This window comes from Microcebus murinus, chromosome X, assembly GCF_040939455.1.
Source record: "Microcebus murinus isolate Inina chromosome X, M.murinus_Inina_mat1.0, whole genome shotgun sequence".
In the NCBI taxonomy this organism is placed as follows: Eukaryota; Metazoa; Chordata; class Mammalia; order Primates; family Cheirogaleidae; genus Microcebus; species Microcebus murinus.
In genome coordinates this window covers 108,888,989-108,961,077 of record NC_134136.1, presented here as the reverse complement: position 1 = coordinate 108,961,077, position 72,089 = coordinate 108,888,989, and the positions used below count along the sequence as shown (strand labels likewise).

At 36.1% G+C, this 72,089-nt stretch overlaps 1 protein-coding gene across 1 annotated transcript; it reads left to right on the top strand.

Moving 5' to 3' along the window:
- Window positions 1-36,958: 36,958 nt before the first annotated feature.
- Window positions 36,959-66,065, top strand: TMEM47 (transmembrane protein 47). Its single transcript, XM_012756921.2, has 3 exons — window positions 36,959-37,442; window positions 52,913-53,053; window positions 62,697-66,065. Exons 1-3 carry the CDS (start codon window positions 37,217-37,219, stop codon window positions 62,873-62,875), a joined length of 546 nt encoding a protein of 181 aa, XP_012612375.2. The 5' UTR covers window positions 36,959-37,216; the 3' UTR covers window positions 62,876-66,065.
- The last annotated feature ends 6,024 nt before the right edge of the window (window positions 66,066-72,089 follow it).

The window sequence follows — 72,089 nt, the reverse complement described above, 5'->3', positions numbered from 1 at the left end:
ATGTGTTGCTTGTTTTTCCATTCTTGGGATACTTCTTAATATTAGCATTTCTCACCCAAGATCCTCAGAATACATGTGCTTCTGGACATGCTACATGGTGTTCAAAGAAAAAAATGAATCTGTTATCACATATACTTGAAAAACATAGGTTTAAACAAAGTCTGTTTCTCTACTTTTCATAGCCTTTGGTATTCCCAAAACTCATGAATTTCTAAGATAGAGCTAAGATATAAAGTACTTCTCAAATTTATTTATCCATCAGAATTTTTTGCAGTACATTTTCTAACATATTGAAAAACACTTAATGACACTTTTGATATATTGATCTACAGTATAATAACTCAATTTCAAATTTGATATTCCATGAACTTCACAATAGGGCCCTGTATTATTAATAGTTTCCTAGGCCTGCCACAACAAAGTATCACAAAACGAGTGACTTACAACAGAAATTTATTTTTCACAGCTCTGGATGCTCAAAGTCCAAAGTCAAGGTGTCAGCATGTCTATGCTCTCTGTGAAGGATTTATGGGATACTTTCTTCCATGCCTCTTCCTGGCTCCTGGTGTTTACCAGCAATCCTTGGTATTCCTTGGCTTACAGCTACATAATTTCAATCACTGCCTTCATCGTCACATGGCCATTTTCCCTCTTTGTCTGTCTTCACATTGACTTCCCTCTGTGTGTTTGTCCCTGTGTCCAAATTTCCCTCATCTTACAAGGGTGCCATTCATTGGATTAGGGCCCACTGTAATTCAGCATGACCCTCATCTTAGTTTGGTTACAACTGCAAAGACCCCATTTCCAAATAAGGTCACATTCTGAGGTTCTGGGTAGACATGAATTTGGGGGACACTATTCAACCCAGTACAGGCCCCAATCATCTGTGTAGTCTTTTCTCTCACTGTTCTTTTAGTGTTTCCTATATTTCAACTAATAAAATTGAGTTACTATCCTCTACAATATGCCCTGTGCTTCCTTCCTCTGTAGTTCAGACTTACAGATTATGTGCCAAGATGAGTGATCTGCACCTCTAGGAAAGATCCTACATGTTGGCTCACTCAACAACTATGCGAACTTCCTCTCCCTCACTTTTCTCTACTATTCAAGCTAGGAAGAGAAATACTTGAATTCCCAGGCATCCTTGCAGCCAAGGATGGTCATGTGACAAATTCTACACAAAAGGAAAAGGCCCTTGAAAAAAGCCCAAACTAAAAATGAAAATCATCATAAAGAGAACCTTTTCCTCTTTATTTTATACCTTTCCTGTCTTTTTACCTGGAAAATGGGGAAACATGGTGGCTGGATAAGGGGAAATCCACACACAGACAGCATGTAGTGAGGCAGGAAGATCAAAGGAGCTTGGGCGCTTGATGAGAATATCAAGCCCTCCAAGTACCATGAATGGCCTAGGAGTACCTAGACATTTTGCATATGTAAGCTACTGTTTGGAGGGTTTTCTTTAATCAACCACCAAATATAAGCCTGGTTCAATTTGCTAAATTCAAGTTCTATCTGTTCTCAATACTCAGATAGCTTTGTACAGCCAAAAACAAAGGCCTTTCCTTCTCTGAATTGGCATAATGACTGAATGCTGAGATTCATTTATCAATTAATTCTGCCCTCCCAGGTAGCATTTCTTCTACTCTTATATTGTTATTCAAATATTTTGTGTACTTTTTAAACTATTTTCATATTTATCTATATAAGTAAAGGTAATATAGTTATATGCTTAAGAAGAAGTATGGACTCTTGTATTTCTTTCTACTTTATGGCAAATAATAGCTGAAAATATTTTATCAAAATATGTCCACTGTGTTGTTAAATGTGAGGTTTGCAATATTTTTAAAGGCATTGTCTGATACTGTCCTCTATAATAATTCTTACTGCTGAATCTTCTGCTATAGCTGTCAGTCTGTGTGGCTGACATCCTATTACATAATGAACCTGGGCACAATCATCGAACATCTTTTCTATACAGATAGTTTAATGCATACGTTGGTTTCGTTGAGATAAGAAATTAAAACCTTGGTGTCTAGCACTCAAATGGCCAGCTCAGAGTTTTGTTTTTGTTCAAATCATAACTTCTCTTCTTTTGGAACTTGCCTCTTGGCAGAGAGATATGCAGGTCTAAAATGTTCTTTTGGGAGTCTACAGAGAAAAATCCAGAAAGGACTGATGCTGATGTTTGAAATAAACTTTGAAGAATTTGGTAAATGTTCCATTTATCCCAAGATAATCTTTTGACAATTGTAGAAGAAAGTCCCTTTATGACAATGGATTCTGAAGGCATCTATATATGTCTGCTTGGGCCTGGCCCCATAGCATGGACAAAACCAAGCCTCTGTTTAGTGCCTTTGCTATATAAATACATTCATAAATATATATGTATTTATATATATATAAATATATATATTTATATATATACACCCAACACAGTAATAAATATGCACACACAAACACACATTCAAAAATACACATGCAAACATACACATTCATAGACACATTCATAAACATACCCACACATCTATGAATACACACCTACATATACACACATTCATGCATTCACACATAGAAACCCTGCACTAATTCTTACATACCTTGACTATGCCATATTTTCAAGGAAAAATGAAGAAGGAAATGATCGTGGTGTTTTCAGCGTAAAATTTATAATGAAAAGATTATTTTGTCTCACCATTGAGAGAAGGAATGCCATGAGCTAATGGCAGCTAATTTGCTTTTAAATAAAATGAGAGAAATCCCAAACCTCAGATCTTTTGCAACATGTATTGTTTTTTTAATATTTTAATTGACAAATAAAGATTTAATCCAGCAATCCCACTTCTGGGGACAAAATTAAGAAAGGAAATGAAATCAGTTTGTCCAAACTGATTTCACCTCCATGTTCATTATTTACAATAACCAAGATGTGGAAACAACCTAAATGTCCATTGACAGATGAATGGATAAAAAAATTGTGGTACATATATACAATGAAATATTATTCAGAAAAGAAGGAACTCCTACCCTTTGGAACAACATGGATAAACCTGAAAGACAGAACATATTATTTTAAAAGGTGGCCATGCCCATTCTCTCTTCCACTTAATCTATGTGAGCCACTCACACTGGTATTTATTTCATTTAGTTCCTTAAATCTTGTATCATCTTCCTTCCTAATTCATGGACTTTTTAATGCTATTCTTTTCTGTCAACTAGCTAGCTGGTACCCTTTCATGTTTCAGAGTAAATGTCCCTTCCTTAGGCAAACCTTGGCTGGAACATGTAAGAGGTAAGCTTCTTCCTTTTTTTATTGTGCTCATCATGTTAATATGCACTTGCACATTTATTTGTGTGATTATTTAATGAAAAGTTGTCTCCTACACTAGATTTTAAGTTAAGAAAACAAAGATTGCCTAATTTGTATAATATTAATAATATCTCCTCTGAACCTAGTAGAGTGATTGGCATATACAAAGTAGATGAACAATAAATATTAGTTAATTTGATTAAAGGTTATCTCTGTAAGATCAAAAAGTATAAAGCATCACTGCCTTGTATTATAATGCATTCAGGAAACCAATGTGAATATGGCTCAAACAATAAAGGAGACTTACCGGTTTACATAGTTAAAGAATTCTAGATGTGGATGAACTTCATGGATGGTTTGATTCAATAGATCAATGGGATCTACAAGAGTACTGATGCTTTCAGTCTCTATCCTTCTGCAACATCATCTTAAACTTGGGTCCCCTCCATAGTCAAAAGATGGCTGCTCCAAATTCCAAAATCTGTATGTTTTTCAGGTGAAAAAAATCTGCCTCTGTAAAAGAAAAAAACCTAAAGGTTCACAATGACAGAGCCAACATAGATCATACATCCAGCACTCCACCAGTGACTGTGGCCAAAGAGAATGGATTAAACTGCTGAATTATCTAAGCCAATCCAGGCTTAACTCTTTGTGCTATACTACCACAATCAGGTGGATACCTGAGGGAATATCTTGGAAATCTGAAGACAGGGAACAGATAAATAGATTGAACAGATAGTCAGCTAAAAACTGACATACTAATGCTATGCAATAGTGTGGTATGTGTTGCAGTACAGTATATCGGAAAAGTTACACATCAGTGATAGAAGATCTCATGGAGTGCTATAGGCTGAATTGTGCCCCCTCCCCAATTCATTTATTTTATTTTATTTTATTTATTTATTTATTTTTTTTGAGACAGAGTCTCACTTTGTTGCCCAGGCTAGAGTGAGTGCTGTGGCTTCAGCCTAGCTCACAGCAACCTCAAACTCCTGGGCTCAAGCAATTCTCCTGCCTCAGCCTCCTGAGTAGCTGGGACTACAGGCATGCACCACCATGCCCAGCTAATTTTTTCTATATATATATATTAGTTGGCCAATTAATTTCTTTCTATTTATAGTAGAGTTGGGGTTCTTGCTCTTGCTGAGGCTGATTTCGAACTCCTGACCTCAAGCGATCCGCCCACCTTGGCCTCCAAGAATGCTAGGATTATAGGCGTGAGCCACCATGCCCAGCCTCCCCTCCCCAATTTATATGTTGACGCTTTAACCTCCAGTAACACAGTATGTGACTGTACTTGGAGACTGGTCCTTTAAAGAGATAATTACATTAAATAGGGTCATTATGGTGAGCATAATAATATGCTCCAATATAACTCATGTTCATACAAGTAAAGGAAAGGGAAGACCATATGAAGACACAGGGATAAGATAGCAATCTACAAGCCAGGGAGAGAGGCCTTAGGAGAAACCAAAACAAGTGATATCTTGATCTTGGACTTCTAGCCTGCAGAACTATGAAAAATAAATTTCCATTGTTTGAGCCACTCAGTCTGTGGTATTTTGTTATGACAGGCCTAGAAAATTCATACATGGAGATAACATCATTTCTAAATTAACTAGCCAACAATATAGAACCTAATGGAAGTACAATGACAACACAGAGTTTGTGCAAGGGTACCACATATTTGCCTGGACTTTTACTGGCTTCTGGGTTCCTTTATCATATGAAGCTTCTTGTGACACTTGTATGCAAGTAAATTCCCATCAGAGTTAAAAAAATCAGATTCTTGCACTTTTATTCTCAGGCTTTTATACTACTACTCTTTTATAATCAGGCTTACATCATCCTCCCAAAAGACTTAACAGTATGTTTTCTTCAAAAGATGTTTACTAGTACTAAATATTTTTGGCTCTTGAACAACACTGAACAAGAGCAAGCTCACATCATATACCCAGAAGGAGAGAGTAAGGTCTTCCTAAATAGGTCTCTCCAAAAAAATACTGATGTGTCAGTATTCCAGGGTTCTAGAAAGCTAATCACCTTACAGTCTAATTCTGAGAACTATTATTATATATCCATCTCTTCAACAGACGATCCCATTCCAACAATGTGAGTATCAGTGAATGTGAGGTAAGAGTTGATATAGAGTTGAGGAGTGATAGACAAATTGAGGGCCCTGAACCTACACAGACTCCAGAAGGATTATTACAGAGACCTCTAGATCTAAAGAGGAAGTAACAGCAGCATAGCCTAATAGCCCTTGAAAAACTTCAAACCTAAAGCTTCCACTTTCCCTCTCTTAATTTAGAGTTCCTATAGCAGACCTGAACACCAGGCCATAAACTCAGCTGTGCAAGAATTTCAGATTTATTTATTGCTATACAAGTCATTTTAATTTCTGCAATGATTTTCTATTACATTGATGTGCTGGTTATACTTCATTTGCCCCACCAGATCCATTCTCACCTCTTCCCTGCCTGGTTCTGTGTCCCAAGAGGCTGACCTTTATAGACTATACAGCTTAGGTTCCTTTACTCTCTGGTTTTCAAATGAGTTTGGCCAATTGAGTGAGAAGGCCAGGAGGTAGTAAGTTCTCCACCTCTCTCTTCTATCCTGCTGGGCAAAGCCCTGAGCAGGGTACAGGAACCTTGTGCTATGCCAGCTATGCTTCCTGCTATGCTGGATTGTGGAGAAATCTAACAGTTCCCAGGTAAGGAGGTATCAGTGAGAACAGTGCAATGCAGGTGGGGGAGTCCACCTGGAAGTTCATGGCAGCAGCAAATTACCAGGTGGTTACAGAAGTATTTCCAAATGTTGACAATCATTGTAGCTGAACATATGCCCCAGCTCTGCTCTAATCCAAAGCTCCACATGTAGGAGTGAGTGTGAGTCTCCTGCTGGACACTAATCTCACAGAATTCTAACTAAAATTTTTTAAAGTAAACTAGAATACAACTATTTATCTGTCATTTCAATAAATGACAGATAAATGACTACTTTGAGCCTCAAATTCTTCAACTGGAAATGTGTGGATGATACACACCTCATAGCATAAATGAGTTCCACATGTGTAACATGCCTAGTACTTTGATAATACCGGACCAACTAATCTATCATAAATGAGGCAAAGTGACATATGCGAATATATATACATATGTGTATATGTATGTACTTATATCAGTACGTCGAACTTGTAATCAATATAGCAGATATATACTTGCTACAGCAATACAGAAATGATCTCTTTTTAAAACAATACAGAATACTTTCTTTCATTTTATTCTGTTTGAATTTAATTTCTTCACAGAAAAATCAGGCCCTCTTTATTATAATATGAGATCTTTTCCAGTAGTAATTTCTACCCTATACCAATCTAGCCCTTCCTACTCTCAACAGTTGCACTTTTGCTGTGCTGGTTTTTCCCCTCCTAAGTCAGAGAGGAAAATGCTTTCATTTAGGTTTTGAAAAGTCTTGAAATAAGCAAGAAAAATATTTTTACATTGAAATGAACCATCTGGCCACTTTATCCTGCTCTATATCTAACATCTGGCAGTTACTATAATATTTATTTATTGGATTCTTTATTCATGAAAGTTATATTACAACTATAAATTGCCATGGGTAGTCAGCAACTGCTTATTTTCCTTTTTTAACTAAGAAAAATTATCTTTAACAGCTAGAATTAAGAAATGCTCGTGAAAATTGGAGCATCGGTTAAGAAATCTTGATCTAAACCTCAATTCTGTCACTAACTAATGTTGTAATTACCATCACTTCACTCAATTTCCTCATCAGTTAAATTAAGGATTGGGACAGGTGATTCTTAAGGAACTTTTCATATTCAAATTCAATTATTCTATCTTGAGATCTTTAAAGTATTTGTGGCATAAAATAACACCTAATATGTATTCAGCAATTGTATACCAGGCCATGTACATTTAATCATAGACATGCTATTTTTAAGATTAAAAAACAAAACTAGTGTGGTTAAGTCCCTTGCTCAAGATTTTATAGGTAGGTAGTTGAAGACTCAGAGTTTGAAATGGACATTTTGAATTGAAATCTCATAATTCAGTGAACATCACATTATTTTTATTTTTCAAAATAAACCAGTAATTTAAATGACTAAAGAAACAGTAATGTTTCACAAGCAGTCAGTAAATAAGCAACAACTTTAGCAAATTTGAAAGATAGGTATTCAAAATGTGTCAGTTAAGAAACATGGAGATATTTTTGATCCATTTATAAATATACTATAAATATCACTCTACATTTCTAAAAATCAGAGCAAAAACAGCTATAAGAAAGAATACCCTATTTCTGTCTCAATGGAACCAGAGATTGTTTTACTCTAAGAAAACTCTAAGAGCCTGGCACTTGCTGCCTGTTTTCCTACTGTGCTTCTCTGGCAGGTGTTCTTTTTTTGGGTGGTTGTGGAATTCAATGAATGGTTGGCACATAATCTGCAAATCTTTAACTACATTGTTATTTTTATAGTCAGTAGATTGTTTTCTGGATGCATTATAATGACTTCCTAAGACTTACATGAAACCAGTGCCTCTGAAATTCCTACTGGTGTAAGTTTCACAAAGATTTGCAAACTAGGAGTGTTTTTAATTGTTTTATATACAGAAAAATCTAGGAAATATGAAATAATCTTAAATAAGTACAAAATTAAGTGTATACTTTAACTTAGTGAAAGCCATCTCTGTGGCATTATTGTGAGAAAGACTACAAAAGTTTTTTTTTAGATAAGACGATATTGTTCCTGGTTAATTATTACTCTAATTTATAAAGTCTTTAACAGAAATACCTTTCTGAGCTAATGATGATATATCTTTTCATACTAAGTAATGCTAACCTATGTAGAGTGCTGTATAAAATAATCATTCGGAGATACAGACCTTCAACTTTCACTTCTATTTATTAATACAAAGATTCAGTAAATAGAAATATCAGTAATTAGAATCAGTAAATAGAAATGATATATCATTTCTATTTGGATACACTCTGATATCAGATCTTTTGATCCATTCAAATCAAAGCTCAACACACTTCTTTCCCTGGGTATAGCAACCAAAAAATTCACTATCAATTAATCAAGGTAAACCTGTACAGCCATCACGTGGTTTCAGGCTCCCTGACAATTAGGCATTTCAAAACCATTATACCTACTGTTTGCAGATGACACGATCTTATATATAGAAAGCCCTAACAATTCCACAAAACACTGATAAAACTAATAAATGATTTCAGCAAAATCTCAGGATACAAAATCAATACACAAAATTTAGTTGTATTTCTATACACTAACATTAAACAATCTAAAAAGGAAATTAGGAAAACAATTTCATGTACAATAGTATCATAAAGAACAATGTACTTTGGAATAAACTTATCCAAGGAGGTGAAAGATTGGTACACTGAAAATTATAAAACATTTCTGAAAGAAATTAAACAAGACAAAAATAAATGGGTACACATCCCATATTCATAGATCAGAAGATTTAATATTGTTACAATGTCAATACTACCTAAAGCAATCTACAGATTCAGTGCATTCCTTTTTAAAACCCCAAATGTTTTTTTAAATTTTTTTTTATTTCAGCATATTATGGGGGTACAAATGTTTAGGTTTCGTGCGTTCCCTCCCCCCCAGTCAGAGCTTCAAGCGTGTCCATCCCTCAGATGGTGCACATCGCACTCATTATGTATGTATATACCCATCCTCTCCTCCCCCCTCCCACCTGCCTGATGCCCGATAAATGTTATTCCTATATATGCACTTAGATGTTGATCAGTGAAACCAATTGGCTGGTGAGTACATGTGGTGCTTATTTTTCCATTCTTGGGATACTTCACTTAGTAGAATGGGTTCCAGCTCTATCCAGGGAAATACCAGAGGTGCTATATCACCGTTTTTTCTTATAGCTGAATAGTACTCCATGGTATACATATACATATTTTATTAATCCACTCATGTATTGATGGGCACTCAGGTTGTTTCCACGTCTTTGCAATTGTGAATTGTGCTGCTATTAAACATTCAAATGCAGGTGTCTTTTTTTATATAGAGTGTCTTTTATTCTTTTGGGTAGATGCCCAGTAATGAGATTGCTAGATCAAATACTAGATCTACTTGTATCACTTTAAGGTATCTCCATATTGCTTTCCACAGAGGTTGAACTAGTTTGCAGTCCCACCAGCAATGTAGGAGTGTTCCTATCTCTCTGCATCCACACCAACATTTATTGTTTTGAGACTTTTTAATAAAGTTCATTCTCAATGGAGATAAGTGATATCTCATTGTGGTTTTGATTTGCATTTCCCTGATAATTAGAGATGTTGAGCATTTTTTCATATGTTTATTCGCCATTATTCTGTCTTCTTTTGGAAAGTTTCTGTTCACGTCATACTAAACTTCATATGAAATTTCAAGGGACCCCAGAGAATCTTGAAAATGAAGAACAAAGCTAGAAGACTTACAATTACTGATTTCACAACTTACTACAAAACTATAATAATCAGAACAGAATGGAACAAATAGATATACAGACCAATGGAACTGAATAGAGAACCCAGAGATAAACTCTTGTACATATGGTTAAATGATTTTTGACAACATGGGTGGCTTTGAAAAATATCTTTTGGATATATCACCAAAAGCACAGACAACAAAAGTGAAAATCAACAGAAGTGGGACTACATCAAACCACACACAAAAAATGATAGCTATGTGAAGAAATGTATGTGATAATTAGCTTGGCTGTAGTAACCAGTTCACTATGTGTATACGTATGAAAATAGGATGTTGTACACCATAAATATATATAATTTTTATAAAAGAAATTGAATACAAAGAGTTGGAATTAAAAGAAAAGTAAGATATTGTCTCTGTATTCAAGGAACTCATTGGGTGGTAGTTTAGCCCAACCAGAAAAAAACATAAATTATATTGGTATAGCGAATAAAGAATTTTAAAAAGCACCATGGGATCACATAGGCATGAACCCTGATCCAGTATGAAGGGACTGAAGTGTTGAGCCTTAATGGACTTTGTCAGAAAATGTCAGGTTAGGTATATGAGAAAAAGTGATGCCCAAAATTTATCCCATATGCATTGTATAAGCTACTTTGCACTTAAGTTTGGCCATGTGAGTAGTTCTAGCCAATGGACAATGAATATATATAGCATAAGTCACTTCTTTTTTATTTTTCCAAGGAACTCATATATTCAGTGTTTTTTAAATTATTATTTCAATAGATTTAGGGATACAAGTGTTTTTTGTTACATGGATGAATTATATAGTACTGCAGTTAAGACTTTCAGTGTATCCATCACCAGAATAATATACATTGTATCCAATAGATTTTTTTCTCTCATGTCACTCCCACCCACCCCTTTTCTTAGTTTCAAATGTTGATTAAACCTCTTTATGATCATATATATCCTCATTTAGCTCCCACTTATAAATGAGAACATACGGTATTTGGTTTTCCATTCCTGAGATAGGATAATGGCACCAGTTCCATGCAAGTTGCTCCAAAAGACATTATTTCATTCCTTTGTATTGCTAAGTAGTACTCCATGGAGTGTGTGTGTGTGTGTGTGTGTGTGTGTGTGTGTGTGTGTGTGTAGCACATTTTCGTTATCCACTCATCAGTTGATGGGCACTTGAGTTGGCTTCATATCTTTGCAATTGTGAATAGTGCTATGATACTCATTCAAGTACAGGTGTCTTTTTGTAATAATGACATCTTTTCCTTTGAGTAGATACCCAGAACTGGGATTACTGGATCTAATGGTAGATCTACTTTTAGTTCTTTGAGGAATCCCCACTCTGCCTTCCATAGCAGTTGTACAAGTTACATTACCACCAATACTGTTTAAGCATTCCTTTTTCACCTCATCCAAGCCAACATCTAAATTGTTTTGATTTTTTAATAAAGACAATTCTAACAGGACTGAGATAGTATCTCATTGTGGTTTTAATTTGCATTTCCTTGATAATTAGTGAGGTTGAGCATTTATTCACATATTTTTTGGCCATTTGTCTATCTTCTTTTGAGAAGACTCTGTTAATGTCTTTTGCCTACTTTTTGATGGGGTTGTTTTTTTCTTGCTGATTTGTTTGAGTTCTTTGTATATTAGCCCTTTTGTGGATGTATAGTTTCCAAATATTTTCTCCTATTCTATAGGCTGTATATGTACTTTGTGGATTATTTGCTTTGCTATGCAGAAACTTTTTAGTTTAATTTAATTCCATTTATTTATTTTTGTTGTTTCTGTATTTGCTTTTGGGATCTTACTCATCAATTCTATGCCTAGGCAAGTGTCTAGAAGAGTTTTCCCTATGTTTTCTTTTAGAATTTTTATGGCTTCAGGTTCTACATTTAAGTCTTTAATCCATCTTGAGTTAATTTTTGTATGTGTTGAGAGATAGGGATCCAGTTTCATTCTTCCGCATGTGGCCATCTAGTTTTCCCAGCACCGATTATTGAATAGGGCATACTTTCTCTAGTGTATGTTTTGTCTGATTTGTCAAAAATCAGCTGATGGCAGCTAGATGGTTTTGTTTCTGGGTTCTCTATTCTCTTCCATTGGTCTACCTTTATTCCACTATCCTGTTGCTTTGGTGACCATAGTCTTGTAGTATAATTTGAAGTCTGGCAATGTCATGCCTCTAGATTTGTTCTTCTTTTCTTATGATTGCTTTGGCTATATGGGCTCTTTTTTGGTTTCATATGAAGTTTAGGATTACTTTTTCTAGATCTGTGAAAAAAGATGTTGGCATTTTGTTGGGAATTGTGTTGAATCTGTAAATCACTTTGGGAAGTATGGACATTTTAATGGTGGTGATCATTATTATACAATCCATGAGCATGGAATGTTTTTCCATTTGTGTCATCTGTAATTTCGTTCATCACTGTTCATCACTGGCTAGGAGTTTCAGTACTATGTTGAAAGAAGTGGTGACAGTGGGCATCCTTGTTTTGTTCTTGTTCTTAGGGAGCATGCCTTCACCTTTTCCTCATTCAATAAGATGTTGACTGTGGGTTTGTCATGTATGGCTTTTTAAAATTTGGGGTATGTTCCTTCCATGCCTATGTTTTAGGGATTTTATCATAAAAGGGTGCTAGATGTTATGGAATGCTTTTTCTCTTGAGATGATTCATATGGTCTTTGTTTTTGCTTCTGTTTGTGTGGTGCATCACATTTATTGATTTGTGTATATTAAATCATCCTTGCATCCCTAGGATGAAACCTACTAGATCATGGTGAATTATCTTATTGATTTGCCATTGGATTCAGTTTGCTAATATTTTGTTGAAGATTTTAATATCTATATTCATCAGAGATGTTGGCCTTTAGTTTTCCTTTTCTGTTGTGTCCTTTCCTTGCTGTGGTATCAGGGTGATATTGGTGTTGTAGAATGAGTTAGGGATGATTCCTTCTTTCTTGATGTTATGAAAGAGTTTCAGTAGAATAGGTGCCCATTCTTTTGGTACAATATGTGTCCATTCTTTGTAGGTCTGGTAGCATTTGGCTACCAGAAATTTTCTTGTCTGGAACTTTTTTTTATTGTTGGAAGATTTTTTTTTTTTTTTTACTATTGTTTCAATCTCATTACTCAGTATTGGTTTGTTCAGGATTTCTATTTCTTCATGATTCAAACTTGGTAGGTCATGTGTTTTCAAAAAAATTATCCATTTCTTCTAGAATTTCTAGTTTGTGTACATAGAGGTTATCATAGTAGTCACAGATAATATTTTGCATTTCTGTGGTATCAGTTGTAATGTCCCCTTTTACATTTATGATTGAGTTTATTTGTGTCCTTTCTCTTCTATTTCTGGTTAATCTAGCTAGTGGTTTATTGATTTTATTAATCTTTTCAAAGAACCAACTTTTTGTTTTAGTGATGCTTTATATTTTTTTTTGTTTCCATTTCATTTAGCTCTGCTTTAAGGTTTGCTATTTCTTTTCTTATGCTAGACTTTTTACTAGTTCTTTGATGTGTGACATTAAGTTGTTCATTTGTGATCTCTCTGCCTTTTTTATGTAAGCATTTAAGGTTATGAACTTCCCCTTTAGCACTGCTTTTTCTGTATCCCATAGATTTTTGGATGCTTGTGTCACCTTTTTATTCATTTCAAAGAATTCTTTGATTTTCATCTTAATTTCCTCTTTGACTCAAGGATCATTCAGTGGTGGGTTGTTTAATGTTCATGACTTTGTATAGACTTTAGAGTTCTTCTTGAATTGACTTCTAGTTTTATTCCACTGTGTTCTAAGAAGATTCATGGTATCATTTCCATTTTTCTGAATTTGCTAAGACTTGTTTTGTGACCTATCATATGATCTGTCTCAGAAAATGTTCCAAGTGCTGATGAGAAGAATGTATATTCTGCAGTTTTGCAATTGAATGTTCATTAAATGTCTGTTAGGTTCATTTGTTCGAGAGTCCTATTTAATTTCAGTGTTTATTTGTTGATTTTATGCCTTGATGATCTGTCCAGTTCTGTTAGTGGAGTGTAGAAGTCCCCAGGAATTATGACATGGCCATTTATTTCTTTGCTTAGATCTAATAGAATTTGTTTCATGAATCTGGTAGCTCCTGTTTTAGATACATATATATTAATGCTTAGGATTGTTATATCTTCTTGGTAAATTCCTCCCTTTATCACTATATAATGATTGTCTGTCTTTTTATTTTTTTTTTTACCATTGTTGATTTAAAGTCTGTTTTATCTGATATATAAATAACTACAACTGCTTACTTTTTGTTTCCATTTGCTTGTAATGTTTTTTCCACCCCTTTACTTTGAGTTGATGAGAATATTTGTGAGTTAAGTACATTTCCTGCAGACAGTATATATATATTATTTGGTTTGTGTGGTTTTGTTTTTTTTTTTTTTATCCATTCAGCCAATCCATATCTTTTAAGTGGAGCATTGGCACCATTTACATTCAGTGTTAATATTGATATGTGGGATACTGTTTTGTTCATGATGTTGATTGTTACCTAGTTGTTTTGTTTTTTCCCTTGTGTATTGTTTTATAACCGCTCTGGGTTTTATCTTTTGAGTGTTTTTAAACTGGTAGGTATTGATTATTTTATTTCACATATACAGAACTTTTAAGCATTTGTTATAGGCCAGGTCTAGTGGTGACGAATTGCCTTAGTGTTTGCTTGTCTTGGAAAGAGTTTATTTCTCCTTCATTTATGAAACTTAGTTTTGCAGGATACAAAATTCTTGGCTGGCAGTTACTCTGTTTAAGAAGATTAAAAATGGGGCCCCAATCCCTTTTTGCTTGCAAGGTTTCTACTGACAAGTCTGCCATTAGTCTAATGGGTTTTCAATTGCAAGATACTTGATACTTTTGTCTCACAGATTGTAGGATTTTCTCCTTTGCTTTAACTTTGGCCAGATTGATGCCTTATTTGCCATGAATCTTCCAGTTGTTCAATGGCCTTCCTGTATTTGGATATCTAGATCTCTAGGGATACCAGGAAGCATTCCTGAATGATTCTCTCAAATAGGTTTCCTTTCGTTTTTACTTTTTATTCTTCTCCCTCAGGGATACCTATGATTCTTATATTAGTTTGCTTTGCATAGTCCCATATTACTCTGAGTGACCGTTCATTCTTATTTATTCTGTTTTTCATATTGTTGGCTAATTGGGTTAATTCAAAAGTCTTGTCTTCAAGCTCTGAAATTCTTTCTTCTCCTTAGTCTAATCTGTTGTTAAAATTTTCTACTATATTTTGAAGTTTCCTAAATGACTCTTTCATTTATAGAAGTTCTCCTATATTTTTCTTACATTACGTATCTCTTTAGTGAAATTTTCATTCATGTCCTGTGATTTTATTTTTGTTTTTTGGTTTTTTTTGGGGGGGGGTTGTTTTTTGTTGTTGTTGTTGTTTCTTTGTGTTTGTTTTCAATGTTCTTATCAATCCCATTAATCTTGCTTGTCATCCATATTCTGAATTCAATATCTAACATTTCAATAATTTCCTTTTGGTTGGAGTCCATTTCTGGAAAACTATTATGATCCTTTCAGGGTGTCAAAAAGCCTCATTTTCATGTTGCCAGAGTTCTTATGTTGCTTTTTTCTCATCTGAAACCTCTTCTCTCACCTCTGGACAGATAGCTTTGTGGTATACCTGCTCTCCTCTGCTGGCATCTCTTTTGCTCAGTGAAGTGAGAGAGAAGTTCCTAGATGGCACGCTTGAGACCTACTCTGGAAAGTTGACCAGGTAAGAGTGGGGTGGATGTCCTGCAAGCCTTTAACACTGCTGCTCTACTGCTTCTCCCCATTCCTCTGTGGTTGTCATGGACCGTGGGCATGTACACCATGAGTATTCACCCTGCCCAGGTCTGGCAGCAGAAGTGAGGGTCAGTGCACTATGGTGTGAGTGTTTTCCCCACTCAGGTCTGTTGGTGGGGGCATTACCCAGGTGATAGTGGCAGCAGCTGTGCCACTCAGATGGCAGCAGTAGGCACCTAGAGTCACAGAAGCTCTCTCTGTCTGGGTACTGCCACATATGTGGCTGGGTGGGGCTTCTCAGCCTATGGCAGTGGGCACCAGGTCCATGGATGCCAGCTCTGCCTGGGTCTCACAGTGGTGGGCATATGACATCCATCTGTGGGGCACAGGCAAGAGCACCCAGCCTCCCCACTCACTCCCCAGCCTGGCAAGGCTGATGGGGATGCAGCAACAATGGCTTTAACTCCTGGGTAGATGCAGCACTCTGGAGCTGGGACCTCAAAATGGTGCAAGCAACACATCCAGGATTCATAACCCAGCAGGACCCGGCTGTGCTGTCTCTCCAGAGCAGTGTTGCTTCAGAGTCTCAGGTCAGCTCCTGTGTCAGTTCAGTGGCCTACTTCAGTGAAGGCCTACTATAGCTGTGATTGCAATGTTCATGGGGGAAGTGTGGAGTTCTGGGATTTTTTCCTTTGTATGTTCCCCTCATGCATGCACCTTCCCTGTGTACCTCTGATCCTGCCATGTGGTTCACCCACTTTCCTCTCCTTCACTTTGGGAGCTTCCCCTCACTTCTCTGTTGATTCTCAGTGTTCTCTCTGGGGTGATTGATCCAAAGTTGAATATCTGCTCACCACTTTTGATCCTCTTCATGATAGAATTATGTGTAGGCTGCTTCTAGTCTGCCGTCTTGGCCATGTCTCTCCCACTTCTTAACTAAGGCATTTAAGAGTGAGAGTGCCTCTTCCATCCTATTCTGCCTGCTTACATGACCTAGGAAACTGTGTGTTCCAGATAGTGTGTCTATAATATGGAGAAGAATTGGCCAGTCTTCATTAGACTTCACAAAAGTGAGAAACAAACTTTGATTGTGCTTAGTGATAAGATTTTTGGACTCTGGCTTTATTGGTCAATAAAATTAATTACCTGGATTAATGCAGTTAGGTTTTAGTTTGAGATCCCCCAGAAACAGACCTCAATGCTATAATTCAAGGATAAGTAATTTATTTGGGAGGTGATACCAGGACATACCAGGGAGGACGTAAAATGATGAACAGATGGAAGCCAATAAAAAGTTACTTTTCAAGCAGTTATCATGGGTAACTGTGCTTGAAACCTACTGGGGAGCTCTGGGGGACAGTGTAGAATATGCACTCTTGAGTTATTCCCAAGTGATTCCTAAGGGACGAAGGAGCTGGAGTTGGGGCAAAAGAGCTAGAGTTTTAGACACCAGCTCTTGTTAGTCAAAGATTGAGAGTTTCTCCTGGGAGATGCTAATTTCTCAGTAGCTTTTACTTACCATGTAGGTGAGAAAATGGGCCTTAGTGGCCAGAGAAACCACTCAAAGAAATGCAGGTGGGAATAGCATTGTTTCACTCATATGAAGGCATGATATGACATGACCTACTCTGGGAACCATCAATAATTAAGTGATATTGGGATGTAATGAGAGAGGCTGGATGGTGTGAGATAGGGTTGAAGAGATAATATAGTATCCTGTCTTGGAGGCTCTTATTTGCCCTATTAGGAACTTTTGTCTTTTGTCTTACCAGTGGTGTAGGAAGCTGTGGATGAATTATAAGTGTAGGAGTGATGCTATCAGATTTGAAGTCTAGATTGGTCATTATAGAGGATATTTGGGGATGGAATTGAAGTGGACCAATTCAGAGATTGTTGTAGATCTTCAGTAATTAGACCACAGGACATGGAACTACATAATGCTAACAGAGACATTGAGCTATTAATAATAGCTAATATTATTTAGCATTAGGTATGTGCCAACTCCATTTTTAGCTTTTTGCATAGTAAGTTACTTACTACAACAACCATATCAATAGAAGTTACTATTATATCCATTTTTAGGAAACTGGCACAGAAAATTTAAGCACTTTGCTAAAGATCACAGTTAGGAGGTAGATGAGCTTGGAACAACTCCAGGGTATGTTGTTCCACAGTCCATACTCTTAGCATGCACAGCACCAGCTATTGATCAAAATGAATGGATGTGATAAGGTTATCTGATAAAATGAACAGATCATGGTGACTTTTTCTAAGGGAAACTGTGAAGGATGACTTCATTTTCATCATTTGTAAAATGTAAGATGCACATTTATTTATAAACAACATTTTTAGAAGAAGAGAAAATTCTTGATTTCATAAAATGCCTCTAAGAGGCATGTATTTTAACAGCAAAGAAACTTCTGAAGTTTATTTTATCCCTACAGTTATAATAAAAGAAATGAACCCTGAACTGCACTAATTTCTCCCAAGAAACTGGTACACTAACTTTTGGCCCAGGAGCTAAAATATGAAACAGCTCATTTGCAGGGAGTATAGTATTTTGTTTACTGGTAATTTAGCAGATTGAGTTTTCTGACCTAGGAATAAACAGCTCCCTAGGCAGGAGGGGCTTATTTTTGTCATGATGTGAAAAGCAGACCTAGTCCATGGGTAAGGCTAGTATCCTTATTTATAGTGGTTATTTCGCACAGATTTATTTTTTTAAAAAAAATTTAGAGACAAATATGTGCCATACTTCATAAACTGCTTCCCTAATGTCTGAAAATATATGGAAAATTAACTTCAATGTTACTTTTGGTAGTACAGACAACAAAATAATTACTGTAAGTGTTGTTGTGGATGTATTCTACACACCAAGGGAAATGGTCATTCACTTTTCATTTGAAAGTATGTTTCCTGAGATCAATGGTCTGAAAATATATTTCACGGGCTAGGTGAATACTGTAGGTGAAACTTATTAAATGTTGTTAGCAACTATATTCTCTGATAGGAAGATGCAAAATCGACAATATTCTTGTTGAGCTACTCTAGCTAAAATGTATTTTTAAAATTATGGTAAAAAGCACAAAACATAAAATTTACCATCTTAACCATTTTAAGTGTACAGTTCAGTAATCTTAAGTATATTCACATTGTTATAAAACAGATCTCCAGAACTTATCAGCTTGCAAATCTAAGACTCTATACCTATTAAACAACAACCCCTATTTTCCCCTCTACCCAGTTCCTGACAGCCAGCATTCTACTTTCTGTTTCCATGAATTTGACTACTTTAGATACTTCATATAAGTAGAATCACACAGTATTTGTCTTTTGGTGACTGGCTTATCTCACTTAGCATAATGTCCTCAAGGATCATCCATGTTGTAGCATGTGATAGTGTTTCCTTCCATTTTTAAAAAAGTTATATCAAACTGTTTAATAAGTGAAAAATTTAATCAGCAGAAACCCATTCCTTTAGCATTCTGTTGTTATTTTTCTATGCTATTTAAACTAGATTAGTTTACCAGAAATAGAAGAGAAAGGACACAAATAAACTCAATCATAAATGTAAAAGGGGACATTACAACTGATACCACAGAAATGCAAAATATTATCTGTGACTACTATGATAACCTCTATGTACACAAACTAGAAATTCTAGAAGAAATGGATAATTTTTTTGAAAACACATGACCTACCAAGTTTGAATCATGAAGAAATAGAAATCCTGAACAAACCAATACTGAGTAATGAGATTGAAACAATAGTAAAAAAAAAAAAAAAATCTTCCAACAATAAAAAAAAGTTCCAGACAAGAAAATTTCTGGTAGCCAAATGCTACCAGACCTACAAAGAATGGACACATATTGTACCAAAAGAATGGGCACCTATTCTACTGAAACTCTTTCATAACATCAAGAAAGAAGGAATCATCCCTAACTCATTCTACAACACCAATATCACCCTGATACCACAGCAAGGAAAGGACACAACAGAAAAGGAAAACTAAAGGCCAACATCTCTGATGAATATAGATATTAAAATCTTCAACAAAATATTAGCAAACTGAATCCAATGGCAAATCAATAAGATAATTCACCATGATCTAGTAGGTTTCATCCTAGGGATGCAAGGATGATTTAATATACACAAATCAATAAATGTGATGCACCACACAAACAGAAGCAAAAACAAAGACCATATGAATCATCTCAAGAGAAAAAGCATTCCATAACATCTAGCACCCTTTTATGATAAAATCCCTAAAACATAGGCATGGAAGGAACATACCCCAAATTTTAAAAAGCCATACATGACAAACCCACAGTCAACATCTTATTGAATGAGGAAAAGGTGAAGGCATGCTCCCTAAGAACAAGAACAAAACAAGGATGCCCACTGTCACCACTTCTTTCAACATAGTACTGAAACTCCTAGCCAGTGATGAACAGTGATGAACGAAATTACAGATGACACAAATGGAAAAACATTCCATGCTCATGGATTGTATAATAATGATCACCACCATTAAAATGTCCATACTTCCCAAAGTGATTTACAGATTCAACACAATTCCCAACAAAATGCCAACATCTTTTTTCACAGATCTAGAAAAAGTAATCCTAAACTTCATATGAAACCAAAAAAGAGCCCATATAGCCAAAGCAATCATAAGAAAAGAAGAACAAATCTAGAGGCATGACATTGCCAGACTTCAAATTATACTACAAGACTATGGTCACCAAAGCAACAGGATAGTGGAATAAAGGTAGACCAATGGAAGAGAATAGAGAACCCAGAAACAAAACCATCTAGCTGCCATCAGCTGATTTTTGACAAATCAGACAAAACATACACTAGAGAAAGTATGCCCTATTCAATAATCGGTGCTGGGAAAACTAGATGGCCACATGCGGAAGAATGAAACTGGATCCCTATCTCTCAACACATACAAAAATTAACTCAAGATGGATTAAAGACTTAAATGTAGAACCTGAAGCCATAAAAATTCTAAAAGAAAACATAGGGAAAACTCTTCTAGACACTTGCCTAGGCATAGAATTGATGAGTAAGATCCCAAAAGCAAATACAGAAACAACAAAAATAAATAAATGGAATTAAATTAAACTAAAAAGTTTCTGCATAGCAAAGCAAATAATCCACAAAGTACATATACAGCCTATAGAATAGGAGAAAATATTTGGAAACTATACATCCACAAAAGGGCTAATATACAAAGAACTCAAACAAATCAGCAAGAAAAAAACAACCCCATCAAAAAGTAGGCAAAAGACATTAACAGAGTCTTCTCAAAAGAAGATAGACAAATGGCCAAAAAATATGTGAATAAATGCTCAACCTCACTAATTATCAAGGAAATGCAAATTAAAACCACAATGAGATACTATCTCAGTCCTGTTAGAATTGTCTTTATTAAAAAATCAAAACAATTTAGATGTTGGCTTGGATGAGGTGAAAAAGGAATGCTTAAACAGTATTGGTGGTAATGTAACTTGTACAACTGCTATGGAAGGCAGAGTGGGGATTCCTCAAAGAACTAAAAGTAGATCTACCATTAGATCCAGTAATCCCAGTTCTGGGTATCTACTCAAAGGAAAAGATGTCATTATTACAAAAAGACACCTGTACTTGAATGAGTATCATAGCACTATTCACAATTGCAAAGATATGAAGCCAACTCAAGTGCCCATCAACTGATGAGTGGATAACGAAAATGTGCTACACACACACACACACACACACACACACACACACACACACTCCATGGAGTACTACTTAGCAATACAAAGGAATGAAATAATGTCTTTTGGAGCAACTTGCATGGAACTGGTGCCATTATCCTATCTCAGGAATGGAAAACCAAATACCGTATGTTCTCATTTATAAGTGGGAGCTAAATGAGGATATATATGATCATAAAGAGGTTTAATCAACATTTGAAACTAAGAAAAGGGGTGGGTGGGAGTGACATGAGAGAAAAAAATCTATTGGATACAATGTATATTATTCTGGTGATGGATACACTGAAAGTCTTAACTGCAGTACTATATAATTCATCCATGTAACAAAAAACACTTGTATCCCTAAATCTATTGAAATAATAATTTAAAAAACACTGAATATATGAGTTCCTTGGAAAAATAAAAAAGAAGTGACTTATGCTATATATATTCATTGTCCATTGGCTAGAACTACTCACATGGCCAAACTTAAGTGCAAAGTAGCTTATACAATGCATATGGGATAAATTTTGGGCATCACTTTTTCTCATATACCTAACCTGACATTTTCTGACAAAGTCCATTAAGGCTCAACACTTCAGTCCCTTCATACTGGATCAGGGTTCATGCCTATGTGATCCCATGGTGCTTTTTAAAATTCTTTATTCGCTATACCAATATAATTTATGTTTTTTTCTGGTTGGGCTAAACTACCACCCAATGAGTTCCTTGAATACAGAGACAATATCTTACTTTTCTTTTAATTCCAACTCTTTGTATTCAATTTCTTTTATAAAAATTATATATATTTATGGTGTACAACATCCTATTTTCATACGTATACACATAGTGAACTGGTTACTACAGCCAAGCTAATTATCACATACATTTCTTCACATAGCTATCATTTTTTGTGTGTGGTTTGATGTAGTCCCACTTCTGTTGATTTTCACTTTTGTTGTCTGTGCTTTTGGTGATATATCCAAAAGATATTTTTCAAGGCCAATATTGAGGAGCTTTTTCCCTATACTTTCTTGTAGGAGTTTCACGATTTCAATGCATTGTATTTTAAAAAATTGCCAAGACAGTACATGTTAAGTGTTCTCACCATAAAAAAAGATAGGTATGTGAAGTGATGTAAATGTTAATTACCTCAATTGAGCCATTCCACATGCATACATATTTCAATATCATGTTGTACATAGTGAGTACAATTTTTATTTCTCAATGAAGATTTTAAAAATACAGAAAAATATAAGCGTCTGGTTTCATTTTTTTGCATGTGGATATCCAGTTTCACCAACACCATTTATTGAAGACATTATTCCTTCCCCATTGTATCTTCTTAGTGGCTTTATCATAAATTAGTTGACTGTATATTCTTAGGTTTATTTCTTGGCCCTCTAGTCTGTTCCATTGGTCTATATGTCTGTTTTTGTGCCAATAACATACTTTATAATTTTTTGATTATTATTGCTTTGCAAAATAATTTCAAATCAGGAAGGGTGATAATTCCAAGGTTGCTTTTCTTTATCAAGATCATTTTGGACATTCAGGGTCTTTTGTGGCTCCATTCAAATCTTAGAAAAATTTTTTCTATTTCTGTGAAAACTGATATTGGAATTTTGATAGGAGTTGCATTGAATCTGTATATTGCTTAAGGTAGTATGGCCATTTTAACAATATTAATAGATTTCTTTTATCAAGGAGCTTATGCTGTCAGTATTTTATAAAAGATTATATTTTTTACTGATCAAATTCCATAAGCTTTTAGGCATATATCCCATGGTTGTCAGAATAGAAATCAATGCCTCAAGAGAAATTAGAAAGAAGTTGAATGATTGTGTTTTATCCTTCATATCACCTGTCCAATTTCCTAACACTGCTGGAAAATATGAAAAGAAATACTACTTTAAAATAGAGATTAGACTGGGTGCATTGGCACATGCCTGTAATCCCAGATACTCAGGAGGCAGAGGTGAGAGGATCGCTTGAGCCTAAGAGTTCAATGCTGCAGTGAGCTGTAATTGTGCCACTGCACCCCAGCCTGAGTGACAGAGCAAGATCCTGTCTCTAAATAAATAAATACATACATAAATAAATAATATTTATAAATAAATAAACACATATTTTATCAAGTGATTTTTACCTCTAGCTTTCAGATTTCCAATTTGCAAAGTATTTGTCCACATTTTATACTAATAAATGTGGTTTATATTTGGCTGGTTTCTGGTAAACTTGGGTCATAATATAATTAGTTATTTTTCTGTGAAATACTTAATGTTTGTCTCCAATTTTTACCAATAATTATTAAGTTATTGCGATTAATTCTTATCACAGATAGTCTCTTTCTTCACAATATATAATCTTGTGGGAGAGGGTCAGGGTAAAATAATATGTTTCATATATACATGTACTATACACATATAAGAGGAAAATAATATATATGAAGACAAGGAAAGACTATGTAAAGTGGCTCTGTTTGAAGCAGCATGGCCAACTCAAGATCCTTAACATTATTTCTAAGAAAAACAAAAAAATGTTGCATAAACTATAAACATCTTTTTAAATGTCACCGCTGATTTGGCAAGAAATAAAGAATAGAAAAATGACAAAAAATATAATGAAAACTAAAATCTCAGAATGTAATACAGAAATAAAGGCAGCTTTTGTCCGCAGGGCATCTGTAAACCTTGTTGACCTTGAACAGAGCATTTTTTGCTGCTACAAAAGGGACAGGGACAAGAGCAGAGCCTAAAGCTTGCCCAAGGCTGGAGTCCAGTACAACTCCAAGGATAAAGCTAGGACCCAAAAGGGACAGATCTTCCATGTAACAGTAATGAGAAATAAACTTGGCACATCACGAAGACAGCTAGGAAACTTGCCTGTCTTGACATTCACCTTGTATGGAGCAGGGAAACAACCTCCCCTGAGAATTTTTAAACACAAACAGTCCTCACACAAGCTTTCAGCCCAAACACACATAATCAGAAACCTCAAGAGGAGTATTTAAGATAACTGTTCTGGACCCCACCAGATGACTGGCAGAATCAAACAAATCCTCTTTGAGGGAAATCATCGCAACCCATCCCTCAAGGAATTTCCACAAGTAACAATCTAAGGAACATGAATTCACAGAAAGGAATATACAAAAGCCACGAGAAGCCAGTTACTGTAACTGAGAGGCAGAATTTGATGTGCAAAGAATTCCAATGTTAGAATCATCAGAACCAGAATACAAAATAACTATGTTCACATATTTCAAAATATGAATAGAGGTTTGAAAATTTAAACAAAAATATGAAACAATAAAAAATACAAAAGCATATTGGAAATAAAATTAAGAAATTATAGAAGGGAAAACCATAATAAAATCAAAATTAAAAATTTGATAGCAAGTTAAATAGCAAATTAGACAGCTGAGGAGAGAAGAAATAAATGAAAGATAGCTCCATAAAAACTCTCCAGTATGCATCTCAGAGCGACAATGAGCTAGAAAATGTAAAAAGAATAAATAAATTATGTATATATAGTTTAGTTAAAAAGGTAAATTAATGCACAATAAAAATTTTTAAAGAGTTTATTTGACCAAACAATGATAAAGGGCTGATAACAAGAATCTTTATAGAACTTAAGAAAATCAACAAGAAAAAAAATCAAACAACCCCATTGGTAAATGGGCAAAGGACATAAACAGAAACTTTTCAAAAGAAGATAGACTAATGGCCAACAAACATGAAAACATGCTGGACATCTTTAATCATCAGGGAAATGCAAATCAAAACCACAGGAAGATCTCCAGTGAGAATGGCCTTTATCAAAAATTCCCAAAACAATAAACATTGGTGTGGATGTGGAGACATAGGAATACACATACACTGCTGGTGGAACTGAAAACTAGTACAATCTCTGTGGAAAGCAATATGGAGATACCTCAAAGAGCTACAAGTACAACTACTTGATCCAGTGATCCCATTACTGGGCATCTACCCAAAGGAAAACAAGACATCTGCACTCAAATGTTTAATAGCAGCACAATTCACAATTGCAAAGATGTGGAAATAACCCAGTGCCCATCAATACATGAGTGGATTAATAAAATGTGGTATATGTATACCATGGAGTTCTACTCAGCCACAAAAAACAATGGTGATCGCGCACCTCTTGCATTATCCTAGATAGAGTTGGAGCCCATTCTACTAAGTGAAGTATCCCAAGAATGGAAAAATAATCACTACATGTTCTCACCATCAAATTGTTATTAATTAATTAACACTTAAGTGCACATATAGTAATAACTTTCATTGGGTGTCAGGCGAATGGGAGGAGGGAGGAGTGGATGGACATTTTCACACCTAATGGGTGCAGTGTGCACCATCTGGAGGATAAACACACTTGAAGCTCTGACTCAGGTGGGGCAAAGGCAATATATGTAACCTAAACATTTATACCCCTGTAATATGCTGAAATAAAATAAAATAAAATAAAATAAAATAAAATGTTCCAATGAGCATTTCCCTTGAGCAGCATGTCAGAGTTCAAAAAGTTTTGGATTTTGGAGCAAAATTTCAAATTTTGGATTTTCTGATTTGGGATGTTCAACTTGTAATGCTTTTTAATGAAAATCATAGTTTCTCTAAATATGTACCTTTTCCACTTGCAAATAAAGTGGTACTACATAATTTTTTATTTGTATTGGATAGATAACAAGATCACTTCATATTAAATCTAACAATATATCCTCAAATTGGTTTTAATGTGTGTGATGTTTTTCAGTAGGTTGAGATGTATCAAGGTATCTTTTATTTTTCAGATTAATTGCTTAAAATTACACATGTCCTTATTAGAAATACATCCAACTTCTTCTCTTTGAGCCCTTTAGCTTGCATTAACAAAAAAGAGTTTACTTGGTCCAAAGAAATCAATTTTCCTCCAAAAAGTTATTCACACAGAGAGCCAGAAAATATGGTTTTAATATGACTGTGTTCTTGCTGTTGGGAGTCACAGTTGGACTTTGGCTCTTTAAAGTCTGACAGTTGCTTGTTAACTGCTCAGGTGACACCTTTGGTGGTTTAGACCCTTCATGGAACACAAGAATACTCTGGTCTCGGGCTCCAACTGTACCATTTTGTGTTTGTGTGTGTATATTAGATGTTACACTCACATTCTCAATCCTTGTTTTTCAAAGTAAAATGAGACTTCCTAGGAATATGAGCATCTATTGATCAATCTTGTGATATAAACCCAACAGACTTCCTTTGAATAGGGTCTACTAATGGAAGTTCCCTGGTATCTTTCATGAATAAACAAGTATCCTTTGGGGGGGGTGTTTGTTTCGTTTTTCAGTAGAAAGAGAACTTAAAGGCAAGGAGCAGTGGCTAATGCCTGTAATCCTAACACTCTGGGAAGCCAAGGCGGGAGGATCGTTCAAGGTCAGGAGTTTGAAAGCAGCCTGAGCAACAGTGAGATTCCGTCTCTACTAAAAATAAAAAGAAATTAGCTGGATAACTAAAAATACATAGAAAAAATTAGCTGGGCATTGTGGTACATGCCTGTAGTCCCAGCTACTTAGGAGGCTGAGGCAAGAGGATCGCTTGAGTCCAGGAGTTTGAGGTTGCTGTGAGCTAGGCTGATGCCAAGGCACTCTAGCCTGGGCAACAGAGTGAGACTCTGTCTCAGAAAAAAAAAGAGAGAGAGAGAGAGAACTTAAGTTAGGTATGGCAGGTGCCTCTTGTCCTAGCTACTCAGGAGGCTGAGGCAGGAGGATCACTTGAGCCAAGGAGTTCGAAGCTGCAGTGAGCTCTGATCATGCCACTGTACCCCAGCCTAGCTAACAGGGTGAGAACTTGGATCATCAGGAGTCATTTTGGATTTGAACTGCATCTATATTTTTTTCCACTTATTTCCAAATTTTTACCATTTCTTCTCCCATAGTTAATTTCACAATTACTAGAATATGTGCAAATATCACAAAGAAGTATCATAACAAACACAAATCATTCCTGGTAAACATCTCCATGGATGAGTGGGCCTACAGTAGAGTAGCCTGCTAACCATGAGTCTTAAGTATGCACTGGCTTGCTTTAAGGAGACAGTGAAGAGTGTTGGTTTAGTGAGTTGTTTATATAGAAATAGATTTCTTACATGAGATCATGACATATCAAAATGATATATAAAGTGTTACAATATCAAAGAATTCTGAACTAGGGGACACAGGTGTCCTTTTATTATCTATCACTTATGATATGTTCACTCACCCCTGGCTAATGTGCAAGTTGAGCATATTAATCTGAAAATCTGAAATCCAAAATGCTCAAAATCTGAAATTTTTTCAGTGCTAACATGATATCACAAATGGAAAATTTTGCACCTAAACTCATGTGACAGGTGACAGTCAAAATGCATTCAAAACTGTTTCATGCACAAAATACTAAAAATATTGTATAAAATTATCTTCAGGCTATGTGTGTAAGATATACATGAAACATCAATGAATTTCATGTTTAGACTTGGGTCCCATCTCCAAGATGTCTCATTATAAATACGCAAATATTCCCAAATCCAAAAATATCCAAATTCTCAAACACTTCTGGTCCAAAGCACTTTGGATAAGGAATACTCAACCTGCAAGTAGTTTCATACATTTTTTGTTTGTATTTGTATTCAAATCATGTTTTACATAAAGTTAATGTGGTGTGTGTTTTTTGTAAATACTGCTTAGTTTAAAAGACTAAGTCTCAAGGTGGTGAGAAAGGCAATTGGTTATGCCAGGGAGAAAAAAGGGGTGAATGGGGATTATTCCTGAGCTCATGTTTACTACAATAGCAGGAGTAAAACAAAAGACAATTAGCAGTTCTTGTCAATCATTGTTCTCTCTGTATAACATAGCTTTAGGCTACCTTGAAAAAAAACAACAAGAAAACAAAAAGACAATTGGTACTAATGAAGTAATCTTGATGTTCTACCAATTTCAGATGACATAAGATTGAAACTTAAACTTTACTACTTAATTATGTGGCCTTAGGTAAGTAACTCAAACTTTTTACTTCTTGGTTCCCTCAGCTGAAAAGAAGCACTAGCACGGACTTCTTAGTGTGCCTGTATTCCTTCAATAAATAAAAGAGTATGCGTAAAGCACCTAGAAAATGCTGGAAGATAGTAGGCACTCAATAAATTACAAAGAATAATAATATTAGTAAACCGATATGCAGTGAAATCTGATTTAGAGCTATTTACATCTCAAACGAGGTCATTAGTACTAGTGTGTGATAACATTTAAGTCTCTTACAGTCCTTGAACAATCATCTTAGTGGTTTGCACACTGTCCTTTCTTTCTCAACCTCCTGGCCAAACTTGGTAGCACACTGTAAGGGGTGTCATAATGGAACTCCCCTTTCCTCAACTTAAATAAGGTGCCAAATAGAACAGATATCATGATGCCAGAATGACATCATGATGACAGAGATCTCCTTTTCCAATCACTGAATTTACAAATAAATGAAAGTAGAAATAGTTCCATATCTCTTGCCCCCTCAGCCTGATCAAAGTATAATATAAAATAGCCCCAGAAGGGAAGCAGGCCCCTAAAGAAAGAGTCAGCTTTATACATCTGACCTGGATCAGGCCTGAACCACAAAGAAGATTTAATACTAAATCAGGTTTTGAGTTTTGATTAATGCATTGCAGTAGGACATTGTAACTGGTGAATTGAGATTGTATTTGCAACTTAAAGTGATCATGGGACTCGATATCACCTGAAAGTGAACAAAAGCCCATGATCTCTGTAAGAGATTTCAACAAGGATTAGAGAAAGAGTACCTCACACTAAAGAAGTTTTGAGAGATCTGGGAAGAGAGAAAAAATAAAGTTGTGTTTGAATTATACTTTTTTAAAGAGACCAGTTATTAGGTGTTGGTGAAATAATTTCCAATTCTTCACTTTTCACCATTCACATATCTTGGTTGTTCTGTACAAGGTTTTATATTTTTTTCTATACTTTTCCAAAATTATTCTTATGAAGTCATCAAATCATTATTCAGTGTACAGTGAACTGTAACTCATTCTAGACTAACTTCTATGCTTCTGACCTCTTTGCATTTTTAGCATTATTACTGATAACCACACAAACTATCTTATTTTATGAACATATTCTACTTCTATCTTGCATTGTTCTGATACTTCCCAGAAGGGATAGGAAGAAGGCAAGAAACATATTACAAGACCAAATAGTGCAGCATTAGTGGATATGATGAGAAACTTGGGCACGGTTAGAAAACCATTTGGAAGAGTGAAAGAAAAATGAAGTGGCAACAAAGCCACATAAGTGCTTGGCTTCAACAGTAAAGAAGTCTGACTGAGAATGGAGATCAAGGACAGAGTGAGTATTTTATACTACAGATTCAGCAATCCTATGCCCTGGATTTGGCAGGACACCACTGATTTTTAATATTTTGTCTGGTTGTTCCTTCAGAACACATAACTTGTCAGACCTTGTGTCCTGAATTTGAGTTTGAGAAACATGTTGGTTGGTGTGAATCTGGCTTGGTAATGGCAAAACCAGCACCATAATCAGTAAAATGACAGTACAAACATTATCCCAAAATATGTAGATAGTTTTTGGCTTGGTGAAATGTGACTATATTTAAGAAAAAGATGTTTCTACATCTTTCCTGAGGAAAGAAAGGGATATTCACAAGGATGGGATTTAATAAAACAACATAGTATGAAGCTATGTGTATGCTTGTTTGTGTGTGTGTGTCTGTGTGTGTACATGTTCTCAGACAATGTGATTCACTGCTTTCTTATGTGAATGACTAAATATGACAGAACAAAAAAAAAGGAATTACAAAAGGAATAAGATTGTTTAAAAGAGAAAAAAGTAAACTGTATATATATACTTTAGGAATGCCTTTTGATTGTTTTTATTTCTCTTATTCTGCATTTCCGTTTCTCTCACTTTGGGTTGGGGGACTGGGAGTAAACATTGAAAACCATCAGGAAAATACCATTAATTTAAAAGGATACCATAAATGAATGTAGAATTAAGCACGGAATAGCTGAAAGTATTTTTCAGCAGGTCTATCAATAATTAAAATGACATCCTGTAAAATAATTATAATTTTAGTTTTGCTGGCTTTAAAATACATTTTTAGTGTATTTATTTTCTCTTATATTATTAGATCCTGCACTCAGAAACTTGAGCAAAGAATAAAAACTAGATTTGGTTTTGCTCTTAAAAGGGAGTATGTTTCTAAGAGAGAAACATATTCCAGGAAAGGCATGAGCAACAGCAGTGCACATCAATTCAGTCAATGAGAAAATCGTTTAAAAAAAATAAAAGGACACAAAGCATGCACACACACACAATGTACTTCCCTCCTGAGCACAGACAAAGTATTAAAATGTATGACCAAAGGAGTGCCCAGAGATTGAAGTGAAAGTGACAGTGAATTGGTAAAAAGATTCAAAATGTTATGAGAAAATTTGCAGTAGGCATTGAATAGATTATATTGGAAAAAATGTTATTTCTCTGAATATTGTTAGGAATCTGCTTTATCTGCTTGCTTTATCAAAGTTGGTGATATTTTGTCAAGAAATAATAAAGGGTTATCAGACATCACAGCTTCACTTAGTTCATTGTAGGGCAGTGGTGTCAAAACACAGAATGGTGGTGTCAATCACCCTGATTCAATGCCAGTCAAGAAAAATTGGTCCCTACAAATGTAACTAGCCTATCCTTTGCTCTTAAATATCAGCTCTAGTAATCAATAACTTTTATTTCTCTTCTATTTTTTCTCCTGACCTACTAACCATTCATATATAATTGAACTTTTCTAATGCTATTTAAAGTAAATTTTACTTGTCTTCCACTTTAATTTTCTCTCCATCATTCTAAAAATCTTGTATGCACTCTATCTACACATCATGCCCCCTGAATCAGCTTTCCCAAATGACATCTCTGGCTTGCTTTGGCTTCCTCAGGCAGCTTCTATGCTCAGCACTGTTCACAGGTGCACCATTTTTTGTTTGTCAATTAAGCAGACTATACCTGAGATTCTTAAATCTGATAACTGGGTTGGCTAAAGATAAAGAATTTAAAAGAAGCTCAGAGAGCAAGTGTCAAAGAGGCCAGAGTTTGCAACCACAACAATGAAGCTCCATCCTCTTACTTTAGCTAGAGATATAACAACCAGGCTTGTGACTCTCCCTCTATCAGTAGGGATTAGCAGTTCTTTTGTACTTTGTTCCATGATGCTCCTTCAGATGACTTGAATAATTGAACTTCTGCCTTTTACTTCTAAATCTCTAGCAGTGTATTTATGTATTGTGAAGCCACATGAATGTCACAAAGTGAATTCCCAAAAAACCAGGTATCACTCTTTGTATTCTTCAGTCTTAAAAGTTGGTGTTTAAGGTATACTTGGAGAGGCATCCTCATTTATCTTCAGCAGTCAATTAATACATGGTCAGAATCTTAGGCAGCACTGAGAATCATAGCTCACAGTGGGAGCATAACAAAACAAGGTGATTTAGAACAATCGAGTCTACAATATACCGATGCCAGCTAAAACAAAATAAGCTGACTCACTATTACGAATAGGACCAAAATCAGTGACAAATGGATCCTGCAGAGAAGTGGACACAAAAGAAGTACCATTCACTTGGTCATCACATAATATGTTGAAGATCAGGGTGTCAAATGGTAAATTTTTATTCTTTTGGAAGCTGCTTTGATATGGCTACTTGGGTAGAGGTTGGGCCCTAAGAGGCCCGAGAAGATGATGTGGTCAGAGCTTCTCAAACTTTAACCTTTACTCAAGCCACTAGGGATCTCATCTGAACTACAGATGCTGATTCAGTAGGTCTGAATTTTCAGTGGGGCCAGAAATCTGCATTTGCAGCAAACTTCCGGGTGACTTCAGTACTGCTGGCATCTGCACTTCAGATAGCAAGGGTTTAGAGCACGAGGGATGGAAACTACCAAAGGAGCAGTGGGAGAGTGGATAGAGGGATGGGACTGACAGAGAGAGAAGAGGGGACACATGCAGGCTTCTGATAACGTAAGAGAGATTTGGAAGGCTATATTCTTCATAGTGTAGCATGTGTACCATCCCTTCTTCATGACTTCTAAAGCAGTCAGAAACGTCTCATAAATTCAAAACTATACAGTGCCATTTGATTTGGTTTTTCCTGGAGATTGGTGAAGAGGCTGATATTTGCACCTAGATTTATTAGGGGAAGGATTGAGCACACAATGCAGAACCAAATATACAGAAAAATAGAAGAAGTAAGGATTTGGCAAGGGACTTTGTGCTCTGAAGGATCATGAAATTAGAGATTTGAGCAAAGTTTACCTAAATCTCTCAGGGACCAGGAGGCCCTAGCTGACATCTGGATTATAATAATGTAATAATCATGGTTAGTGCTTACCATATGGCAGACATTACACCTTATGTAAATTACCTCATTAATCCTCACAACTCAGTGACGTATCACTACATTTTATAAAGGAGTGAGCTGAGGTTAATATTAATGACATGCTCAAAGCCATGGAGTCAAATAGGTTCCAAAGTGAGTATTTTAACCTTGGTCTTGCTGGATTAAAAGAGATTCCCATTCTTATTTACCAAATACCAGAAAGCTTAAAAGGAGTAGAGATAAAAAAAAGTGAAATATATAAGATAAAGAAAAGTTGAAAACAAAATGATTCAGAAATGACATAAAGCACTGATCTTCATATTGTTCTGATATTTTCCTACCTATATTTGTGTGGACATGAATGAGCTGACATTTTGAGTTTTGACAGACTGCAGACATATCATGCAGCAATACTTACTCGCATTACAGACTAATTTTAAAAGGTGAAATCTAGAGGTTAGACCTACACTGAAATAAAATTCCTAGGAGGATCTTTTTTCCACTAGCCTTAATCCCCTGGCACTGCTGACATTTAAGACCACCTTCTGGAAACTCCAGAGAGAGACAGCTTAGCCACATTCTTCTAGTTAGAATTGTGAGTATAAACTGCTTTGGGTACCCTTTCTACTTAATCCTTTTTAATTCTAGCCTTTCCTTCAGTTATCATTGAGCCATCACTATATTTGAAATGTATGATTTGGGGCCTATTTTTTCCACATTGCACATGTGACTCCTTTAGGCCATGAGAGGAGGGACTCACACTTTCCAATGAAGGAGGATTTTCTGACACTAAAGACACAATCTCTATCAGGAGTACACTGTGTTGGAAGGACTCCTAGCTACAACAGTTTTCAGACCGTTTACATTACAAAAAATAAATACACTGCAGAGAATACAATAGTGTTAGTCATCATTGTCAATCAACACCTACTGTGAAGGTGAAAACTGACAATACAGTACTCAAATTTGGGAAGGGGGTGTCTAAATAGGTAATTCTTAGACTTTTTCCATCTAGCTACAAGCATCTTCATTCAAATGCGCAAGGGCAAAAGGTGTCTATGAAAACTGTCTCTGTGAAAACTCACCAAGAAGTCCACACAGATGGCTTTCAACTAAATTTAAAAATGTGGAAAAAGCTTAGCTAACCAGCTCCAAGGACAGCAGTGGGGGGGGGGTTACCAACTCCTTATGCCCCCTTCCCTCTCTACTCTCACCTCCTTGGTCTTTGTTCCAGTCAACATTTAAGTCATGATTCCACACTCAGCCCTGCAAGCTCCACCAAGCATAGGCTAAACCTGCTTATCCTACCAAAGTTTAGACTGTTTAGGGTAACCATTTCTGAGGCTTTCAGTGTTCCATTTTCAGTTTATATCCCAAGCACAGGGTACTCTGCAACAGTATAGAAAATGATGTATCATGCTGATGATATCCAAGGATAAATGAATTTCCACCAGGATGAGAATATGTTGGTAGGCATGCACTTGCTTCAGGGTAACCAGAAGTTTCAACTTGTAGAAACAAAGAGACAGAAAGATTAGAACTCAGTCATGATGTGCTTAAACCTGGTCATTTCTCCACATAGCTATAAATGAATACAAATAAATTGTAAGTGTGGAAGAAGATTTGTGCCTATAGATAACCATTTTTAAGGAAACAAATGCTTGAAAAAATGCAAGAGGCATTTAGGATTGGTCCTACTGGGAATATTCTAAATTTCCCATATATCTATGTCCTGGCCATCTGACTCACACTTCTTTAATTACAAAGAACAGATTTATTTTAAAACTAATCCCCCATAAAGAAGGGTATATAAGCATCTGGACCTGATTGGGTTATTGAGTAATCACACTCCTGTGATTTTTTTCCCCCAAGAACATGAAAAAAAATTTATGTCTTTTTCTCCCATTAATCAGCCTTTTCTCAGTTCATTTTCAGTGACCCTTTAGTGCATAGAGAGGAAGGTTTCCCTCCACTCCTAAGTTTGCTACAAACTTAAGAATAAATTACTTTTGTCTGCTTATGTTGTGCAAACTCTATAAATGATTAATAGAGGAATGGCACATTTTAGGAGAATTTTGCTTTTTGTTGTCAAATTGGCTTATTTTTCTAATTTTGGAAATAGAATAGAGACAATTTTGTAGGTAGTACATAGGAGGATGGAGTAATTCAGATAAGCAGCTGGGAACAAGCCAGAAAAAAACGAAGTAAACAAGTGTAGAGGAGTTGGAGGTGGGAGGGGGGAGGAGGAAGAAGCCTGAATTAAAGGGAATAATGATAAACATATTGGCTAGCTGGAAAGGGAACTAACTTATTAAAGAGAAGGTGATAGAACTCAGAAGAAAATAAAGATTTCTTTATAACTTTTAAAGCATAGTTAAGAAATTTTCCTGAAGATTACTTTTGTATGTACATTATAAACTCAGAAACATAAGTCCAGGTAAAAGAAAAATATCACAAGCTCGGTCACTCCTATTAATCATCCCGGTTTCTAAATTTTCCAGTGTTTGCTGAGGAAATGTTTTCAAGGAGAAGCACTTAAGCCTCTTTTTAGTTGGGGAGCCAAGAAGCCCACTGAAAGTTGGCGATTAGGGAGGTCTGTGTGCTCTAGGCCTGCTGTCCCTGGCCTCTTAGGGACTAGGCCACAGAGCTCCGCTGCCCCACCCCCACCCCGATTGTGGAAAAATTGTCTTGTGTGAAAGTTAGGAACACGGCGGCGACCTGTACACGAGCAAGCAAAAAGAAGCTTCGTCTGTTATTTACAGCAGCTCCCCATCGCTCTCATCACCACCTGAACTCCGTGGAATTGTAAACATAAGAAAACCTCAGGTTTTTGTTTCACATGGGGTTGGTTCTTATTTGACACTTGTTTCTTACACTCAAAATGTTGCTTCGTCCAAAATGTGATCAGCCTATGGAAATATGTGGTTAGAAGGGAAAGAATTATCAATGTATGAAATCCTGCAGCTTGAGAATGGTGTTTCATGGAAGGGATAGGGGTTTCTTCCATTCTTCAGCTCTTAACCACTATTTTGGGTGTACCAACAAGTTTTCCAGATGGAGAAAGACCTGGAAACATAACCCCTCCATGATTTAATAAATTCAATAAATTGTTTCTTTTATAGAAAAGATGGAAAGTATTCAAAGTGATACATGAGACAGATAACCTGCCAATTACACTCTAAACTCATCAATTACAGAACTGCAATTTTAATGTCAAGGATATCCTCACATATCCGGGGAAAATGGAGCATCTCCTTAAGGACCAGGACAATGTCCTATTGTGCTGAATCCTTAGCCCATAGGTGCTCAATAACTATTTGCAGATTAATGAGTTTCCCATTCAGGAAAAATATACACCACGTTTCTTATTGCAGGCCCTGGGCTAGGTCTTGCCAGGGAAAAGGACATCTTAATACCCAGGAGGGAATGAGATCCAGCTTGGCAGAACGCAAAGTGGAATGAATAACGGTTTTAGCCAACATGCAAAGGGCAGAGCAGCAGAGATGCACGTAAGGGTTACTTCACGGTTTGCAGGAGCTCTCCTTTTAGCGCCGCGTTCCGGGAGCAAACGCCCTTCATAGGGGGCGCAAACGCAGGCGAGCACAGAGAAGTGAAGCGGCAGCGAGCTTGGGGGAGAAGTCAAGAAATAGGAAAACTAGAGTGGGAGGAGGGGTCCTGGGCCCATCCTGGGTTTGAAAAGAGGATAAAATGCCTTTAGTCACTTTTCTCCTCCTTCCACCAAATCCCTCACTATGTGAAACTGGCTAGGGGGGGAGAGCGTTACATCACTGAGAAAGCGGACCTCTCCTTGTTCCAAGGGCCACAGCCTAGGACACCTAAGAATAACATCTAACGCCTTCTAGACCCACCTCTGCTCCCTAAGAAAGGGGGACCAACGTGACTGGGCGAGGGAGGCAGCGAGGAGACCCGGGAGCCAGCACAGCTGTGGACCCGGCGGGGGGGGGCCGGGGCCAGGCAGCTTCGAGGAACTGCTGGGAGCAGCCACTCGGCAGCGGCGGGCTGCTCTGGGCTCCGCGCGCCGGCAGAGGCGGGGCAGGGGCGGAGCAGGCGCGAGACTCTGGCGCCTGGAACCCGAGCCGGACGCCGCCGGGTGCGGACCCTCTTCCCCTCCCCGCTCGGCACCGCCTCCCGCAGCCCAGGGAGGGGCCGGGGCGGAGCGAGCCGGGCCGCACGGGGCGGAGCGGGCGCGGGCTCGGGCGCGGGCGCGGGCGCGGCCAGAGAGCGGCGCGGGCCGGGCGGCGAAGGTCCGCGGCGGGTTCTGTGTAGCTGCTGCTGCTGCTGCTGCTGCCCACGCCCCGCACCCTGCCGGCCGCGTCCGAAGACTCACTTACCTTCGCGGCGCGGCGGGAGGCGCGCGGAGCCCCGAGGTAGCGAGTCCCCGCGCTCCGGCTCTCCGGACCCGCCTGGCGTCCTCGCCTGCGGCGGGACGGGCGGCAGCGGCGCCCGGGCATGGCTTCGGCGGGCAGCGGCATGGAGGAGGTGCGCGTGTCGGTGCTGACCCCGCTGAAGCTGGTCGGGCTGGTGTGCATCTTCCTGGCGCTGTGTCTGGACCTGGGGGCCGTGCTGAGCCCAGCCTGGGTCACGGCTGACCACCAGTACTACCTGTCCCTGTGGGAGTCCTGCCGGAAACCCGCCAGCTTGGACATCTGGCACTGCGACTCCACGCTCAGCAGCGGTGAGGGCCCGGCGCGCCGCGACCCCTGCCTCCCACCCCACCCCGGGCCGCCCCGCGCCCCGCTGCCCGGACAGCCCCCGCCTCGCCCCACCTCCCCGAGCCCCCAGCCGCGGTCCGTCCCACCCCATCCCGGCCCTTCGCGGATCCTGGGGCTCCAGCCGCCTCCCTGCTGTCCACCCCCCACCCCCCATTCCTGGTCACTGAACCCAAAGCGACGTCCCACGCCCTCTCCTTCCTCCCGTGGCCATTCCTCCCGCTCTGGAGTAACACGTACGCTATTTGGGGTAATTGTTATCATTTAAGGCGACAACCATGTGGCTGTGTAAAAAATGCAACGGCTTCCACACCCCCGTGAAAAAAAGAAACAGGCAAAAACGCCCCAACTCCACCAAGATGCTGCGGGTTCTCTGCTCAGTCTTCCTCTCTCTCTCTCTCTCTCTCTCTCTCTCTCTCTCTCTCTCTCTCTCTCTCTCTCTCTCTCTCTCTCTCTCTCTCTCTCTCTCTCTCTCTCTCTCTCTCTCTCTCTCTCTCGGAAGAATTTGCCTAGGTTTACCTCTTAGTGTTCACATTTCTGCCTATTCTACTTTGCCTTATGTGAGTTCTCCCCCGATGAACTTCGATTTGGATTTTATTTCCTTAAATGTTTGAGGGATACGGAGAGTTAGTTGGGAAAGAGGCTTAATTTCCTTTCCTTTTTTGGTGACACCGTCCGTCGTTGGTTGTGAGTTGCCCTTCTTTCTCTCCCACTCTAAATAACTCCTCTCCCCTCCAGACCTTTCTCTTCCTTTTTTCCATGAGCTACTCACAGATGCCTGGAAAGTTGTACTTTATTCAGCCAGCCCTGAAAGCTGCAAATGGATGGGATAAAGATGGGGATGGAGCAGGAGGAGGTAGCCATTGGGGCTGCCAGTCCCAGGGGCACTTTACTGTTTACTCCCTCCGTGACCCTCCGGTTGCCTTCCCCAGCGCGCCAGTTATACCCTTATAGCAGAAACCTGCCAACTTCTGGTTTCTTGCTGCAAACCTTTCCCTCTCTAATCTTGATTCTTCAGCTGTTGGTCTTAGCGCAAAGGAAGAGGAATAAAGGGGACCTGCCCGTGATTTTCTACACGCACGCACGCGCGCACACACACACACACACACACACACACACACACACACACGCGCACACGCACACGCGCGCGTGCGCGCGCGCACCTGAGAAACTCATTAGGTTAAATTCCTTCCTGACAGTTTCATGTCTTTTCTGTGACTATTTATAAAGCTTCCTTGGAAACGTTTCAAGTTCCAACAAAGTTGAAATAGCGCAAAAAAGCCACAAAAATCTGATTTTCCTTTGTCTTTGGCTTCCTGTTATAGGAGAGATTAGTTCACTTGGTTAAGTTTCTTCCGAAAATTTGTTTTTGCAAAAGGCTTTTTCTTTGATATTACCCCAAAATTCCCATTGAAGAGTTTCATCTTTGTTGATTAATTCACTGTGGAGGGGACTGGTTGGCAGCAGGAGGTCAACATTTAGGTCCTTTAATTCTTTCAGGGTTGGTTGTTTACAACTGAAGATAAAATAAATTGGCAAAATTCCTTTCTTTGGTAACCAGGGGATCCAAATAAACTTTGTCGAAAATATCTTTTCTTTCCCTCTTCAATAGAAATGGAAATTTATGTAGGAATGCTAGCTTCTGCAGGTCTCCTTAGCAACGTGAATCTTTTGCCCCTTTCTTTCTGTCTCTTGAAATAATAGCCCCCTGATTGCATAAAGACTTTTCAGATAGGTTAGAGAAGCCAGCTTTAACTCCCATTTGCTTTTCATGCCAGTATCCTTTTCTCTTGGCCAGGAATGTAGGGAATGGGGAGAAGCCAGCTCCAGTTTGTTGAGCTCAAAAGCAGTGTCTGCTAATCTTTTCTTAATTGCCTCCATACCCATTTATTTCAGCTTTTTTTCCCCTCTAGGCAAGGAAATCGGGAGACACAATCTTAATGCAAATATAGCGGTAATAGGTCTCTGCAAAGTAAAAATCAAAGGCAGCCACAGTTTATGATTTTTCTCCCCAAACCCCTTATTCCATCCCCTTGCTAAAACTCATACCCCAGCATGTATTTCTATGTGGGTTTCTGAAAATCAGCTTTAGGTTTATTTTGCTTGAAAAAATAGTTTCAGCCTAGAAAAAGTAAGAGTTCGTTAGCAAATGAGTAAAAAGTAGAGATGGTTTTGTTAGAGGTTATTTGGAACAAGTTCTTGACTTTCTGGATGTGGGAGCAGTTCAATTTTATTCTCCAAGGTGGTGGTGGGGGGGTGCAAGGGGGTGGAGGAAAGGAAACAAAACATGGAAAATTGCTGTGTCCCCATTTTACAAAATGTGCTTTCTTAAATTGTTAGGTGGACTTGAAGCTTCTATCCACCAGTGTTTTGAAAGGGAGGGAAACGCCTGAATCGAAACCAGCAATGCTTTTCTTGCCTGTTCCAGAGGAGAGGCAGTTTTTTTCAATCTGTTTGCTGTGTGGAGTAGCAGAAAGCAAGGAGGGAAATGTCTTTCCTGAAGATTTTAAGAGCTCCACTTCATTGTCTCTTGAAATAAATTACCTTGGGAGGAATTACCAAGGACAATTTTACTGAAGGCCCTTCACCAGGATCTTTAGGGCTTAATTAAAAACCTTTGTCTTAATTAGAATGAAAACCGCCCTGAAGAGGCAAGCTTGTATTTACAGAAGGAAGATTTTAGGAATGCTTTCTACTGACCATAGTATGTCCTACTTAGGCCCAATTTCTACTGGAACTTTCCCCTAAGCCATTGTTTTTTAACTTGCATGTGAATTTTGGTACCAAATGTGTATTGTTTGCTTGCTGTTTATAACCGTTTTATGCTTTTAAGCAAAAGCAGAACCATGCCTCTTGTGTCCTGGTGTATTGAAGGTTGCGTCAGCACTTCTAGTACAACCAGTAATCCGGTTGTCAGTCAGCCGTAATCCCTTTCTCTGGTGTCCCAGTTCAGTGTATGGAGGGCAGTCTAGGCACTCATCTTAAGTTATAAGTTTTTTAAAAAGACAAATGAGAAAATGGCTAATTGACTTTCATTTATGGTGGAAACAGAAAAAGAAAAAATAAAGTATGCTTGCTTGTTAGGAAGTTTAGAATATGCAGTACTCTCATGGCTGCCGGCCACTGAATTCCTTTCTAAGGATAGTTTTCCACGGTATTGTTTTGGGCAGCCTTTTAATAAATCTTAAATCTTATAAAAATTATAGTAATGTTTTAGACTTCTGCTTAATCATGTTTAGTTTTGATAACTTTTTTTCCTAAAGCATAGTTGTTAGGGTTTCACAGTCAGCAATACCAGAGAATTCTTAGTAGGGTTGGCTTGAGTGCATACTGAATGGTGACACCCTAAAATTCAACATCAAATGTGCTGTATAAGCTCTAGGGAGATTTTGCATTTCTTCTTTAAAATTTATAAATATATAACTTTCATATAAATCAGATTGCTTTTTGATGTCTGTATAATTTATTGACTAAGCAAAAAGCAAGGACATACAGATGGCTAAATGAACATATTTTACTGGCACTAATTTGGGGATACAACAAGTTCATTTATACATCTTTTCATCCACAAATACTTGATCAGATAGTACCTTTTTCAAGGGATAGTGTTAACATCATTCATGTACTTTCCTAAAAATAGCTGCATTTGTAACATGAGTCACTGGTAGTTTTGAAATGGCAGTGCACCGGATGCTAATAACAGGTGAATATTATTAATTCCAGTTGACAAGAGATTCTTTTTAGAGTGTTTTATACGTAGATCTTTTTTAAAAAAAACTTTAGTATAAAAAAACCCATGTTAAAAGGAATTTATAAGAAAACCTATCTTAGGTGGTAGTTTAATATAAACAGAACTGCCTAAACACCTACAAATCTTAGAAAATCTGAGATACAGTGATTCTGAGTTCAGACATATATCATCTATAAATATTTTGAATCTGCACTTTAATTGGGAAACAGGATTTCATTGGGAAACCTCACAATGTGATTTGCTTCAGGGAACATTCAGCTTGTTGTTTGAAATGAGTTGATATTGGCTTACATTTACAAATAGCTCAGCAAGTCTGGAAGTCACTACAGTTGTACCCTCTTCTGGCTTCCTGGAAAAGAACATAAGTAGAACAAATGCACTTTCATTAACCTACACAGCATAGACAGGTGGAAAATTAACAGAGTCCCAGTTAATGCCAAGACTTTCTCAACTAATAAACCAGAGAAAACCAAGCATAACTTAAAGTCGTCATGATGATTTTCTTTTAATATCTTCTAGATTTTCAAGTTCCCCAGATTTACTTCGACAAAGGACATTTTAATTTGTGGCCAGATATAATTCCTCTTTTGCTCACATTCATAGAAGGATTGTAATCTCCAGGGAGCCACTTAGATAAGTCTTTGGCAGCTAAGGGATTTGATGGGTGTGGGAAAAGCCTGCCTTTAATAAAACATTTCAAGCTGAAACAAAAACAAACAAACAAAAGCATATGTGAAGCAATAGATTTTACCTGTCATCAGAAATACATTTCAGGACATTTCCTGCAAGTCTCTGTTTAATAGTAAAGGCCACTTTAGAAAGATCAAAGATATAGCCAGTACTACTATTAATAGATATTATTTGTGAAAGGAAGTTGTAGATGTTTCAAAAGTAAGTCTCTAGAATATATTACCTAAATACCACAGCAGGGAGCTCTCTGAACCTCTTCTGGTTCTGGGGGCTGCCCCATAATTAATAAATAAATAAATAAATAAATAAATACATACTATAGCAAACCATATGAGCTATGCTAAATTATAGTGTAATCCTGTAGCAGGGCAGGGTAGTATTGTGGCGAATACAGGGGACTTGGGATTTTAATTGACTTGAACTTGGCCATTTAAAATCATGCGACCTCATACAACTTACTTAATGTCTTCCAATGGTTTGTCATAAAGTTTAAATATATGAAAGTACCTGCTCATTAGCATTGTATTTCTTCCTTATTGTATATTCAGAAAAACCCAGTGATATTTTTTCCATAATTGAGGCCTTTTTCCCCCTTAAATAGTAAAATTTCTTTGCATTGCATAAGAAGTACTTTGTTAACTTCAAATTTAAATTTTGATATGTATTACCTAGTATTTAACAATGCTCTTGGTAGATCACAATCGTAAACCTGTTAACCAAAGGTAGCTACCTTTTATTCAGTATTATTATAGATCAGACACCTCAGTTATTCCCATTGTCACAATAAATTTGCAAGGTAGTTAATGTTATCCCTGTATATTAGTGAGGAGACCAGGGATTTTTGTAAGTTTACCAAGGTCTCAGTTAATTGGTAGTAGAGACAGATTTTTACCAGGAGTGTTCCAGTTGCTAATGCTGAGAAACTAACCATAACAAAAGTTAGTAGTTAAAATAACAACCATTTTATTATGCTCATGAGTTCTGTGGGTCAGGAATTCAGATAGGACATAATGAGAATGGCTTGTCTCTGCTCCAGGATGTCTGAGGCCATAGCCAAAGATAACTTGAATGGCTGGGGACTGGAACATCTGGAACTGTAGGATCCTTTTCCAAATGGTTCCACTCATGGGTTTGGCGCCTAGGTAGGAAGAGCTTTGAGGCAAGACACAGCTGGGACTCTTGCTGGAGTGCCTACAGGTGGCCTTTCTGGCATTGTGGTCTCAGGATAGTTGAACTTCTTACAAATTCGGTGGTTTCCCCCAGAGTGAGAGTCCCAAGAGAACCAGGCTTTTTCTGAACTAGCCCTGTAAATCACGCATCTCTTCTACCACATTCCATTGGTTAGGAAGGAGTCATATGACCAGTTTGGAATTTAGAGGAGGAAAATGGGACTCTACTTCTTGAGAGAACAGCGGCAAGGTCACTTTGCAGAAGAGCATGTTGGGCAGGAGATGATATTGGGCCATGTTTGGAGCATACAATCTGACACTGAGACTAGCTGAAAATCTGCCTTCTTAACTTTATTGCCTCTGAAGAACAAAGACAATTGTTTAACTTCTGTACTTAAGAACATTGAATCGATTGTATAAATAATGTTTGGCTAGAACAAAAACTTCACTCACCAACATATGGCTTTAACAGTTGGTCCCGTGTACTTTGGATTTTGGTGAAATGAACTCAAGAACCTAACCTGTCTACAAATAGAGATATATAAAGCTTTGTTCTATCTTTGGTTTACAGTCTCAAATGACCAACCCTCAAACTCATTAAGAATCTGGACTGCAATCTGCTACTTCATCTTGCTTGATAAAAATCTTACTCTTTTTTTTTTTTTTTTTAGAAAGTTTTGAATGCATCTGATCAGGTATTTGGTACATGAACACAAAAACATTAAAATTCCAGGCAGGAGCCAAGTTTTGTAGTGCTAGATAAGTGCCGGAGTTACAGAGTTGTTTTTTTGTTTGCTTGCTTTTCCTTTGTTTTAATAATAATTCTTTTCTTGATAATTGCCCATATATTGAATCACAGAATTATAACACATTTGAAATAGAAAATATTTTTAAAATAATCTGGTCTAATCACATTTATTGCATGGATAAGGAAAATGAGGCAGGATGCAACGTTAAAGACTCGATAGAGAGGGTACATTAAGCCATAGTATTTTTGCAGGGGTGGGTTTTCAGAATTTTCTGCAATATTGCAGATAACTATTTCTTGGTGTTTGAAGATGAATACTGTCATGTATGGAATTACGGATGAAGAGGTTAAGGACCGCATGGGCAATAGTTGCCTTCTTTTTACAAGATTGTTCATCATTCATGACTTGATTTCGCATAGAATTTAAAGAGTCTTTAAATAGAATCATATGTATTGATAAGTTAGTTAGATTTTAGATGTTTGCTACCATCAAATTTGCATTTTCACTATGACTAGCTCTTAAAAATAAATACCACTTTTGCTTTAAGTTTCTCTAGGATGGAATACTTTAAATTAAAACAATAGCTTAATTTTAAGTTGAAAAATAATTCCAAAAGTATGTAGAAGTCAGCCATGTAAGTTTTAGATTGATTAATTAAGCTTTTATTCAACAACTTATTGCATTCTGACTTTATTAAAAATATATTTATCAAAAGAGATTGATTTTTCTTAAAACAGAATTTTAACCTCACATATTGAAGGCACTGACAGTTAAATCTTATCAATCTTTTCAAACTATCAGATCAACTCCCTTAAAAATTAGACAGGGACACCTTTCCTTAACCTTTGTGCTCCTAGGTTCGTGTGGGATTTTGGAACACTAATAGATCATCGATTTTCTATTCTGTTCTAATGTTGCCTTTGGCACTATAGACTTCCATTAAAAAAAAAATACAACAAGGAAACATCTATGGTCTCCCAAAGAATCAGGGAAAAACATCTGGATTATCTTTGTCTCTATCAACTTATTAACTCTTGTGAGGTTTAAAGTGATAGTTTAATGAGTCATGTTTCAAGATAATATCACAAATTTTGATACTATTTAAAATGTTTATGAGTCCAAAATATTTTTTAGAAATAGAAGTTGGGACCCCTGAGTCACCTATGCTCCGTACATAAAAAGGGGCACCCACAAATAAGTCAAATTTTAATCAAAGATTTTATTGCTGTCCCTAAATTTAAGGCCCCTAAACCAACTATTCACCAGAACTCTGCCTTAGTGCTCTGTGAATGAAACCTGTAGTCTATTCCTAACACCGCTACATGATTTAGAGAGAGAAAGAAATGATGTCTCCCCGTTTCCCATCTTCTCACATATACCCAGTGAGTTAACTTCATTGAAACATATTCATTGATTTTTCTAGAAAAGGGTAGATATTATCCTGGTACAAATTCAGCCTGTGTTCCAGGCACAGTGCTGAAGAGTCAGGTGATGAATGAAACAAATGTCGTCTGTTAAACAAATTAATGAAATAAATCTACAAAATCCTATAAAGAAGGAAACAGAAGTTCTACTTCTGCAGAGGGGTATAAGAAGGAGCTGGTGGGAGCAGTAGCTTGCCAGTTTTATCACTCCATATTTACTAAAGGGGTGTCTTAATCCTGATTGTGGGTGGCTGTCTAGCTGTCTTCCTTCTACTCTTTGATTATTCTTAGCTGCCCTAAACCCATCACAAAAACATTTTAGTTGCTTAGAGGAAGGTCACCCACTTCTAATCCTGGCGTGGGTTTTCTTCTTCCTGATTTTCCCAGTGATCAAGTTTTCTAAATTGTAAACCTCTTAGTTTTTTTTTTCCTCAAAGAGTGGAAAAGGAAAAATGTTCAATATATCAAACTCATAGCAGCTTTATAGAAATACCATGATTAGAAATGATTATTGAGGAATACTGGTACCCATTAGGTAATATTAGTTATCACCGAATGCTAATGAAAGATTTCTAATATAATGCATAGTAAGAAACAACAGTCATTAGAGGTGATAATGTGTCTCTTTTTGTTTAAATACTGAAACTTGTTTTACTAGTAAGGCTCTTTTCTAAGCACTATATACAATGGTTTTATTTCAGGAAAAACATCATATGTTATTGTTTATAGATTATAAATTACATTTCCACTGAACTTTCTAAGGTAGAATTCTGTGAAGCAGCTAAAATGTCCCTTTATTTGTTAAATAAAACATGTGTATTCTTCTTCTAACATCACAGAACAACTCCAAGGGCTTGAATAAAATTATCATGAGTTAAAAACTAGTAACCTATCTTGTACTTTTGGACAACTAGGATTTTCCAAAATTTTAGCAAAATTGACAAGCACTTTGGTCACTGGAGTTATTGTATCACTTATTTGGATGGTTACCTGGTGTCATTTTTGTAACTTAAAATCAAGTTGGCACTGTACTTTTGAAGCAGTCTTTATCTGTGAATGGGCCCAAAGAGTAGCACTCTGTATCGCTGCCAGCATGATTAACATGGGTATCCAAAGTAGCTGCTTTTACAATAATCCACTTCAGTTTGTGCACCACAGTGCACATGGTGTCTATATTGTCGGTCATTTTATGAAAGACTAATAGTTATTTGCCTTAAATATGTGTTTGCACATGGAAATGTCAGTTTTGATACCAATTGTTCAGAAAAAAGAGGTAGTCATTTTAATTATTGAAATTAGAATCCAAATTCTTTTGATTGTCTTTGTTTGTGTCTACATCATGGAGTGGTGTAAAATTAATTTAGGTCAGGATGCAACTTAGCCAAGAAAACAAAGTTTAAACTGCCTCAATAATAGGTTCAGTTTTCCACTTCATTTGCCACATGTGGACTAACTTTAAAAAGTTAAGTATATCATTTGATACTTTTGGAAGTAGTTAGGCTAAGTTTATAGTTTCTACACAAAATAACAGCACTGTTTAGATTCATTCTTTATATATGAGAATATAGCCTTTTTATTGAAACTCAGAAGTATTTACCATTACTCTTAAAAAAAATTCTTCAGTTACATTTGGTGAAAATAATTAAATGCTATAATTAATTTCTGACAAAGTGAGCTAGTTGGGAAAAAGCCATGATCTTCAGTGAAGAAGTAGATGACTTGGGGAATGTGAGTTTGAAATATTATTCAATATCTCGAGTTTTTTATTCCTTAAACAAATACCAACAATCCCAGTATTTCCCTACCTTCCTTCCCTCCTTCCTTTCCTTCCTTTTTTCTAAAGGCAGGGTCTCACTCCATCACCCAGGCTGGAGTGCAGTGGCAAGATTATTGCTCACTGTTACCTAGAACTCCTGGGCTCAAGCGATCTTCCTGCCTCAGCCTCCTGAGTAGCTGGGACTATGGGCATGTGCCACCACATCCAGCCCTCTAATTCTTGATGATAGAATGGGATTGGCAATACCAACTTAGCTTTTTAAGTTCTCAGCAATATAATTAAATTGAATTTAAATATTTTGCTAGACGTATGTCCTACAGATGAATTAAGGTATTTAGAAAAACTGAATGTTTGCCGAGAATGAGCGAAAAGGATCCAATCTATTTAGGAGAATTTGTAGATAACTTATAAGGAGCAGTGTCAAGATGAGTTATGCATATTATTTTGGTTAACATAGTTTCATTTTAGAGGGGCTCAAAGATGAAAATACAAGTGCCATTTGGACAAATTTGAATGTGATTATAAAAGTTTTCAAAGATGTGTGTTTTAATTTGTGATGAGAATTGTAGAAAAGTGAGGATCATCCATTAAAACAATAGAATAGGTTTAGGGAAATACTACCCATCCAAACAGTGGGACTTGAATTTATAGGGTTAAAAATTTGTTTCTTCATTGCTTTTTAATTATATCTAATTTCCTAAAATAAGTGGCCATTATGTGCTTAGGGATTTACATACAGTAGAACTAATCTCAGCATACAAACAATACCCACAGAGGTAAATAAATTAGCCAGTGTTTGACAAGTTAAAAGTTTCAAAATGAGTTGGGTGAAGGCAGAAAGCTTTAGGCACCGATGTAATCTATTGACCTTGGCTCAAAAGTGTAGAAAACATATCCTCTTTAAGATTTTGCTTTTGCTGAAAATCAGAAGTGAATTTTGACCATAAATTCCCTAAGGGAATAAAAATTCTCCAATTGGGCAAATTATAATTTGGCCTATAGAATTTTTCATAATTCAGTGGCAATTTCAGACCAGTCTCATGTATTAAGCTGCTAAAGTAAGTCAGCACAATTCTGGAGAATACTAAGGCTTTTGTAGACATTGGAAACTGTGATGCCAGCTAATAAAAATACCCTGCAAAAGGACTTGAATTTAGTTCCTGAGTTGCAAGTTAATGTTGGACTTGATGTTATAATATAGGGACTGCCTGATTTTTATCCTGTAAATACAGGGGAAAATATAACATTATCTATATACTTTTCCCTGTTGTTTTCTAATTTTTTTTTCTGTTAAGGAAAGCACTAACAGAGAAGCATGCACTTACCTTGTGCCTGGGCTTCTCTAGGTATAGTTCCAGTACATCCAGGGTGTCACTGTGTCAATTTTGCCAAAATACTCTTGAGGGAACCTGACATATAATATGGCAGCCTCATTTCAGGTTTGGTTTCTAGATCCAAAACATGCCTCTCAGCCCATTTGAGCCTTCATGGATTTATGGACCAAGGATGTACCTTATTTCCTCAAAACTGATCATCACCTGTTCTCTCAGGTCTTAGAAACTAAACTCAGATTTCCAATCAGCTGGCCTGACATTGAACAATGGGCAGTTTTAATTGTGCAGAGCACTGCAGTTTGTAAAAAAGAACCACAGCCGTTGGTGTTCTGCAGGGCTGGTTTATGTTCACTGCTCCATTGCAGTATCAGTACATCATTTATAGAAAGTGGAATACTAATACAGAGTAATAAATCTCTAAGGATTCTTAACACTTCATCTGACTAAATACTGTGAGGGCTATAATTGGAGAACTAAGATTGATATAGAAATTAACTGATTATCAGAACTTAAAATACATGACTTTTTTTTAAAGAAATGGGGCTTGAAATTGAGAATTTTATGACATTTTAATTTGTTTTGCAAACACAATATGAGAGAGCAAGTATTTGTGGCATGTAAACCTTTTAATGGAAAAATCATTAGGGTAGAGACAAGTTTTCTGGTCATTTATTATTATATTACTATAAATTGGCCAAGTCTTACAGTATGTAATAAAACCTTTTATATGTATATATTCTTATTAAATCTAGTATTGGACTGTGGTTGCCAAGTAAACACCTATCTACCTGTATAAACACAAAGCCCAACCTATTATTTTAAAGGCTATTATTAGGTATTTATAAAATATTTTTTATTTTTTTATTCCCTGTATCCCAGTCTTGTTCAGTAAAAGAAAGGGAAATGGTAGCTGGCCAATCTATGTGGTCCCTGACTTTAGTTCACTTCTCAGCATGGCCCAATTATTTGGACAATGGGGGATTCTAGTTGTTTACTGAAAGAGGCACAAAGCCACACAGGCTCTGTTCATAAGTTCCAAAATGCCCATGCTGAACCTTGACAAGTGCCCCAGGCCTCCTTGACTGTGGTAGCCACATCTAACCACTTTTTCAGCTTCCTGATTGAGGTTCAGCTGGTCAGCGGTTTAAAGTTTTGGTTCTGGGCAACTGGCCCAAGTGAATCATTCCAAATGGATATGATGACAACAATTCTAAAACTTGGCACCATCTACCAGGGATATAGTCTGAATAATCCAGTCTAAGCCCCAGGTTTTGGCCAGAACAGTGGTAGTTATGGCTTATTTCTAGTCTCTTGGAAAAAAATTGGCTTTTCTGTTTGAGCAGGCGTATCTCTGGTTGTGGACCAAAAGGAAGGGTAGCAGTAACACAACAGTGGTAATGCTAATTAATGACACTCCTTGTTGACTTCACATCTAGAGTAACTTTCTCATTGTTCACAATTATAGTACTGAAAATAAACAGAACATTTAGAAGAAAATCCAGAACTGATTGTGTTTCTCCTATTTTGAGTAGTATTTCCTGTGCTATGAGAGCTTCCTTTCCTAATTAGGTTCTAGTCCCTTTTAATAACTTTTATTCTCCTGGTGCCTTCTCCTATTACATTTTACTGGTTTTCCATGTGAAATGAAGTGCTGCTATTTTGAGGAAATGTAACGTGCAATTAGTAGTTTTTGTAATTTTTTGTTGCTATATTGGATAAGCATCACTTTGCACTCCTGTATTACTCATTTATCAAGTTGACTCCACTGTTTTTTCTTGTTTGAGAGGCCTTTACCTAGAACAAAAAGTTCAACATTTGAAAATGGTATATAAAGTATAGATCAGGGGTCAGTAAGTAGCAACCCAGCAGCAAGGTCAAAACCAGGCCACCAAATGTTTTTGTAGATAAAGTTTTAGTGGATCACAGCCATGCTCATTTATTTATATATTGTCTATGGCTGTTTTCACACTACAGAGCAGTGGCGAGTAGGTACAACAGAGACCATGACTCACAAAGCCAAAAATATTTATTATCTGGCCCTTTATAGGGAAAGTTTGCCTATTTTTTCTATTTTGTCTGTCTTTAAAAATGCAAACCAAAATGTGCATTTTAGCTGTTCTTTGAGGACATTTAAAATAGAGAGAAATGATCAAAATTAATTCCTGTTTGGTTTTGGACTGAAAGTGAAAATAGTCAAATGTGTGATATTTTATGCACATTGCATTATATGAAAGCTTATCAGGAAAAAGCAATCTATTGCATTTCTATTTTAGGATTTTTTCCCCATGGATTTCGGGTCTCCTTATGTTGCCCAGGCTGATCTCAAACTCTTTGCCTCAAGAGATCCTCCCACCTTGGCCTCCCGAAGTGGTAGGATTACGGACTTGAGCCACCATGCCTGGCTATTTTAGGATATTCTTAAAGTGGATAGATACTTAGTTATATCTTGATTGAAATAAAGCCAACACTTTAAAAGTTCTTATTTATGTAAAATAGTTTGGGGAAAGTTGCTAAAAGTAATAATCATTTTATAAAAGTAATAGTCTACCTAGAAAGTATTCAGCCTAGGCTCTCTTAAACTCTCCAGGAATTTGATTGATGGATGGTTGGATGGATATTGTTCTTTTCTTTGTACCCCAAACACTAGCACGTAATTAAACTTTTTTTTAACTCAGAAATTTCAACTTACACACGTTTCAGAAGTATTTCCATTATGTTAAAGTGCAAAATAATTGTGCTATGTATAAACTCTTCCAAAGAAATTTAGAGACTTCCAAATGTAAGGGTTATTCTTTTGGCTTTTTAATTCAAAGCTACATGCTGTTATGGAATAACAAAAGCCTTAGTATGCCTATCCTTTTAACTGCCAGTTGAAAGCCTGATACACTTTTGTTTGAAGTTGTATGGCTTTGTTACAAATAGATGGCATAAAAAGTGCTCTCCACTTTCTTGTGATTCATCTTTATATTTTAAGAGGTGTGGATTTGTTCTATTTTCCTCTTGTTTGTTTGTTTTCCCATTGCAGTGATGGTCTTAGTTGAGCGCCCATGAAACATCCAGAATTTCATAGGAGGAGAGGATGTGGGAGAGGATACTTAAGGCAGGGATATACAAATATAAATAAAAGAAGAAAATCTTAGAGTATTGTAGGTTCCTCCACTACTGCAGCAAAGAGTACACTTTGTAAGCTTTCTGGAGGGATAATTTCAGAAGAAAGCCTCAGAAGACCGTGAGTTCTGGATTTTGGATAGACTCCATTGCAATTTTACTATAGATTAAAATCTGTTTGCATTTGCTGCACATACATTGAACTGAGGGCTAGAAGAGGCAGCCTGGGGCTTTGAAACAATGACCACTGAAGAAGGCTACTCTTCATAGAATCATTTTATATGATGTTTCCTAAGCTGTGTATAGTACTTTCATAGATTCACTTTGTTTTTTCTGAGAAAATATTCTACCCTTCTTAAGAATGGAAAATGGGCCAGTTTTCTCTCATACCATTTCTGCATTTTTATAAGAAATGACAGGTACATTTCAAGGAGGTTTACATGTCACTAAGTGTATAAAAGACTCTTTTTAAGTGTCCCATGTACAGAGACCTGCACATAGTAAGTGGTCAATACATGGTTACTGTTTCTATATATGAATGAAGACAGGAGCTGAGTAGCCATTTAGAGTCTATTCTGGCTCCCTGAGGATACTTAACTTCAGAAACCATCCCTGTGGTGGTAAATACAACAGTGAGATTGGAATGAAATTTAAAAAGAAAGAGGAGGAAAAAGCAAACAATAAATCCGCTTGATGCTCATTTGCCTGGGAGTTGTTTTAGTGGGGATGGGAGAGGGAAATAAAAATTGGGGGGATTTTTATGTGGTGAAGGAAGGCTCACCAAGAAGAAACAGCAATAAAAAATAATATATTACACTATTGTCACACACAACATGCATGAATATGAGAGACTTAAAAAGCGAGACACAAAAGAGTTCATGCCATTTATGTGAGGTTGAAGAACAGGCAAAACTCAATTAATCTATAGTGACAGATGTCCTCTGTAGCCTGGGTGGGAGGTTATTGGCCAGGAAGGGGCATCAGAGAATCTTCTGGGTGATGGAGATGTCCCATATCTTAATCTGGATGTGGTTACATTGGTGTATGAATATCTATAAAAATTCATCAACTTCTCTACTTTCCATACTTAAGATTTGTGAACTTTATAGCTCACTGAAAACTTAAATCATAATAATATTGAAAATAGGGCATGGAGAGGACACTCGATTTAACATGAATGCTTAATAAAGTCTTTAGAAGAAAAACCTGGCAAACTCCTGCTCTAAAAACTCTGCTAAGCTTATAGGAGACTCTTCTGAATAAGGGCATTTGTATTAATTTTTATTGCAAAACATTTAAAACCCCAAAGGATGCTTAGTATGCAGTAAAATCACATCTGTTGAGCCGCAGCAAGGTGAAGGCTGCAGAGCATAGTTCTGTTAATTCTTTCAGGACTTACTGCTTAAAAGCAATGCCTTTCTTCTTTCTTTCCAGATTGGCAGATTGCTACTCTGGCTTTACTCTTGGGCGGTGCTGCCATCATTCTCATTGCATTCCTGGTGGGTTTGATTTCCATCTGCGTGGGATCTCGAAGGCGCTTCTACAGACCTGTTGCTGTCATGCTTTTTGCAGCAGGTAAATATGTTCAGTACTTTCAAATGGGTATTAAAGTTTCATGAACCTTTCTACCATCCTTCCTTCTCGTGCAGAAGAGGTACGTGTTTGCCGCATTACATAAAAATTGAGAGGCATTTCTTATATTTTAAGGGTAAATCAGCTAAAAGTTTATCATATTATCAGTTTTCAGTGTGTCAAGCATTTCGCAGAGCACAGTGGCAACTTCTAAACCTCTAAAACATGAATAAATAATATTTCTTGGCAGGGCTATCACCTTAGGAATTGCAGCAGATGTATTTACCAAGTCTTTTTTACATTTAGTTTTTTTCCCCTTTTTATTGCCCTCTGGTGATTTTAAGGCAACGTTATTTTTCTGGTATAGAACTGAAAAAAAATTCCACAATATGTACTGTTAAAGGCATACATCTCTTTGGAACTAAACATAGTTATACTGCAAAATGACATATAAGTTGAACCATCAGACAAGTCAATTATATGAAGTCAATTGTATATTTATTAATTTAACATCCATCATTCTATGAAGCACAACTTGGATTAAAATATTAACCAATGTAAACTAAAAGACAGGAAGCAATTTAGAAAATAGGCTTACAGACTAAAACCTCAATACATGATTTGATGTGAGTTTTAATTTTCATTTATAAGAAAGCCTTTGAATATTTTGTTCTTTTCGATTCAAACTGAAATATTCTGCGGTACCTCCAATTTACCCTGTCAATCATACCTGATTTGAAGACTGCAAAATAAGCCCCTGTGACTGTCAATAATGAAGACACTGACAAGATCGTCTAGGCTGTTAGATGGATTTTTAAAAGCTGTTTAAAAATTGGAATAGATGAAATTTCTCGGGATTTAAAGCGTAGTTTGAACCAAAAATGTGAAATCAGAAGTGTTCTGCTGCCCCCTACTGTTTTTGTTCATCTTCTTATACCCATTGAAGACTGGTCAGAATGTAGGTGTCATTCAAGTTAAGGTCCAAAGGACTGGAGGAATCCAGAAGTACATCTAATTATCATTAAATGACTTGCTGAAGATCACATAGTAGTTACCAGTAGTCACATTCAGTAGTTCTGAATCTTAAGCTAGTGGTTCAATCATGACTGATTCCCTCATTCATGCAACTATGTTTTGTGTGTCTTTTATAGGCTAAATATTGTATTAAGACACCTATAAAACTGACCAAGGTATCATCACTGATACTTTCTAATAGATTAGAAAGCATGATTTCAAAAGATACTTTAAAGTCTTAGGCAGTGACCCTAATATCACTATTTTATTGCTCTCATGTGTAATAAAAGTCTCTATTATGAATGAATTAGTACAAAATGAGATTCCCTTGAAGATTCCATCGCTATTCTCCAGTTTATTTCTTGGTTCATGGATTTACCATGGCTCTTTTCCTATTTTTAGAATAAAATAGCTTAGACATTTTAATTGTAGTAAAAGTTTGTCTTTACAGCTAGAATTTATTAACACAGTGAATAATCAATTGTAATACAGTTTCTTGATAAATTATTCTGAAAAAATTATGCCATTTTTTAAAACTGTAATTCTATTCTGAGAAATTTTTAGAATATATTGACATTCCTCATTTTAGGGTGGTATAGAGATATTCTAATCATTTATTATAAATATCCAATATTATTATGCATACTTAGTTACTATTTTACTGAGACTTTAGCTTATTACATACTGGAATATGTAGAATGTATAAAGACATCCATTGTTTATATCATCTATTATAAACATGCTTAGAATAAAAATTCCAGGTTTTATTCTAAAAGAAAAGATCTGTATATTTTTCTAAGGATAGCAAAATTTATGAAAATATGAAAGTAAGTACTGTTTGTAACAGAAAATGTATTGTAAATGAACATAAGTTATAGGTAATGGGCTCGGCCAAAATATTTTGATTTAGCTTTAGCTACCACAAATATTAGTAAATTATAACATAATGAAAGGAATCTCTGCAGCAAAATTCATATAGTGTTGTTCAACCCATTGAGACTGAAAATGAGCATTATATTACTATGTTTAAAAAATGTACATGTGCCGAGATTTAATTTTACTCATTTTCTTTTGACACCATGATTATGGAAGGTGGTTTTGAAGTAACCATTAATTTAGTGTGAGCTTTGCATATACGCAAGGTAAAACTTACTGGTTATTTGTAGCATATTATGAAAGAGTTTCTCTTTCCCATTTGGAAAAGCTATTTAACAGTTACCTATAGCTGATTTCTGGAAAAGATAATCATTACACATAATAATCCGTTATTGATGGGTATAAGATTAGCAAAGTTGGAAAATCTGCCTACTTGAAACAATGCTAGCTAAAGTTATGGTTGTTTATTTTGCTTGCTTCTCAGTAAATATACTTATTCCAGTGGTTGGCTTATCTAACTTGTAATTTAGTTTAGTGATTCTTCATAAATGTGTTTTTGGAGCCATTTCCCCTTTTGCTTATCTTGGTCTACTTGAAAATGGTCTATGTTTTCTCATTTCTCAAAATAGGCAATATCTTAGTGTTCACACACATAGATAATGATCTCTATCTCAACAAAGAAACATTCTTTTTTCTGCTGAGACATGCAGTACATAAAATCAAAACAGACATACTACTATCACTTAGAAAAATCTCTACCTGGGACTGCATACTTAATTTCTTCAGTACCATGTGCTATGCCTGGTACTCATAGATACTCAATAAAAAATTTTTGAATGAATGATGAAACGATGACTAAGACGTGTGGCTCATAACCTGGTAGGGAAGAAATAGGCATGTAAACAACTAACTGTAATTCATTTTTTTAAAGCCATTTCTCTCTTTGAGACTTATGAAACAGCAAGTTTCACATGACTACAAAGCTAATACCAAAACACTCATAAAAGTAATAATTATCAAAATTATTTTTAATTTATGTTTTTATTCATTTATTTAACAAATATAATGGACACCTACACTATGCAAGTATACTATCTTGGTGTTAGAAAATATACTCTAAGAGTTTTTTGTGAAAACTGATGATTAAGTCTCATAAAGATGTCCAAACAGATTTTAAAGATTTTTGTCTTCTTTTTTTTCTCTAAGGTCTTTTATTTAGGGTAGGCTTGCTGGCCATCACTGCATCCCATCTAAAACATTGTCCTGTTTCTCACAACTCTCTTTCTTGTTGGTCCTAGGAGTCTATGCTTCAGAATTAGATGTTTTCTATAATAATAATTCTGATAATAATAATTAACCGAGTATCTACCATCTGCCACAGCACTAGAACTTAACATACACTATCTCTGATATAACAATTTTAAAAGTAGGTATTTATTTCCCCATACTATCAATGAAGAAACAGGCTCAGAAGGGTTAAGTAATTATCCAGGGTTATCCAACTAGTAAGTTGCAGATCCAGGGTTTCAATTCAGGGCATCTATCTGACTTGAAATGCCAAATGAGGATTCACAAGTCATCTTTACTTGGGTATATATCATATATAGGAAAGCCAGAGCAGAATCAGCCTTGATTTTGAATTCAGCTGCCAATTATGGACTGCAGTTGGAGTCCATCCTGTAACTCCAGTTATGCCATTTCTCAGAAGCAACACCTGAAGTAAGTCATAAAGACCACAAACTGATCCGTGCAGCATGACTAAACCATAGCACATAATGAAAGCTGTGCACATTTCCAGTATAGTTGACTACAGCATACTTTTTTGTGCGTAACTGACAATGATAGATAATACATGGCGTGATTCTGACAACTGGCATCCAGTTCCTTTTACTAAAGACTTAGTGAAATTAGAGGGATTGCCTCTTTTATGGTTCTCTCTTCCTTTATTGTCTGGTTTTGAACTGTCTGCAGGTCATTTTTGTGCCCCATAGGGACTTAGGTTGAGTGTTTACTTTTTTCCCAAGGCCTTTCAAACAAATTGCAGAAAATTCTTAGCCTTTTATAATTCGGATTTTAAGTTACAGAATCCCTATCCATTGCATTATTAAGGATGCTTGTTTTCTGTTATATCTGCAAAAAGCCTCCTATGAGTGATCATTTATTCAGAATGGTGATGGGGGGAGTCCTGCAACTGATTTTCATCTCTGTGCTATCTCTGATTAGAGGTGTGGGTTTTGCACCCCTCACCACCATTCCATAAGTCACAGTGAGAGTGAGATGGCTCAAGCCATTTCGTGTGTAGATTTTGGCAGAAAATTCAGTGTCCAGCTTAGATTTCAAGCTAAAAGGAAGTTCATCTGTTTACAGATCTTTAGATTCCATGTTACTTTCTTTGTACTGATATCAAGCTACTCTTTGGCTAGAACAAATTGTAGTATCACTGCCCAATAATTAATGTCATACTACTACTAACTTTAGTAGTTATAGATTAAATTAAAAAAAGAAAAGCAAAAAAAAATTTTATAGCTTTATATTATCTTTTCATGGGTAAATGTTTTTATTCTCCAAATCATTGTTTCCTTTATGTCAGTTCTATATTTAGGGACCTGGTTAGTAAAGCCTGGCAATTCTGCCTTTAAATTATCTCCTAAGTCTGTACCTTCTTTTTATACACCACCTTTATTGCCTTAGTTGAAGCCATAACTGTTCCTCAAGTGGAACATCTCAGTTCCCAAATTTGGTATTCCCCTACTTTGTTTTATGTTTCTATGGTAATATCTGACATAAAATAGCTCTGTGCCTTCTTCCTTTCCTTTTCTAAGAATCTAGTTTTTTAGTTCTTCCTTTATAGTCTTTTCTTTACATTCCCTGACCTTTTTTCTCCACTGATGACACCTTAGTCATCACTGCCCACTTGTCCCTAGGCACTGACTGACCTCCAAGGTGCCTGTCCATCTCTAGTGTCTTCCTTATGTAGTTTGTCTTGCACACAAACACATGAAGTTTATTTCTGAAATACACATCTGGTCTTGTCACTGGCCACTTTGGTTTCCCCAGAAGCAGACTCTGAGACAAGGAATCAAGTGAAAATACTTTGTTTGCAAGGTAAAAGAAGGAGTATGGTAAGGGGTATGGAAAATGACATAGGGACAGGAAGACAGCCATTTAAGGGTATGATTTCAGGCAGTTATCACTCAAAGCAGCTGGAGCTTAATCCTCCTGGAGAAACTCTGGAAACCAGTGTAGAATGCATACATCAAGAGTTATCTCACTTGAAGAACTAGGAGTCTGGGATGTCTATGCCCCAAATTTTGAGTCATTGGTAAGGAATGTTGAATGTGATCAAGAGACAGCGGTGTCAATTTTCTGGAACTTCTGGCTTGCCTCAGAGGCAGCCAAGATAGTTTTAATAGCCACAGGAAACTCAGGAAAAGATGCAATTGCTGGCAATTGGAAGTCAGGCTGGCATTTTTATAGAAGTGATGGAGATGAGAGTATATGGATAGGGCACCAACAGCATCTACAATTAAAATTAAATAATAATTAAAATAACCCCTCAGATGTCTCCCTGGAGATATAAAAGTCTATGATTTTATGACATACTAAGTCTTTTGCAGTCTGAACTAAACATCTCCCTTTGTATCCACCCTTTATTGTGTCCCATGTGAGTTGCCTATAGTCACACCCTCTTATACGTTTAAGTTCTATACAAACTGCTTCTCCTTCTTAGAGATCCTTCTTTTTCTTTATCTCTCTCTTCTGATTAACTCCTATCCATCCTTCAGAACCAGTTCAAATGGGCTTCCTCTCTGAAGCCCTCTTTTTTTTCTCTAAGCAGAATTGGTACTTGGCATATTGTTGGAGCTTGGTAAATGGGTGTTGAATGGATTATAATAAATATGCCTCTACTACTACTGTTGAACACATTGATTTGTAGTTAATCTGTATGTCTGTCTCCACCATCACCATGAAGTTTCGAAAGGCAAGGGCCATGTCCTATCTATCTCATCTGATTCACCTAGAACACACTGGGTACCTAGTAATGTTTGCTGAAATATTGAAATATCCCCTTAGAAGAAAATATTAGATATTTCAATATTGAGTGTTTGGGATATTTTAATACTGAAACAATTGAAAAATATCCTCTTAAAGCTAGAAAAAAACACAGGAATTAGTAGGTCTATTTCCTGTCATTCCTCTATCCACACAATTTCATGCTTGGGCAATTTCATTGTCCATTTTCAAAAAAAAGTGTGGGGAGCATAAAATGAATCCCCAATTCCCTTCAAACTCTAAAATACTCCACAGCTTTACCTATGTTATCTCTGAGGTAGAGCATAGAGAATACCACAGCCAATGCCTGTTTTGAGTCATTGGTGGTAAAATAGAAATATAGTATGGTGGCATTTTCTTGACCTCTGAACTGTTTAGGTTTTTTTTCCCCCTTGTGCAGCATCTATGGAAGGGGAGGCATTTTTACCTACATCTGTGTATTTTATTAAATGTAGAACATTATTTATCAATGCAGAATTATATTTTTTCTCAATTTTGCTATTACATGCATTTTTCTCTGTGATTCCAAAGAGTAAAATAATTCAGAGACATAAAAGCGTTTAAGGGTAATTTTCACCGGGCTCCAACACAATTGAGGTCTAAGAAAGGTGTTCGGGAGAGTATGCCAGTGGAGCCTAATGGAGTTGTATTTCCACTTTTCCACTAGAGAGAAATTATGTCATTATATTTTACCTTGGAGGCCAAATATTTGCTAAATAAAACACATTGAAATGAATATTAAAAGCAGCGTAGATAAACAGCTCACTCCAGGGACTAGATGAATCACAAAAGGGACAGTGTAATCCTTTAGTATATAATTCAGATTAGTTATTACTTCTCTGCTTAAATTCCTCTAGCAGCTGCCTATCACAATTAGAATAAAATCCATACCCCAGCCACGGTTCACAGACTGTTCATCAACCGTAAACGGCTCCTGCTGTCTCTTCCATGGTATCTCATGCCACTCCCTCACTGCTCTGTGTACTGCAACCATAGCATTCTAACTGACTTTCCAATGCACTAGGTGTGCTCTTGTGTCTAGAGTTTTGCAGTGACTGTGCCCTCCTGGGATTGATCTGCACCCCTAATTCATTCAGCTTTGTGCTCATATATCTCCTCCCCAGAGCAGCCTTCTACCACTATTAATCTAAAAGAGTAGCCCTCATGCCTCTGTCCCATCCTGCTTTCTTGGATTTTCTTATATCTTAGCAGTGGACTGCTACACATGAGAGTATTATCTTTTTCTGTTTTAATGCCAATAATGCCTTAAACTGTACCACTTTAGAAACATTTAGATATACATTGAATGGATGATACCTTTATTGATGAGGGAATTGCTATACCTAACTCACATTCATATTTCAATGATATCCTGGCAGGATCAGTTAGGATTTGATTAGTAACCAAAGTATAGAAGCCTAAGGAGAAATGCTCTTTTTTAAATGTACTTGATAACTTTGGAGTTTTTCTTTTCTGTAGTTCATGGTTAAAATAGTAATTGCCCTCTTCATAGTTTTAAGAAAATTAAAACATGAAAGCTCTCTTTCCCTCAGACAGGCACAGAACCAACTGAATTATTTGTTAAATTAATACACATTTTAGCACTTACTAGATGGAAATAGATGAAGTGTGGGACATATAATATGCTGTCATCTGAGTCCTCACAATGACCTAAAATGTTTTCTGAGACTTTTAAACTATAAACAAGGTGTGATTTATGTTTTGGATGTTGAGAGATTCTTCCTTTATATGTGAACTTATTTATCTATCAACTCTCAGTAGTAACATGGAAATACAGTAGGCAGGGTGCTGGCCCAGAGCAGTGTTGAGCTACATGGTAAAGATGTTTGGAATTCTTATATCTAGCTCCACATAGGTCTTTTGACCCCTAGTCAGACCTTGTAGAAACTAATGATTTTGAGGAGTTATGCCCTCATGATTTTGTTGTAGTTCATCAGTTTTCTGAGAGAGAAAGACAACTGTTATGTAGACTTTCTAGGAATGTTAATCATATTGGTAATAATGATCTTTACAAGTGCTGAGAAGAGATGAGAGTAGATTTTTAAAGCATAAAATTCCAGTGTAATTAAACACTCTGTCCATCCTAGTGCTCTTTTAAAATATATATATAATAAACTATATCAGAATTATGTATATTTTTTTCTTATGTCAAAGTTTTGTTTTGTCTTGTTCTTTAACTGTTCACATTTTTGTTCTCGCACTTCAGGGATTGACAGTATTTTTCAGATGAATTAAACAGTAATCATTTTAAACAAAAAATTACTTCATATATATTAGGCGTTAACAAACTTTTTTGTAAAGGTCCAGAAAATAAATACTTTTGCCTTTGTGGGCCATATGGTTTCTGAGGCAGCTATTCAGCTCTGCCATTGTAGTGTGGACAATATTTGAATGAGCATCGCTGTGTTTGCCAAAACCAAGCAGCAGTCCAGATTTGGTAGTTTGACAACCCACATTATATATAACTGTACCTCATATTTTTTAGTAATAAGATTGTGTATTTCTTGAGGGTGGAAGCTGTCATGTGGTATAGAATGAAGCAGATTCATCCCATAAATTCTAGTTAAATTGATTTAAATAAAATAAAAACTATATAATAATTGCTATAATAGGAAGTTTTCAATGTTAAGTAGAAGACATTATTTCTTGTGAAATCCAGTATCTCATATAAAAATATCCACAGGATGAATACCACTTTAGTTTTAGATAGTAAAAAACAAAACCAAAACAACAGCAACAAAATAAATTTCTCCTTCCCAATTAATTAGTTTGGTTTATTTTATTAGGTATGACTAATCACATTTCCCCTTTAACCCTGACTGAGAATTAACATCTAAGTAGGAAACAAGGGCTAGGTTTTGTGCCCTGCTGTAGCAGCCACCATTAGCCTAGGTTTTCTAGTACCATTATCTCCTACACCTTCATAGACTTTATTTTATTGTGAAAGTAAGTAGGAAATAGATATGTAAATGTCATCTGTTAGATATAATAGAAAGGGTTGTAACTTCTTGACAAAGATGACTTTTGAGCCCTATTTAAAATGAGAGGCATGGACTGGATGAGAGGAAAAGAATGAAAGTAATTTTAGATTAGAGTGATATAAGCAAAAACATTAAGGTAGGACTTTCTGAAATATTGGGCTGAGTTAGATGGCATTGTGAAACAACAACAAACAACAAAAGTACATTTTAATCACAGATTGACCAGTTTCATCTGTAGAAAGAAGTTTGAATTCCCCAATTCCTCAAGAGCATAAATAAAAATTTTATTTGGGATTGGGGTCACTATTCTTGGGGAGTTATTTAGAGGTTTTAGTAGTGAAACAGTTTAGCTTTAATTGGTGCTACTTGCCATAATGGTAATAATTATATATGTGTTTGTAAGGTAAGAATAACTATTTTGTATGCTTATATAAATTATTATATTGTACTAATTGTCACACCAAATACTAATAATGATTTGCTAGTTATTATAGGGCAATTCTTACTATATTGTGAAAAAAATGTTTAAACAAAAAAAGTTAATATTTTAAAGTATACCACCTAGAATATATAGTACTTTAAAATTTTTGGCTTTTATGTTTGTTTTATTAAAACTTAACTCATACATATGTCTTTATATGTTTATATCATTTTATTTCCTGTAAATAACATTTTCTAATTTTGATTTGCTTCTCTTTCAGTTGTTTTACAGGTTTGCAGCCTGGTCCTTTACCCAATCAAGTTCATTGAAACTGTGAGCTTGAAAATTTACCATGAGTTCAATTGGGGTTATGGCCTGGCCTGGGGTGCAACTATATTTTCATTTGGGGGTGCCATCCTTTATTGCCTGAACCCTAAGAACTATGAAGACTACTACTAGAACCAATAGTCTCAAAAAACAACAGCAACCATCCAACAAAAGGATTATGTCTGCATCTTTTGTAACTCACTATTTTCTAAAACACTTGTGGAGCATCAAGCAGTTTGCTCAGTTGATTTAATATCCTTTGCCTTTTGGCTGTCAACATCATAACCAGCTTTTACATCCATTTTAGGGACCTGCACAAATAAGAGAGCTGATTAGACGTAGGCAAATGCTGCAAACTTCCAATATGTTCATGTCATTTTTCTTGACAAGTGAAGGGTCTATATGACAGCAACCATTGTGAGAAAGTAGTTCGAATGAGAATTGCCTGAATCTCCTATTGCCTGCAGGGGAGCAGCTGGCATAAGCAACATTTAGAAGTTCCTTTGCAATGACAAGGATTCCACTGTTAGAGCCCTTATCGCCTGCTATCCCACCCAATGACTACATTGGCTGTTGGTTATTTGCTTGAATGAGCCCTTGAAAAGTGAACTGCCCTTCAGCATCTAATGGGAGTTGTGAATGTAACTAGTTAATGGTACACATTCCACCTTCAAGAATACTCTTTTTAATGGGAGGTTGTGCTTTGGCAATCAGCATCTCCCTGGGAAGGGAGTCAAGACTTGGAGACATGTGCTTTTCATTATGTGGTTAGAAGTTGTGCCTCAGCTCTATCTAGAATGGGGAAAAATTGAGGGTCTCTATTTTCCCTGGGGCAACCAGAAAGAAATATGCATGAGTTGCTTTTGTGCCCTTTAAATCATTTACCAAACATTGCAGCAAACAATTGTGCATATGTAACAAGCTTAATGTTTTTATAGAAGGTGAACCATTAGTATAAATGGTAATAAGTTTTCCCTAACCCTCCACATACATTTGCCTATTATACATAAAATTAATATTTGCTCTAGTGAAGTGGTTTGAACACTAACCTTGTACACGTTGTTAAGAGGCTTAGATTGGTATTCACACTTATTAACCATACAAAAGTATGGTACCTTAAAGCTTTTTGCTCTATGTTCTCTACTGTGTCACTGGAAAGTGTTAATAGAATTGCCTAAGAAGAAAAATTGAAACGGTGTTATTCTGAAAATTAATGATTCTTCTGTAAGCACTGTAGTTCAAAATAGAGTAGCAATTAGGATGATCATTTTGTGTAAAATTCATTAAAATAGAAGGCTGCTATTTTTTGCAAGTATTTTAAATGTCTTCATTTTTTAAAAAAAGAATAGTGATAGATTTATATAAATGTCTCAGTAGAGAAGTAGAATTCATCTGGTTATCACCTGGTCCTCTGAAATTAACTGATGGGCTAACTGATTTGTACACACAATTATTATAGATTTATGTTAAGGAAATCACTTACTGACCATTCAAATGGAAGGAAATATCAATGATAGGGAATAAGTTTGCAACTAATCTCATACTGCAAACTTGTGTTAATTTTGTTTAATATACAAACTTGGATAGTTTAATTATAAACATATTTTTATATCAAATATACAGTTCTAATATAAAAGTTATAAATATTTTTGTTAACAAAGATACTAAAACAGTATGTTCTGGTTTTGGCCCTCTAGCAGAAAGAAACATTGGAAAAATCATTTAAAACGTACCTGTGTGTTACTGTATTGCAAAATCTGTTAAGAGCAGGACCATATCAATAGTATTTAATAATTTGCTTTACCTCCCAAAGCAGAGTTCTACTTTCAGCTTGTCTTAAGAATGGTTGCCAAAAACAACAGCCAAAACAAAACAAAACTATTTTATTATTCAAATGCTAAAACAGCCCGCTTGTCTTATGAATTTTCTATAGAATCACAAATATGAAATACCAGGCTTAATTCTTACTTTACCAATGATAGACAAAAGTGATGAAATACATCATAGAGAGAAACCTTTATAAAAGTATATGATTCTATAATGAATCCTAAGAAACTGCTAGTGGAAATTTCTCAGAAAGATATTAGTATTATAGAATCTTTTAAAGCAATTTTCTTGATAAATAGCAAAATCTGGGGCAGCCTGTATTGCAGTTAATTGTGTATTATCAGAGCAGCATGAGAAATATGATATTTGGATAGGGATTTGGGCAACTAAACACCCTCTATTATGAGATCTCTTTATTCCTGAATAATGAGAGAATAGTACTCAGTGCTGACATCAGTGAGGCACTTTTCTTGGTCCTAGTAGAGGATGCAGTGCTGTTAAACCAATATCATATCTCGAGTCTTACCAAGTTTTTATTCTCTGTCAATATGACAAGCTGGAAAGTGACAGAATATGTTATACGTTGAGGCACACATATTTGCAGTTTACTGAAAAGTAGATTTCTTATATAACTTTCTTTTTCCCTTCCCAGTGAAGAGCCCTATGCTATATTTCTACCATCACTAACATTTGGAAGTGTTTCATTACTAACAAGCTCAGTATGACATGAAAATTGTTGTTGCTCATTCAAAATACGATTTTGTCTATCAGAATAAACACAAGTGAAATTTTCACCTACATTAATATTGTCTTTGCAGCTTTAGGTTTGTTTGATGTTTTCTTAAGCAAAATTGTTAACCACAAACCCATTGTTTATCGTAGAGAGAAATATATATACTCACACACATATAGCATCAAGTACTCAGCAGGGCTAGTTATTCGGATTTCTTGCACAACTATTTAGCTTTTTGTAAGTCAACATGTAAATTTTGAAGACATAAATATAGAGAGACCTATGTGTTTGAAATATAAATGATATATATGGATTAGCATGTACCTATATATTATTAAACATGCAATGAATTGACTGGTAAGTGACGTCTAATTGTATGGCTAGCAATGTAATTTATTCAGACTGTATTTTTGTACAGAGCAGCAGCGCACACTAACCTATGCCTCTGTGTCCTCTTTAATGCCTAAAACTGTGCCTAGAAATCTCATCTGTCTTAAAAAAAATATACTTCATGCTGTTTATGCTATTAGTTTCTCTACTGCTATTCAATATTTATTTTAAAGTATATGACATGTTTACTACTTAAATATGAATTCATGATATCCTGGTTATTTTTTTTAACAGTCATCTGGGGGGAAACCTGTTTATTACTCTGGTGATTTTGAGTTTGCAGTTTCATGATTGATTCTTTATTTCATGATTTTTGTAGTTGACATGAAGTTATCTATGTGGAAAAAATAAAAATAAAAGTGGTTTCACGGATATGGCTTGACTTTGTGTCTTCTCTACTGCATAAACCCTTTAGACAAAGCTTCTAACTTACATGTCTTCATTTCATTCTCTTCTTTAAAATATAAGAAAACACTGCCTAATAAAACATGCTCATTTTTGACAAAGCAGACAAAAATTTCCACTGGGGAAAGGACATCATATTCATTTTTTTCAAAATATTTTTAAATTTTTTGTTACAAATTCCTTCCCAAGATCTTTCTATTTGCTGAACCTCAGTTGTGTGAACAGTGATAAAGGAATACTATTAATTTTTTTTAAACTTTCTATTTTAAGATGCACAGATAGGAGATGCAGTGTAGCCTACCGTATCTTCCTACTTTCTAATCACTTGAAACAAGAGTAATGGAAGAGTTGGATATTGTATTTTGGGTTTTGTGTAGTTTTCAGTGTTTACAGAATATGTTAAAAGCAAGCTTGTCTGCATTATCTGTTTTTAAATTAGAAGCTCTAAAAATTCACTGTGCATGTACATGCATGTGTGTGTGAAGAATTTGATAAAGTCAGAATTTACATCACCCTTTGATGTGTATAAATGTTGAGTATACTTGTAAAGCAATTTAAATTGGACATGCAATAAAATTCACTTGTATATATGATAGAAAATTTTCTTGAAGATATAAATAGAACCATAGGCAATTGAGCAAACTTTTTCATGTTGATAAAGTCAGTTTGAATATAAAATACATGTATTTGTCATAAAGACATTTTTCTTGTGTCATGAACCCTCTACTATTGAGAGTTTCACAGTGCATTTTTTTGCTGAGAAGAAAATTTGGTAAATCACCTGTAAGCCTATGATATATTTAATAACACACTTTCAAAAGTATAGATATTTAAGTTATAAATACTAACATTTTCATAGTTTTTCTGTAATTTTAGAAATTTTCCTTTTCAGTGGCCTTATTCTAATTTGATGAAGTAGCAGCATTTATTTGATATATTTTCAGTATAAGATATTTCATTTTTATACAGAATTCTCATGAGCAAATCACCTTTGCAAACATGGCTTGCCTGGTAATTATCCATGACCCAGTTTCTCTGAATTTGGAAGACATAGTTTCACTAGGATTTGACAAGGGAAAATCCTTTGCTTTCAGAGGTTTCATTGTGAACATAAAACAGAAAAGCAATTTCAATTTACTTTTCCATAATGGCCATATAGCCTGTTAGCAGTTTGATTTATGAAGTCAGGCCCATGCTATGTCAACACAATGTTCCATTTTGATGGTTATTAAAGTAATTTTGGTCAGAAAATAAATTGATAGTGAAATTATTTTGTATTCTGTAGATTAATCCACTGAATACCTAAATTATTTATCAAATTATCATGTTCTGACTTTCTGTTAATAGCTTTTCAGAAGTGCGATGTTAAATGAGATAAGATTGAAAGAGCAAATAAAAATTAGAATTAAGTACTTAGGAATATTTTCACAGGAAGCACTAATTTATTTGAATAATTTAACCTCTATGTCTAATATTGGGACATGGTGTCTTAGCAACTTAATAAATTAAAATCATACTAAATAACAAAGCTATGTAATAAAATGCCAACAGTTTTTCCTATATAAGGCAGGTTTGGGAACTGGGAAGTTTTCACATTTCTAACAACTACTGAATGTTGTCCTGGGCAGAGGGTTCATATATCTATACTTGGAAAATCTGTTTCCAAAGAGTCACCAGCTAGGTGACTCACACATTTATATTCTAGAAGTCTAATGGTTCCAAAGTATAACTAAGAGAACAGGAGCTGAAGTATTCAATTGGGAAGGATAATATGTGGTGTTTCTAAGCCAAGATTAACAGCACACAAAGAATGGTGTTCTTTGTAAAACTAAAGCTGTGTTGAGTGGTTCACCAGAGAAACTCATTTTTGGCAAGCAATTATTTCCAAGTTGAATGACTTCATAGAAATAATGATTATAAAAGAAGCTTGGAACAAGTACTGGAAAATAATGTCATCAAACCACTAGAAACCTTGAATATTTCAATCCTTGCATGTGACAAGGATTAATGAAAAAAATCATATCTAAAAAATAATGATATATGTGCTAATTTTTGCATGGATGAGGATATGTCTGGGTGACTTGAAGGCAGTCTTATAGATAAGAGGCAGGCATAGAGTTAAAATGACATAGATGATGGTACTGTAGGCTGCCCTTCAGTTTGCTTTGAACTCATCATTATAAAGGTAAAATAAAAAAATGATTATCAATCATCTCTATAGTCTTTAATTTTTAATAAAAAATGTAGTTCAAAAGGAAGACTTCAAAGAAATTGTTTTAAACCTGAGCAGGAGACAATTTCTCTTAAGATTATTATGAATGGGGAGTTATATTGTTAAGGGTTGAGTGGAGAAGCCCTACTTTGTTGGTCTTTGATATTATACATTAAATAAAAAGGCGGATAATGCTATTGTGCTTGACAACCTCTCCCAGGCAAACTTCTGCTGTATCAAAGCACTTTGGAGAGTAGGTCCTTCTTTGTCCATACCACTGTTTAATGGTAATATGACAACTTCTGACATTAAACACAAGTTTTCCTAATTTTAACTTTTAGGTGATTACTCTTCTTAAACACTATCTAGCTATTATGGTTGTGTTAATTATTTGAGGCATGCAGTATGTGTCAAAGGAGCAAAATAAGTTATAATAAAACAATACTTATAATCATGAAAAGCATGTTTATCATTTGACTCCAAGCTATGAATGCTGTTTACCATTGGAACATATTGGCATAAATTTGACAATATAGAAATCCTTATGGAGGCATAATGTTTTATAAATAATTTCTAGTTATATTCTCTGAAGAGCTTCACATTTTTAAAATGCTTCCTAATGAAGAGAAATTTTGAAAAATCATTTGCTCAGAATTTTTCTCTGAGTAAACCTCAATATTTAGCATGTATCTTTTCAGCAAATGTTTAAGACATAAACTACTTTGAGTTACTTCCCCCACTGGACATGCTTGGATAAAATTAATTTTTCTCTGTGTGTCTCAGAGAGTCAATAAACCTTAGTACATATTTAGGCAGGCATTTGAGTTTTGGGAAGTTCAAGTATGATCCAAAACACAACAACCTACTGCTGCCAAAGATTGCATGACATCTTTGAATCAGAAATGCTCTGAAAAAATGACACAACAATTAAGCCTTTTTATGCCCATTGAAACCAAAAGCACTGTTTGTTTTCAGTTAGGCTTGTTTGACTATTGTGCTATTTGGAGGGAGAAAGAAAGCACATATAATATTTTCCTAAAGTTGGGCTTGTTTTTATTTATAAGTACAGATGTGTGTAAATTCCATACATTTATATACTTTGGTTTATGTAGTATCTATTTTGGAATGGGAGCATTTTTAGAATTGTTTATGACTTAAGGAAATACAAATTGAAGTCAGAGTAAGGGTTAGAGAAAATTAGCTATTAGGAAAAGGAGATCAAACAGTTGGATCTTCCAAATGTTGCCATTTAGTCATAATTGCATGCTATAAGACTGTGCAGATATGGGAGAGAGTAGAAACCTGACAGGTTGGTGTAATTGATTAGCTTTGGAGTTTATGCTCTACCCATAATGGTTTCTCTGAGAACAATAGAGGATTTGGCAGGTGGCCGTATTTGCACCACATGACTATGCATCCTTGGTCAGAGATGATTAGAGCAGAGAGGGTTCCTGCCTTAAGCTAGCCCCCTCTGTTTTTCTTGCCCATTAATTTGGAATTGGTCTCGGTATGTAGCTAGTAATAAAATGAAGAAACTATGGGTTTTTGGGGTGTGTGCAGAGATGCAAAGAAAACAAACTGCAGAGAATAAAGGAATGAAATATAGACACACACACACACACACACACACACACACACACACACACAGAAGTAGTCAAGAGGAACCATGTAGGACCTAGAGAGAGTAAAAGAGTGGGTGGTCTCCATTCCTAGTAAGGCCAAGCTGCCTTATGTTCCATGAAATAAAACTGTCCTTCAAGTAATTTCCTGTTTTGATTAAACCAGTTTTAGTTGGATGCAAGAGAACCTTGACAAAGACTCTTCTGTTAAAAGTTTCAATATTCAAGTTATACTAACTCTCCAAAAAAGAATTGAAAAGTACATGAAGATTTCCTGACAAACTTCCCATCCCACCCCAGAGTGCCCAACACTGTATTCCACTGTCAAAAATTGCTTCCAGTAGTCTCAGACACAGTAAAATATAACTCAGTTAAAACATTTTAGGTCTTAACTCTCCATTTTTTTTTATTTTTTCCAATGTCAAAGTTATGTGCTAAGGGGGGGAAAATCAATCATTATCAGATGGCAAGAAAACTGTCCTGGAATGCCTGAAATCATTCATGGTACTTTCTGCCCCATCTTACCTCTAGGGTACATTGGCATTCTGCATCATCCCATAAGAGCACATGTATTCTCCAGGAATGCTAGTTCTGTTGGCTTTGCCTGTTTGTGCTTAAGGCTTCTCTTGAGGATTTCAGAGTAGTACCTCACTGGGGTTTATATTGCCTTCGCTCTAGTGCTGCTTTGGGCTCAGGTGAATCAAGCATGTGGGAGCAGACATATTAACTTACTATGGACAAAGATTCTACTCATCCAACTCCTCTGGAGACTTGACCTACATGACTGCTTAAGCAAGTCAACCTAATAGTTACAATTATTCTTGGATCATCCTTTGGCTAACATAGAGTTCCACATATGACAAAATAATTATACACAAGTACGAACAACTGGACCCCATGCCAGGATCTAATCTGTACATTTGTGTTCTCAATTTAGCCTAGGCTTAAACAAGAGAAGGGAACTAAAAATCCCCCTTTCTTGCTATTGTATTCTTGTAAAGGCAAATCTATTTGTTTTTTAATAAAAGATCATGACTTGTTCATGAAAATCCACCGTTATGTATTTCAGTCTAAGGAAGGACAGTTGTTTCTTGCAATGAAACCAAAAACATTTAGGTGTTTAAATAAAGTGATAAGATGATTTTCTTAGCTCTAATTGCAACGTATTATAGGCAATCAAATTATCTGTCATCTCTACAGCTTTCATCCATAGGCTAAGTAAAGCATCAACTTGGAGAGGTTTTTTTTTTATTCTTACTCCTATTTAATTCCAAAAAAACAAAAGTCTACTGATTGATGTGAATTTCAGCTTTGATGGACATTTCTCTGTGATTCTGTATGACAGCAGATGGCTTCAGGTCCTTAAGACAAATGGATTCATCACCAAAAGCATCCACTGTATAATACACCAACCCTGCTTTTTTGTGAACAATATCTTCAAGTTGTGTAGAGAAGCCACATACACTCAGAACATGAGACAAAAAAGTGGATCTGATAACTTGTGCTACTGAAAGAAGGGTCCCATAAGATTTGATTAATAGAAAAAGACTTGAGTGTTATAGTGGGACTTCCTATGGGCCATTTTAGTTCTTTCATATTTGATATTACTAAATACATCATAATTTTCTCATTTGTTTACATTTCTCAGGCCTCTAAAAGACTGTTGGACACATATAACAAAAGTCAAATCCTTTAGCATGTTCTCTTTTCCTATGGCCTAAACAGCAAAAGCCATTTGTTTTTAAACTACCAGGCAACTGTTGCATTTCCTGGGTCAAGGGAAAATACATGTCTTGTTATTTTCCACTATTTGGATCTAACAATGCAGAGCAAAATAATTTTGCATTCCTGACTCCTTCATCAGGAAAATGACATAAGAATCAACGTAACAAACATAGCAAGAGGCACTTAGGAGTGCTGTATTTTACACGCTATATTTAAGTGCTACAGGAATAAGAAGAGAGTCTTAAAAATACATCCGGTCAAGACTTATTTCCTCCTTTATCCACAGTCTTCAAATGCAAATGCATGCATACTTACAGCTCTCAGAAAAATAACCCTAATGAGAATTCTCTCTTTCCCAAGGGATGCCCTCTGCCACCATCTATTTATGGAATAATAGCTGGCTCCCTACCTTATTCTCATGTTGTAAGTTTAAAA

Bases quoted from the DNA above. Each gene is read 5' to 3' on its own strand.
- TMEM47 (XM_012756921.2), top strand. From the start codon at position 37,217: ATGGCTTCGGCGGGCAGCGGCATGGAGGAGGTGCGCGTGTCGGTGCTG. The intron at 37,443-52,912 runs GTGAGGGCCCGG...CTTTCTTTCCAG, and splicing joins CGACTCCACGCTCAGCAGCG to ATTGGCAGATTGCTACTCTG. The intron at 53,054-62,696 runs GTAAATATGTTC...CTTCTCTTTCAG, and splicing joins TGTCATGCTTTTTGCAGCAG to TTGTTTTACAGGTTTGCAGC.